The sequence below is a fragment of the Somniosus microcephalus genome, chromosome 6, assembly GCF_052327205.1.
Source record: "Somniosus microcephalus isolate GS21.2 chromosome 6, FLI_Smic_1.0, whole genome shotgun sequence".
In the NCBI taxonomy this organism is placed as follows: domain Eukaryota; kingdom Metazoa; phylum Chordata; class Chondrichthyes; order Squaliformes; family Somniosidae; genus Somniosus; species Somniosus microcephalus.
Window position 1 is genome coordinate 34,576,939 of NC_140992.1, and position 72,089 is coordinate 34,649,027.

The 72,089-nt window shown below is 45.4% G+C and overlaps 1 protein-coding gene across 1 annotated transcript; it reads right to left on the reverse strand.

Annotated features, from left to right (window-relative positions):
- Positions 1–9,870: 9,870 nt before the first annotated feature.
- Positions 9,871–37,960, reverse strand: LOC147115594 (uncharacterized). Its single transcript, XM_085989607.1, has 13 exons — positions 37,955–37,960; positions 37,741–37,867; positions 34,804–34,932; positions 26,522–26,650; positions 24,463–24,594; positions 23,389–23,517; positions 21,551–21,679; positions 20,010–20,138; positions 15,772–15,900; positions 15,052–15,180; positions 14,013–14,141; positions 12,951–13,079; positions 9,871–12,373 (listed from the first exon to the last, which is right to left on the reverse strand). The coding sequence occupies exons 1-13, from the start codon at positions 37,958–37,960 to the stop codon at positions 12,291–12,293; spliced, it is 1,509 nt and encodes a 502-aa protein (XP_085845733.1). The 3' UTR covers positions 9,871–12,290.
- Positions 37,961–72,089: the final 34,129 nt, after the last annotated feature.

Sequence of the window (72,089 nt, forward strand, 5' to 3'; positions counted from 1 at the left end):
CATGCTGCACAACCTGGCTATCCGCAGGACTCAGGCACTGCCACCTCACGTTGGACCACCACCTCAGGAGGAGGAGCAGGAGGAGCATGAGGAGGAGGAGGACGAGGAGTACCAGCCCAGGAGGGAGGCAGAAGGTCCAAGGGCCACCCGTCGGCGGCTTATTGAACGTCACTTCTAGGCCCCCTGTCAGGGAATGGCTTGTGCCAATGAAAGAACATGATTGCAGCCGCTCCGCAAGCCCTCAGCCGGTTAAGGCAACAAACACTTCAAAGATCAAACATGGACAATGTTAATAAATAAAATGCTTTATTGTACAAACTCAGGGCCCTTCCCACATGAAAACCAAAAACAGACAAAACCCCCAAAAAACACTCAAACACATTACTCGCTCCCACAACCTGGAGAGGATTAACAAAACAGTGCAACTAAAATGGCCGTCATCCTCGGCCTTCATAAAAAACAAACATCACACCCTCGGCCTTCAAAAAACAAACATCCAATTCTCGGCCTCAAAAAACAAACATCCAATTCTCGGCCTCAAAAAACAAACACAACTGGCCACACATTCGACTTTTTGGCCCGCTAGGGCGATGCCTTGGCCATCTTTGTGTGGCCCCTGCCCGCCCTGCTGCTCCTCCTCAAAGTAAGGCCATTGGCTGCTGCAAGGCTGGGGGCAGGCTCCAGAGGGGCACATGTCGTGACGGCAGATGCCCTTGGGGGTTGGCCTAGTCGAGGTCTGGCCGTCGAGCGGGCGGCTGTTGAATGCTGCAACTGTGGCTGGCCAGCATCAGTCGCTGCAGCAGCTCCTGGCAGCTCCACTGGGGGAGTGGCAGTGGCGGCTGGAGGAATGGGGGCAAGCTGGCGGATGGCAGGCGCTCGCTGGTCGCCTGAGACACTGGCACTCGCCCGGGCCAGCACTGCAGCATGCGCACCAATCTGCCGAGGGACAGACCGCTGTGCTGCTGCAGCGCGCCGGGTGCCCTGGCGATGCCTGGCTGACACAGCGAGTGTGGCAGCAGTGAGTGCCCGTGTTGACCTGTTCAGTGACCTCATCAGAGCACCCAGTGACTGCACGGCACCACTGATCAGCTGCCCACTCGCTGCCTAAGCTGCCCCGAATGCCGCCCGACTCGCTGCCTGATCTGCCCCGAATGCCGCCCGACTCGCTGCCTGCTCTGCCCCGAATTCCGCCAAACTGATGGCCTGTGAGGCCCCGACGTCGGTCACGCTCCGAGAGAGGGACTCGATGGCCTCAGGCAACCGTGCCACTACCCCCATGAGCTCCGTGTGCCGGCGCTCCGAGTCCGCGGACAAGTCCTCGAGGCATTCCATCTCCTCGGCGAAGACCATCTCCGGACTGGAGGCCAGACTCTCCCTCTGGGGAGAAGGCCGCCGAGCTGGCCGACCCTTCCTGCGTTGCTGGACGCCGCTGGGCCCAGCAATTGGACTCCCCTCCGACCCTTCCCCCCTCTGGGGAGAAGGCCGCCGAGCTGGCCGACCCTTCCTGCGTTGCTGGACGCCGCTGGGCCCAGCAATTGGACTCCCCTCCGACCCTTCCCCCCTCTGGGGAGAAGGCCGCTGAGCTTCCACCCCCCTCCCGCGTTTCTGCAGGCCGCAGGTCCCATGAGCTCCCCTCCCCTCCGACACTTCCGCCACGCTCCCCTCCAGGGAAGACGTGTCCACTACATTCGCATGGGTTGCCGCGGCTGAGGGTTCCCCTGATGGGCCGCCTTCCTCTTGCTCCTCCTCCTCCTCCTCTTCTGAGGGGCTGTCACTGGCAAGTTCAGGGACCTCCTCCTCACCATCTGAAAGCAGGAAGGCACAAGAGTAGCTTTAGAGTGAGGAGAGGGCGTCAGCGAGGGATGCATGAGTGGTGGCATTCAGCGCATTGGTCGGACAGTGGCAAAGGATGTAGATCTGATGCGCAAGTGGGACGAGAGAGGTCCAAAAGGTGACGTCCTTACCATTGGTGCCCAGAACAGGGTCGGCATCTCCACATGCAACGGGGCCAATCACCCAGCCACCCATGATGCGCTTCACGCGATGTTGCAGCTCGGTGAGCGGCTGGATCTGGGGTCGGCCTCCCCCGGTCGCAGTCTGGCTCTTATTATTGGCCAGCTTGGCCTGCAAGAGAAAGGATGGCCTCTAAGTACAGTGTGTAGCCCTGATCTTGTGTGCATTGCCTCCCATGGTGGAATAGCCTGGCCAGTGTGTCGCCCTGATCTTGTGTGCACTGCCTCCCATGGTGGAATAGCCTGGCCAGTGTGACGCCCTGATCTTGTGTGCACTGCCTCCCATGGTGGAATAGCCTGGCCAGTGCGTCGCCCTGATCTTGTGTGCACTGCCTCCCATGGTGGAATAGCCTGGCCAGTGTGTAGCCCTGATCTTGTGTGCACTGCCTCCCATGGTGGAATAGCTTGGCCAGTGTGTTAAGTGCAGAATGTGCAATTGATGTTCATGCCTGTCCCATAGCTGCTGGATGAGGGCTGGCCATTAGGGCTTTCAGGTCCCTTTGCCCATAATGTGAGGTGCACATGCAAGGATGAGGAGGACACTGGAAAGGGTACTCACCCTGACAATCCGAGTGAGGTCATTAAACTTTTTGCGGCATTGGACACCGCTCCTGGGGACCTCGCTGTTGGCTGACACCTTGCTGGCGAGATGCCTCCAGGCTCTCCGGTAGACGCGGACCGGCGCCTTCCTGCCATTGTCCGGGTACAAAATATGGCGCCTCTTCTCCACACCACCAACCAGCACACTCAGATCAAGCTCTGAGAAGCGCCGCGCTCGTTCACGGGCCTTCTGCATGGCTTCAGGCGCTATTTGGGTCCAGCAGCAGTGTTCAGGCCTAGCTGGAGGGCTCCACTATCCAGGGCGTGGCAGCAGACCAAGTCGACCCTTCCCCCTTAAGAGCTGGCCGGCGCCAGGGTGTCTGCTGTCAATCACGAGATGGCCGCACCTGCGCTGCGCCCGGCCTCGGCGCTCTCGCTCAGCACCTCCGGCTTAGCGCCTAAAGAGAGGCGTGCAGCGCCAGTTTTAGCGCTCGAGCAAACTCTTAGGGCGAAGCTAATGAATATCGGAGAAGTGGCCTCGATTTTGCGCCGGGCGCAAACTTTAGCGGCCGCCCGACTTTACCGCCCCAAAAGTGGCTACAATGAATTTCTAGGCCAATATACCCACCATATTGGTTTGCACTCGATCCTGATTATTTGAAAGAGCAGAGATAAGTTAATCTCAACAACCCCTCGACATTCAACGGCATTACCATCGCCAAATCCCCCATCATCAACATCTTGAGGGGTTACCATTGACCAGAAGCTTAACTGGACCAGCCACATATATACTGTGGCAACAAGAGAAGGTCAGAGGCTGGGTATTCTGCAGCGAGTGTCTCACCTTCTGACTCCCCAAAGCCTTTCCACAATCTACAAAGCACAAGCCAGGAGTGTGATGGAATACTCTCCACTTGCCTGGATGAGTGCAGTTCAAGCAACACTCAAGAGGCTCGCCACCATCCAGGCAACCCATCCACCACCTTAAACATTGACTCCCTCCATCACCGGCGTACCGTGGCTGCAGTGTGTGCCATTTACAAGATGCACTGTAGCAACTCGCCAAGGCTTCTTCGGCAGCATCTCCCGAACCTGCGGCCTCTTCCACCTAGAAGGACAAGGGCAGCAGGCGCATGGGAGCACCACCACCTCCAAGTTCCCCTCCAAGTTACACACCATCCTGACTTGGAAGTATATCGCCGATCCTTCATCATCGCTGGGTCAAAATCCTGGAACTCCCTCCCTAACAGCATGGTGGGAGTACCTTCAGCACATGGACTGGAGTGATTCAAGAAGGCGGCTCACCACCACCTTCACGAGGGCAATTAGGGATGGGCAATTAATGCTGGCCTTGCCGGCGATGCCCGCATATGAACGAATAAAAAAAGAATTGTAACCACCCTTTTTCTTACTGTAAAACACCATTGTCCCTTTACCCCATGTTATCACTTGAATTCAGATACTTCACCCCCTTTATTTGCCCATACTTTAGAAGTAACTTGTATTTTGAGCTTTTTGTTATTAGGGCCAAACAATTTCTATTTATTTTCTACCATGTGTCCAGTTCTGAGTCATTTAGTCTCTATTGTGTTGGTCAGTGCCCTAGTCTGCAGCAGCAGCAACACCACAATTCCTTTATTGCAGTGGGTGCATCATTCGCAGTCTCCATACAGTTGAGTGGTGCACACATTACATGTTAACACAAAGTGCGCTGACTCAAGCAATGGAATATCAAATATGGGTCATGGAATGCATCCAAAAATCATTGCTGCATTAATGTGCATCAAGTGTTGCATATGCATCTATGCAAATCCAAGCAGAATTTAGGTTATGGAGTATTATAAAATGTGCGCGTCTTCTGTAGAAAGATTATTGGATGTAAAATGTAATGTGCATACCGAGAATTTATGTAGACAAACTAGGGTTATTCTCATTGCCTACGTAGAACATATCTGTTCTTAGCTATCAGCATAAGACTGAACTCGCAAACCCTGTGCAATAATCAGTCTCTTGTGTAACTGTAGAATTAGGAATCCTAGAGTTCTGAGTAGGAAATGTACATATTTCACCTGTTTCTCTATAAATCTGCTGCAACAATCACTGCTGTTAACAATATTTCCATATGGTGCCATGCACTGTGAAGAACAACGCTGGTTTCTCAACCTAGACCAGCTCAAGCTTTCATAGCAGGACAAGCAAAGTAGGCCTCATGCCTGCCCTCTTAACTAGGAATAGTATGTGGCACAGGGTGAGCCAGTTACAGGCCCAAAAGAAAATGTAATTTTAAAAAATCTCCTCTCCACCAGATACTCCTCTCTGTGCTCTGCCCAGGTGATGCTTAACACCCAGGTGGTAAAGATGACTATCTAACCCCTTACTTTCCTGTTACGCATACAAGTGTTTCCTTTCTCATGGTCGTGGGTTCAAGTCCTGCTCCAGAGACTTGAGCACATGACGCTCCAGTGCAGTACTGAGTGAGTGCTGCTCTGTCAGAGGTGCCGTCTTTCAGATGAGACGTTAAACCGTCTGCCCTCTCGGGTGCACATAAAAGATCCCCGTCAGGAGAGTTCTCCCTGGTCAATATGTATCCTTCAACCAACATCACTAAAACAGATTATCTGGTCATTATCTTGCAACTCTTTGTGGGAGCTTGCTGTGTGTTAATTGGCTGCCGCGTTTCCTACATTGCAACAGTGACTACACTTCAAAGTTCTTCATTGGCTGTAAATCACTTTGGGACATCCTGAGGTCATGAAAGGCGCTGTATAAATGCAAGTCTTTCTTTCTTTTAGATCGCATTAACCACGCTTTGATTTTTCTTTCTGCTTACTCTTAGCCAGTTAGGTTGAGTGTGGGAGGGGAATAACTATCTGGTGTCTTCCATGTCTAGTGAAATTCAAGGAGTTAACAACATTGTTTTTTTTTTGAAAATATGACTCGTCACTTTATTTATCAATTGTGTATAAAAATAGCACCAAGTTCAACAGCATTATTCGATTGAAAAGACAATGTACAGGAGATCCGAGACACAGTGGGGGTAACGTTCAACTTCAGCAGGGGCGAAAGAACGGCGGGATTAGATTGTCCACCCTTTATACACCCCACGTGATTTATCTTTCCATTGAAGTCAATGGAAAAGAAAATCGGGTGGGGCTCATCTGATACCGCAGGTTTTCCACCCCCCTGGTGAAGTTGAAAGATCCCCCACAATGAATTCTAAGGAGCCCAGTTATCATCAGAGAGGACTGTAAAGCCACCATGATTTCCTTAGTTGAACCTCCACACTAATCTAAAGGGGCACCATTCATCATTGCACAGGTTAGAGTCGGTATACGATTCTGTAAACATTATTATAAGCTGGTCATTGGTAAAATTTGTACATCCATGTACCATCAGCACAGTTATAAAACATAACAGCATAGAAACAGCAGGAAGTCAAAGGACAGGGAGAGTAGAGGCAAGAGTCTGCATTTCCCTGGTCCAGGATGGTGTCATACTGAATCATAGGCATCAAGTGTTCAGCAGCCATTCTAATTAGACTCCATGAAAAAGACTTAAGCAATCCTATCTTGGTGTATCAGGTCCTCCAGTTTCTCACTCTCTGATCCCTTGTTCTTCATGACTATTCCTGCTACAAATGTGCCCAAAAGATTAAAAATTAAATACTGGTGAAATATAGTTATGTTGCCACTAGACATCACTATCACAATTAGTAAATACTGTAATATTTACAAGGCAATGCTAAAGACTTCTAAGGCAGAAGCATTTGTTACACAACTCCTTGAATCCAATATGGGAGACTTGACAGACTTTATTATCCGATTCCTAGATCTAACATTGCTCCAGCATCAAATAGTTTCAAAATAAAAGTGAAGCATCCTACACTAATAACAGGCGATGCTTCTCTCTACCATCCTGGCATTACAAGCCCTCTTTATTGTGTAACCTCACAGCTGAGTAAATCAATTTCCATGTTAATATTTCAAATACAGCACGTATTTACAGTGACACGCTTTTATAAAAAAAGAAATCAAGCATACACAGCACAGGCATTAATACAACACAAATACAATCTGAAGGATTAAACACAGATAAATAAAACAGGTTGTCATACATGTGGCTTGCTTGAGTGTCCATCTGCTGGGCCATGCAATATCTTTGAAATTTTCCACAGTGCCAAGTGGAGCTCTGATGAGCAAAGAACACTGCACTAGCTTACAGTCAAGCTGAAGAGCTACTGTTAGAAACCAGCAAGCCATATCGTTGTAATCTGAATAGTTCCTTTGTTAGTAGCTCTTACACTCGGATACATCTTCTCAAAAGATCAGTGTACAAACAAATTATTGTTCTATCTAATATTGCATCAAAGTAAGAGTATACACAGACACATGGGGCTGGATTTTCATTGGGCCGTTGAGGCAGGATTGGAGGCATGTGGGGGGTTAAAATCGCGAAATCGGGGGGCACGAACCCATCCCGCCCCCAACCCGCCTCCATGCCAGTTTCAAAGGAGGCGGATACCCGACCTGTGCTGGGAGCCACCTCCCCGAGGGGGGAAGGGGATTAGTGCCAATTAACTGCCTGTTAACAGGTAGTTAACAGGCAGTTTTTAGCCTAATCCCTATTTTTATTCCTGAAGTGTGGGATTCCCGACGGCTCCAAACCACGCCAAGTTAGCGAGGCGGACCGTCGGGCTGAAGGGCTTGGAGGGTTCGAGATGTCCGGTGTTCAGGTGAGTGATGGGTGCATGAGTGCAGAGGTAAGTGTGTTTGGTGTGTGTAAAGTGTTTAAAGAAGTTTAATTACCTTTACTTACCTTTACAGCCTTCCTTCCTTCAGGTCTCGGGAGTCTCTCATCTCACCGGCACAGAAAGCAGAATGGCTGCGAGCTGTCAAAAGTTGCAGCCTCTGCTTTCTGTTCTGGAGAGATCTCTAAATCAGCCTGAGAGGAAGGAATTAACTTAGAGTACAGATTGTCAGTGTTTGACAGCTTCAAAGAGCCATCAAATGCTGATATTTCATCTGTCAAAAGCTCCTGACAGATGAAATGTCAATCTGTGACATCACCTATTGCTGGGTGGTCCTTAATTAGCCTGCTGAGCCCGCTGGGCGGGCTCAACAAGGTCAATCAAGTGAAAATCGCGTGGGTTGGCCACAACTCGATGGAGGCGGGACTACAACCCCAAAAGTTGTAGTCCTGCCTCCTACACGCCTCCAGTATCAAAATCCAGCCCCATATATTCATGTTTTTAAAGAGCTTTTGGTTGATTCTTCTGGATATAAGGTGAATGGAAATGAAGTTAGCAGTACATTCATCTGGAATTTGTAAATGTGTTTTGAAACCTGTGGGTGAATCAGTGCACATACATAGCATAGGGACTGTGCTGAATACTTTAATATCTGCACCTGGTATACCTATCAGGACTTCAGAATAGTTTTCCTTAATCAAAACCAATATTTTATCAATTATACTTCATGTACATACTCTTCAGGCAGCACTGTTGAAAAAGTAATTGCAACCCTAAGCACAATCAGCTCACACTTCTGCTCGATCCACTTGGTTGCCATGCACAATTAATATGGTGCATATGGACTTTCAGAAAGCCTTTGACAAGGCACCATGCAGGAGGTTATTGGAGAAGATTAGAGAGTATGGAATTAGGGGAAGGGTAGACAATTGGATTGAAAGCTGATTAGAAAGGAGGAAACAGAGAGCAGCAAGTTTCTCAGAGTGGTTGGAAGCAGGCAGAGATGCCCCACAGGGTTTTGTGCTAGAACTGCTTCAGTTCACTGTGATTTGAGTATAGGGCTAGAAGAGGGGTTGTCCAAATTTGCAGATGATAACATAGGAGGCATAGTAAATAATTCTGAAGGCCAAAGGAAGCTGCAGGGAGATGTTGATAAGATGGTGGAATGGGCCAAAAAGTGGCAGATGGAATTTAATGTCAGTAAATATGAAATGCTACATTTTGGTTAAAAAATAAAAGTAATTATTATACTTTAAATGGGGCAAGGCTGGGCGATGCTGGAAGAGCAGAGGAATTTGGGGGGTTCAGATTCACAAGACATTAAAAGCAGCACCTCAAGTGGATAAAGGCATTAAAAAGGCAATTGAATATTGAATTTTACAGCAAGGGGTATAGACTATAAAAGTTGAGATGTAATGTTGAGTCTATATGAAGTCATAAGATGACCATTGCACAGTTTTAGGCTTCAGACTACAACAATAGTTGATGTTGAGGCAACAAAGAAGGAACAGCACATATTCAATAGGATGTTGCCTGTTATGAGGAAATACAAATACCAAAAAAGGTGGCTGATTTCATTAGAACAAAGGAGATTATGAGATGATTCAATAGAGGTGTTTAACATTATGAAGCAATGGGACATAGCAGATAGAGACAGGCATTTTACAGGAAACTCTTCGGTATCCGGCACTGATGGGACTGGCGTGTTGCCGGTTGATCAAAAATTCCGGATGACGGAGAGGGTTATCTACTGAGGCTATTTTTAACAAAGAAAAATAAAAAAAATCAAGAAATGTGCAGTATACAGTAATTGGGTACTCGCCTACAGAATGTTGTGTTAAATGGATGGTGGAAGATGCTTGATTAAGTACAGTAATGCCAGTTGAGGGTAATGCAATGCAATGACTACCAGCAGTGTGGGAGACACACAGTACCCCTGTAAAATGGCGGATCAGAAGAGACTACCGGCAGCGCGGGGAGAGTCAGACTCCTGTTACAGGGGTATTGAGGTGTTCCGACTTCTGACAGTGACAAGAAGCCAAGTAGTGGCAGTTTGGAGAACTACCCCCACTGACTAACTCGGCCACCGCGGGAGGCTCGGACTCGGACTCGGCAACATTGCCGGTTATTGAGGTGTTGTTTTCGGAGTGAGAATTTTGCCAGTTAATAGAGAATTCTGGATATTTAGGTGCCGTTTAAACGAGAGTTTCCTGTACCTAGTGGTTGAGGGATATATAATGAGAGAACACAGATATAAGATTAAATGTAAGATATTTAGGGCAGAGAGCAGAGGTTTGTGAGGCTATGAATGCACTAACAGAGTTAGTGATTGTAGCAGAGACCATGTCAACATTTAAGAATAGATTAGATAAATGGTTGTAGCAAAGGGACTAAAGGGATATTAGTACAGGATGGGCACGTGGGATTAGGATTACTGCTCGTGTGCAGTAAACATCGACATGGACTGCTTGGATTGCTTGTTTCTGTGTTGTAATCCTATGTATAATTATATTTTCTTTTAATTTTTTCCAACAATTGTTCCTTCCCCACCTCCCATTCCCCACCCCCACCCCATATCCTAATATCTGCTGGCACTGTCCTTTTGTCACTCTGAATTTTGGAGTGTTCCAATATGTCATAGCCATGCTTAAGCATTATATCCACTCCTCGCACTTCAGTAGTGCAATGGTCTTGTGTTAGACCATTAACAAGTTGGCGTGTGTATTGAAAGGATCAAAGGTTTTACACAGTTAGTTTATTGGAGAAGTGGATCTCAGTTGCTGCCTGGAGGACAGCATATACTGACTGTTACAATTTTAGGTCTTCAGCAGATAGCTCTCTTGTGCTCAGTGTCAAGGACGACTCCTGTAAGTGAGCCCTCCCTCCCTCTATGTCCACAATATCTGGTACCATTTCATTGGTCAAGAGTCAAACAGAGCATCCTTGTTACTGTAACTTGCTCAATGGAAATGATAAAAGACTTCTCGTGGCCTCTAGGTTTTCCAATAGCAGAAGCAAAAGCATTCCTTCAGACCATGAGTTAGGCTATAAAATGTGAATCAGGCTTATTAAGCGTAACATTTCAAGAGTAGCAAAAGACTGATAGAGCTCGGAGCTCTATTACAAAAAAGCGCAACATTTTGCTAGCTCTCCCCAAAATACTGATCCAGGACCAGTATTTCTAACACAAAATTTTTACATGAGGTTTAGCCGACCTGCCCGTTCATCTTTACTCGTGCTGCAGTACACTGGAACAGGGAAAACTGATGACTTGCAAGAAGACTGCCAAATATATTCTCTGCCTGTGTATGGGGCTGTCACTCAATCCTTGTCTCCAGAGACACCCTGTGGGACATCCCTCCAATGTGAGAGCTGGGTTACCCCAGCTCAGGTTTCAAAGATCTTTGACACTCATCAGAGAACATGTTGCCTCTGATAGCCTAGTCTTAGGAATAATGATGTGAATCTGTATCCTCCAGGTGGGGAACATTCGTCCATAGGTCTGAAGTGATCAAATAAATAATCAAAATAATTGAGGTAATTGCTAGTTGATTGCTTGCAGTCACCAACACTAACAAAAGGGAGACTGACCGCCGATGGCATTTCCAGCCACACTAAGGAATGTGGATTCTTTCTGAACCAAGAGAATCCAAGCCAGCAGACAGCAAAATTGAAGTAATTACCAAAATCCCATAAGTATAGACATTAATCTTTCTTTTTAATTGCAGTATGACAGTTGTTTCTATCTGTCATTGAACATAGAACTTGTTGCAAAGCAAAACCATTCATTAAAAAGGACCAGGAGTGGAGACACAATGCTTAAACACCAATGTCAACCTGCATTCTGGAGTCCCAGCGCGCTCCAGAATGAGCAGAAACAGAATGATTGCAATACAGATTATGTTAGGAGGGTAAGCTACTGGAATAAAAACAACAAAAGATCACTTTATACAGCAGACAAATAGAAACTTTTTTTTAAGAATTGTGTACTCATGGTGGCTGTTTAGGGTCACAATCATGTTACAGAGCTCCTAGTGTATTATTTTAAATGTATTCTTCTTAGTGAATATCTTTTTCAACCCTTGAAATTGAGCAGCTCCCTCCTTAGCCCCCACTCTCCCCCAGGCCCTCATTGCAATGAAATCAGAGAACCTCAGGGCTTGTTGATGGTTTCTGTCCATCTGCTGACATCAGCAGACTTGGGTGCACTTGTACATGATATCAAGCTTCAAAGTAGACCAGACAACAAGATTAAGAACATAAGAAATAGGAACAGGAGTAGGCCAAACGGCCCCTTGAGCCTGCTCCGCCATTCAATAAGATCATGGCTGATCATCGACCTCAACTCCATTCTTGGTGATACGCTCAAAATAACAGATCAAGATTGATCACTACATTATGATAATAAAACCATGATTGCAAATGGGGTGAGGAACAAACCAACAGGTGTAAAGAGGACTGGGCGGCAATACTGTTTCAAAACGATGATGTCAAAATGTGCATAGAATTGGCTCGTGTCTGTGTAGCAATTTAAACTTGTTTCATCCAATCATCTAGATAATCTAACATACTTCGACCACATTTGTGAGCCCTTTTGTTGCAACAGAATTAAACTCCCAGAGCTTCTCATGATTAATTACTGCACGGTCTCTTTTTTCCCTTTGTATGAGATTTTTAATCTTTCCTTAATGGAAACATTTTAAAGCACCAAGAGCTGACCAGTTCTCAACATGTACCTGTCCACAACATTCTTTGCAGGAACTTAAAGTGTTCCAGATTATAATCAGAATGTTGAAATGACCACGGGATGTCATACGATTCGTGACATAAAGTATGGACCCTTGGGTTATCCGTCTGGGTCACTTGTACAGATGTGCAGATAAATTCAGGTTTGTTACTCCATAGTTCATAGCATTTCCTGATTTGTTGAGTAACTCTTCAGCTGTAAACAAATTCAATCTCTTCTCAGAAAGGCAGAATCCTGGACTCAACTATGAGTGATGGAAAGCTCTCTGCAGATGATGTCCTTGTGACTGAGCACGCTCATGGGGACTCAGAAGTTGAGAAGGACCACCTACAAAGAAGCAGGAAAGGTTTTTTGTTATTTACATTCCAGATCCGTGGCTACTGGGTAACTTCAAAATGACAACCATACAATTTCTAAAGCAGATAACCCTTCAAGGATTGAAAAACCTTTTCTACTTCAAAAGCATGGAACATTTTTCTTGCAAAGCTCATCTTAAACCATAATTATCAGGCATAATCAAAATAATGTCTAGAAAAATAGAATATTTTTTTAACTATGGAATTTCTTATATATACCTGGTATTAAGGCAAGCATCCTCATTGTTAATACACCATAATATTAAACTATTGTACTGAATAAATTCTTTTTTTTCTCTATTGCTGACGGGACAGCTGTTAAAAAGAGAGAAAAGAACTTGCTCTTATGTAGCTCCCTATCATGTCTCCAAGATGTCCCAAAGCAATTCTCAACCAATGAATTACATTCGAAGGCAGTCACAGTTGTTATGTTGGCAGTTAATTTTTGCACAGCAAGGTCCCATAAATGCAAATGAGATGACTCTGTTAATCTGTTTTTGATGGTGTTGGTTGAGCTATTGTCACATTAAACCAGGTTGTAACAATACCTTCTTCACAAGTAGGCCCCATCCACTGGAAGGAGCACGCACAGTTTCCATTACGAGAGTTACAGTGCGCTTTGTTAGCACAATGGCAAGTCAAGGAGCAGTTAGGTCCGTATCGGTTGGTTCTACATTCTGGAGGACAACAAAATGAAGAAGTACTTTGAGAATCTACATGTGAAGCTTTATTTGTTCAAAAAGTCCCTTTCTCTTCTACATTTTAGCAAATAGAAGGGAAGGCTAGACTGTTCAGGGGGATTACAGATTTCACTGTGCTACTTATCAATATTGCTCTGTTATCAGCCAACAGAAATACCTCTGGCCTCTGGCCCTCTTCCCTTACGAGGTAAACCTCTCCACCGCCATTTAGTGCTCAGCCTAGCAGCCAGGCCGAGAACAAGTGAGGAACAAGTCACGCAGGAGTGGGATTGAAACCAAAGCACTGAACGGAGACCCAATTTTATATTTGTCATTCCGCTGAGTCAGATGAATCTGAGATTCAATTATGATCTCTCTGAATGTCAACCCTGTAGATTATTGCTGGTACTATTGATTTATGATGGCCACAACTTGGATTTGAACTTTAGCCCTCTGAATGATAAGCAATGCTGGAATTTCTTGACCAAGATTGAAACTCCTAAAATCTGAACGGGGACCTAGTTTTCTGCTGCTAATCTGCTAAATGAAAGTGCCTACACTCTACCACTCGACCAATTAAGCCCACTGAATGGCAGTCCAACAGTCTACTACAGTACTCGAGCTCTCAGTCCCTGTAAAAAGCAAGCCAATTTTTCCACCACAAGATCTAACAGACCCTCTGGATGAAAGAGCAATGGTCTACCATGAGAGCTAATGTGTCCTTTGAAAATGAGTCCAAAGCTTCCCACAAGGCTGCCAAGTCCTTCCAAGAGTTTACTGATCTACTCCCAAATGTTCTACAGCTAGAGTTGCCAGACCACATAACGGTGTGATATACAAAAGAATTTATTAGTCAAAGAATGCTATCACGTAATCTATTATTACAAAGATAAAACACAAGAAAATTGAGTATGCAGAAAGAATTATTACCACTATCACATCGGTCTCCAGTTCTACCTGGTGGGCAGAGGCACTTTCCTGTTACAGGATGGCATGAAGTGACGCCTTCACAGTCACACATCTGCAGGCACATCTCCCCAAAGCGTCCAACTTCACAAGCTAGCATATAACAAAGCAATGTTTACACATTAGCACATGGAAAATGCATGAAAACTCACCCTGCTTCTCACTGACTCTTCTCCGGTTACATGCTGTTATTTAGTATCTTTTAAAGAGAGATTGAGCAATAGAGGGAGGGGTTGGGAGCATTGAGACATCGCTCTCCCTTCAAAAAGATAAAGAAAATCACACCTAGACAGAATAAAATACTATGACAAAGATCAGTTAATATCTATAATCTTGTCACAAGACTCCTGTGTTTTCTTTGTGTGCATGTGTTCATGTGCGAGAGTGAGACAGAGAACATGCAAATGTGAACAAGATCGAGTGCGTGTACAATCATGTGTGAGGGAGATACAACGAAGGAAACTAGGAAGAAACTAAGCGAATGATGAATGATAGAAAGATAAAAGATGCTACAGAGCAATAGGGCTAGTTTATTTGTTTGGAATTCATCTAAATCCCTTGATTAGATTATTCTGCGGGGCAGATTTTTGTCTTCATGGCCTGAGTGGTAATCTTGCGGGACAGATCACACATCCTTAACAGAACCCGCCATTGAAATCAAAGGAATGAAAATCAGGCGGGGTCTATAAAGGGCATGCAATCTTCCCCACCAGATTACTGCCCAGATGAAAATCTACCCCTATATGTCAGCTGTCAGAATCTCTCAGTTAGATCCCACTCCTCAGGTATCCGCTAGTCTGTATAAAAAAATGAAACAAGTCCCTCAGTTAAATTACTGCCTGTAACTCTCTCCCAAGTATTATTCTACAGATTAACCATCTTAAACTCCTCCATTACATTGCAGCCTGTGTATTACCCATTGCTAATCAGTAATCTCTGTTTCATACCTGATCAGCAAGCGGTATGACAAAGTCATTTGCAAAAAAGTCGTAAGTGTCATTACCTTTTTCACAGTGATCGCCATGGTAACCAGATGGACAGATGCACTGGCCCGTGATGGGTTCGCAAGCAGCACTGTGCTTACAGTCACAGGAGTGAGCGCAGATTAAGCCGTAAAACCCCAGAGGGCAAGCTAGGAAAGAAGCCAGTGAAATACAGCGGTCAAAATGACTCTCAACTAACATTAGACAGTTCTCAGTCCTGATTCTACCATGTTACATGAAGGAATACAGCATATATCTAACTTAATAAACTCAACGTTTCTACACAGGCAACACTATTTAGGGGTCAATTTGCTCTGTGTGATGACTTTTTACTTCATTTATTCCAATTGGACTGAAGTCTTGATCACAGCAAGCTGTTTAGGTAAAGCAACATTTTCTTTGATTATCAATGTACCAAAGGTGAAGGGGAGTTTAAACTGTGAACCTGCAATCTCCAAAGTTATTACTAAGGAGATTAACTACTAACTTCTGTTCACGTTATGAAAGTGATGCGAAACATAAAGCACCTTTTTTTAAAAATCCAATTGTTACGGCACAGAACAGCAGCTGATCATTTCCACATCAACATACAGACTTGGGGCAGCCCACACCTCACCAGACTACCCTCTCAAAGTGGTACCAAGTCACAAACAAGCCATTTCTAAGGCATATCGCCGGGTTTCACATGTCATCCCACTCAATGCACATTGTTTGACTGCGTAAAAAGTAAATCAACTAACCGTTTTCACACAAAGGGCCGTAGGAACCGTCCAAACACTGACAGCTGCCTGTAAACCGATCACAGGTTCCATTATTCCAACACAAACAGTCCAGCTGGCAGTTGGTTCCGTATTTCCCAATAGGACACTCTGTGTTACAAAAGAAATCCTTCACAATACGGTCTTGCAATATCTTTATTTACTTCCACCCCCACCCCAAAGAAAAACTGTTCCTTCTCACCAGCACCACTCACCATTCCCAGCACCCACCACCATTCCCAGCACCCACCACCATTCCCAGCACCACCCACCATTCCCAGCACCACCCACCATTCCCAGCACCACCCACCATTCCCAGCACCCACCACCATTCCCAGCACCCACCATTCCCAGCACCACCCACCATTCCCAGCACCACCCACCATTCCCAGCACCACCCACCATTCCCAGCACCACCCACCATTCCCAGCACTACCCACCATTCCCAGCACCCACCACCATTCCCAGCACCCACCACCATTCCCAGCACCCACCATTCCCGGCCCCCACCACCATTCCCAGCACCCACCACCATTCCCAGCACCACCCACCATTCCCAGCACCACCCACCATTCCCAGCAACACCCACCATTCCCAGCACCCACCATTCCCGGCCCCCACCACCATTCCCAGCACCCACCACCATTCCCAGCACCCACCATTCCCAGCACCCACCACCATTCCCAGCACCACCCACCATTCCCAGCACCACCCACCATTCCCAGCACCACCCACCATTCCCAGCACCCACCACCATTCCCAGCACCCACCATTCCCAGCACCACCCACCATTCCCAGCACCACCCACCATTCCCAGCACCACCCACCATTCCCAGCACTACCCACCATTCCCAGCACCCACCACCATTCCCAGCACCCACCACCATTCCCAGCACCCACCATTCCCGGCCCCCACCACCATTCCCAGCACCCACCACCATTCCCAGCACCACCCACCATTCCCAGCAACACCCACCATTCCCAGCACCCACCATTCCCGGCCCCCACCACCGTTCCCAGCACCCACCACCATTCCCAGCACCCACCATTCCCAGCACCCACCACCATTCCCAGCAACACCCACCATTCCCAGCACCCACCATTCCCGGCCCCCACCACCATTCCCAGCACCCACCACCATTCCCGGCCCCCACCACCATTCCCAGCACCACCCACCATTCTCAGCAACACCCACCATTCCCAGCACCACCCACCATTCCCAGCACCACCCACCATTCCCAGCACCACCCACCATTCCCAGCACCACTCCTTGGCCGAGAGCTGGGCCGGCAGTGGCTGCCATACCTCTGGCAATGTCACTCTGTAACTGATGACAAAGTGGAATGATCGCGGTGTCAGGAGGAAATACCTTTGCTCCACACCTCACTGGATACAGGGTCCATGGTCAATACCATTATTATTCTTTTCACATTTCAGTATAGACACCCCCAACCCCTCACTGTAACTCTGTTATACCATTCCTCCCTCCTCACTGAAATAAACCATGCTCCTCATTATAATACTCTCTAATATATACCACTCTCCTCAATATAACACAGATTTGCATCATAGTCCTTCTTTATAACATGTTACAATATACATCCAGTGCACCCTCAACTTAATGTTAAGGAACATAAGAAATAGGAGCAGGAGTAGGCCATTCGGCCCCTCGAGCCATTCAATAAGATCATGGCTGATCTGATCTTGGCCTCAACTCCACTTTCCTGCCTTTTCCCTGTAACCCTCGACTCCCCTGTAGCTCAAATATCTGTCTATCTCCGCCTTGAATATATTCACTGACTCAGCCATCACAGCTGTCTGGGGTAGAGAATTCCAGAGATTCACGACCCTCTGAGAAGAAATTCCTCCTCATCTCCATCTTAAATGGGCGACCCCTTATCTTGAAAATATGCCCCCTAATTCTAGATTCCCCCACGAGGGGAAACATCCTCTTAGCATCTACCCTGTCCAGCCCATTCAGAATCTTATATGTTTCAATAAGATCACCTCTCATTCTTCAAAACTCTAATGAGTATAGGCCCAACCTGCTCAACCTTTCCTCATAAGACAACCCTTTCATCTCAGAAATGATTCTCTGAACAGCCTCCAATGCAAGTATATTACCTCCTTAAATAAGGGGACCAAAACTGCATGCAGTACTCCAGGTGTGGCCTCACCAATGCCCTGTACAGTTGTAGCAAGACTTCCCTACTTTTATACTTCACCCCCCTTGCAATAAAGGCCAACATGTGAAGGAATAAGCCATATAACCTATTTAGAAAAATACACTATCTTAGGAAGGAGTTCTGGCCTTATTAAAACATGACAAACTGGGCTTGGAAATTTAGAAACCTAACTATGAAATAGCTATGAAAGCATTCTGGCGATTGAGATAAGACAGTTGTTGACCCTGAATAAATAACCTTATTGAAACAAAAGGTGCATGGCTCCGACAGGCTGACCTTTGGGAACAAAAACAATGGTTCACCCTGGATAAGGTGTTCTAATTCAAACTTTGTAAAGATGGCACATAAGATAAGGAACATCTGCCCTCATAAAGATGACATAAAATAAGAAACACCTGTTATTCACACCGTTTTTATATGGTCAACACAGAATACCTGGAGATGAGTCAAGATTCTGGCTGATGTGGCAGTAAGAGTTGCAGAGGTCAGCAGAAAGATGAATAGAGATAATTAACTTGCATCAGCAGAAAACCTTAAAGGAAATACCACTGGAAAAGGGTATAAATATTAAACTCTCAAATGGGATTTCAGACTCGCTTTAATCGGGCAAAACGATTCTCAACTTCAGAGGTGGCTCTGTAGTCTACAACTCTTTGTACCTCGGGGGTCAAAGGTATTTAATATTGATGGATATCCTGTATAAGAACTTTAAGAACTGTAATACTGTAGCAAAGTTAAGATTTAAAAGTAAGATTCTCTGTTAAAAAGAAAGTAGGTTTTCTCTTTTTGGAACTGTTAATGTTGCAATTGACTCGCCAACTGTAAATTATATGTTGGTTCTTTAATAAATCTCTATATATTTTTAGAATTGTCTCACAAGTTTTCTGTATCAAAATCTCGCAAACTCAATCTCTGTACACTCTTTGGTGAAGAGCTGCAGAATTCTGAGGGATTTTACCGGGCCCTCATAATATCCCTGACATTACAGTCTAGCTAAACTTATTAAAAGTGCTATCTGGAGGATGGTAACATTCTCGGGTTGTTCTTTTCCTTTAGGGAGAGATAGTCCAGACCTTTAGACCCAATTAAGCATCTTTTGGATTTGGCTACCTCAAACTTTAGTTGAAAGTGAACATCTGTGAAATACGCCTGATCCGGGGTAGCCCTAAAGGGGCTAGGACTAGTAAAAATCCCTTCAAACATTCCATTTGCCTTCCTAATTACTTGCTGTACCTGTATGCTAACCTTTTGTGTTTCATGTACGAGGACACCCACATCCCTCTGTACCGCAGCATTCTGTAGTCTCTCTCCGTTTAAATAATATTTTGTTTTTCTATTCTTACTACCAAAGTGGATAACCTCACAGTTTCCCACATTATACTCCATCTGCCAAATTTTTGCCCACTCACTTAACCTATCTATATCCCTTTGCAGACTCTTTGTGTCATCCTCACAACTTGCTTCCCCACCCTATCTTTGTATCGTCAGCAGATTTGGCTACACTCGGTCCCTTCATCCAAGTCATTAATATAGATTGTAAATAGTTGAGGCCCCAGCACTGATCCCTGTGGCACCACACTAGTTACAGTTTGCCAACCTGCAAATGACCCATTTATCCCGGCTCTCTGTTAGTTAGCCAATCCTCTATCCATGCTAATATATTACCCCCAACACCGTGAGCTCTTATCTTGTGCAGTAGCCTTTTATGTGGCACCTTATCAAATGCCTTTTGGAAATTTCCTACTATATTGTATTATAGCTCATGTTCCCTTGTTATAAGACTCCAAATTTATCATGAACTGTGTTATGACACATTGTTGAAGACTCCTGGATGACAAATCCATATAGAAGCATTCCCCATGCATTTCTTCCAAAAAGAACCTAATATTTATTGGTCCAACTCTCTTTGAAGTAGCTGGAATTGCAGTTAAAGTAGCTATAATCTACTGACTTTTATTCTGTGCCGTAATTAATAAGTATTTTAGAATCTGGAAACTCATGAACAAGAAGTGCATCTTTAACCAGTGAACATACCTTTTTCACAATGGGTACCAGTCCATCCAAGCCCACAGGAACATGTCCCATCTTCTGGGTTACAGATACCACCATTCTGACAGGCACAGATCTCCAGGCAGTCTTGTCCGAAACTTCCCTTTGGACACACTGCACCAAAACAACAGCACTTTAAACAAGTCAATCAGAAACAGTTACTCTTAAGCTACCTAAATTTAGACTCCGCCGGAATGCCATGCTTCATATGCACAGCCTACCTTATATCATCAATATAGAATTTGCTTCACGTCTTGCTAGATTTTAAAATAATTTCAGAGTCCCAGATGCAACCAGAACTTCACTGTTTAAATAAGCTCCTGTACTGGTGAGCAGAAAACATCCTGAATGTAACACTGGCCAGCACAGTAAATTTAGGTGCTGCATTCAAGCACACGCTCCACTCACCAACATAGAAGTGTGTATTATAATGCAGGCCCTGATAAAGCAGAAGGCTCTGTAATTATTTTAAAAGCAATCACAGTATTAATATAGTCCCTTGTCCAGCTTTAATGTGATCTTTGAGTGATAAGCAGGAATCCTGCTTCCAGTTTTTGACCCGTTGACCTCTGTGGGATACATCAGGCAGTCGCTTAGAATGATCAAATTACCCATATATAAATGTTTGCCCATATGTAAATGAGTCTGTTTTTAAGGGTCTTGCACTGTGCAGGGGAAATAATATTAATTATTGTAGGTTAATGATTAGAACTTTTTTCCAATTCAGAAATACCAAAAAATATAGGCCCAGAAATTCCGTTCGCAGGCCTCCCGCGGGTGGAGGGCTGCGATTTGGAAAAATCTCCGCCTGGACAGGAGGGCTCCCGGGAGGCGCAGAGTTCTGTTGCTGTGCCTCTTCAAACTGCTGGTGTGCAGGGCACGTGTATCCCAGGGGCGCAGGTAGTTCGCAGCATCCCTGGGATCACGTGGGCCATGGGGAGACAATCAGAGCAGGGAATAGAGATCAGCCTCAAAACCATAAGTAAAACTTCAAATACATTTTTTTTTTAAATCACATATTTAAAATGGCTATAAATTACATAAATTAACTATTTTAAACAAAAATTTAAATTTTTGAAAAAAATAATTTAAGTTTTTAACGGGGCTAAAAATAAACTTACCTTTCTTTAAAGTATTTTAAAATGATAAATCAGTGGAAAAAAATGTTTTTTTTTACTTTCTTCAACTCTTAGCCTGGCAAAGCAGGCCTTGAGCCTGCTTTTACAGGCACAAGAATTGTAAGTGTTTTCTGCGGGTGGGGGGTCTCCAAAAAACAGAACTTTACACCCGCAGAGGCCCTGCTCCAGCGCAGGCGTTCGATCTGTCAAGAGCTTTCGTGACAGATCGGAAATGCCGGTTTCCAGCGCATGCGCAGTGCATGCCTGAAACTGGCATTTCCGATGATCCTACGGGTGAGTACACAGCGCGTACTCACTCGTAGGGATCGGAATTTCTGCCTCATAATCGTATTGTGAATATAGTGGCTCCTCCTGACTCTGTTTTTAGAATAAATCACTTGGCAGTACCTTTCTGGCAGGTGGAACCCATTGTACCAGACCGACATTGGCATTTTCCTGTCACAGGGTCGCATTGACCTCCTTTACCACAGGGACACGGTATCATACAGTCTTTTCCATAATAGCCTTCTGGACAAGCTGGATGGGAGAAATATTGTTGATGAAAGTGCATGTTGTGAAGTTTGGAACTCAATACATCAATTTGAACTAACATAAGCATATTCACCCACATACATCAGAACGGAGAGAGTGAGCAGTGTTGTGCCTCTGATTGAGCCGATGCTGGAGACAATAGGGTATATTTTGTAAGGCTCTGCTCCCAGACTGCAGGATCGCTGGATGGGTCATAGAGAGGTCACTTAACACTGTAGGGCCAGGTCTGTAGCATGCAATGCTATCCAGTAAGGCCCCTCACCAGGAGCAATGCTTCACAACATTTACTCAAATCTGTACAATCATTTAAGGTTTTGTTGTCCCTTTTGTTAAAGAAAGAACTTGCATTTATATAGCGCCGTTCACGACCTCAGGGCGCCCCAAAGCGCTTCACAGCCAATGAAATACTTTCAAAGTAGTCATTGTGGGCAGCAGCCAAGGTTTCACAAACAGCAATGACCAGACAATCTGTTTTAATCTAAAATAAAACATTGGGTTGGACATTTTATCTGAGAGTGATGAGCTGGATGAGGGATGCTGCTCATCCTGCTTAAGACTATTATATCAAAGGCCAGCTTTCATTCTAAGCTGACCCTTGGATGCACAGCACTTTAAGGATAGACAGTACAGGACTTTGAAATGTGTTTCACTACTGGCGGCAATGAAACAGAAATTTACAGATATTTCCAGGGAAGTTGCTGCTAGATTTTTTGAGTACTTTGGTGAAGCAATACTTCAGTCATTTCAATTTCTCTGGGGATTTTGTTGAGTGAGAAATGGCACTCATAGTAACTGATGTACGGGATGACACTATTAGTAACGCATTGTCATTTCAAATTTGGCACCTGGGGATTGAATCCAGCTCATACTCTATCTGACAACTGGAAGAGTGTTATATAAAATGAGTCTGGGCAGGCTCAGGTGAGCTCAGTGACTATCTTGGCAAAACACCTTTCGTTTATCAGACACTGAATATTCTATCTGAATACTGAATATTTTATATATTATGCATACTCCACTGTAAATTGTAGGATCTCACTGAAATTGTAACTATAAAATAGAGAGCTTATACCCTACATTTTACAGTACTTATTAATGTGATCAACAGATTACTGTATGAGGGTTGGAAAGGGCTACGATCTAAATGCACCTGTGACTGCATCACTTATGTGATACCAGGTCAATCCACAGATGAAAATATTTTTAACATTTGATTCTCTCTCCTATATTTATAACAATCTCAAGTAGTCTCAGAACTGAGGTGATAATGGCCAAACATATGAAGCACCAATTCCAAATAATGTCCCATTGGTGTATTCAGGGCTGTTCTTCTGAAGTTAGGGTCAAGGCACATTGTTGGGACAATATATAAAGAAAAATTTACCCTGTACCTAGCCGGTATTGTAACTGACCTGAAACTGCCTGATGGAGTCACCATAGAGGGAGCTTTATCCAGTATGCAATCTGTGCTATACCTGATCTCAGAATGCTTGATGTTGATGATGAATACCCTAACTAAAAGCATTGCATGTCTTAACACAGTCATCATCCTAATAAGTACAAATTTCACTCAAATGTATGTATGTTTTCATTGTAGCATGAACATTTACAAAAATAATGTCCTTGTTTAATTTCGGCCACACTCTATTCTCGCTGGTGATGCCTATTGGAAGGTTGGGACTAGTGCAACTTACTGATCAGGCAGTCAGCTCCAATAAACCCAGGAGGACAGCTGCAGGTTCCAGTCACAGTGTCGCACTGACCCTCGTTCTGACACTTGCAGCTCTCTCGGCAGTAGGGTCCATAGGTTCCCTCTAGACATTCTGAAAGACAAGTCCACTTACTCTTACTCAAGAGGTTTCATATCATTTTACTGGGAGACGCCCAATGCACAGATTACTAACATTTTTGCTCAATCTTATGCGACCCCGAGTGTAAATTGAAAGCCCACCAATGTTTTAAACGCAAAAATCAATCAATCCTGCTGGAAGTGGACATTTTATTAGCAATTAACTCGCAACTTCATTAGCTCTAGTGTCTGAGGCTAAACAGGAGATTATATCCCCATCACATACCCAACACAGTTTCACATAATCATTTTTTGCCCACACTAAAATAGCAGGTTAATTTGCCCACAACAACCTGCTAAGTACACTGTAAAAGAAACTTTTTTTTAGAACAGTTATTAATGTATATTTTGTCTTTCTCTTTAGGATCACAATAAATATATTTGTTAAGACAGTGGGAATCAGAAATGTCTCTTTAACTGGCTGTATTGTACACAGTAAAAATTAGGACTGAAAGCCTTATACTGACGAAAGGTATATAACAGAGATTATTATAAAGGAGAGTCTTATACTGATGATGAGTGCACAACAGAACGTTATAACTGTGCATTTTATATTGAGGAGTGTTGTATGACCGACAGACTATTACAACTGAGAACCTTAGATGTACAAAACAGTTATAATTGCGCATTTTATAACGAGGGTGTGATACAACATGACTTTATATCAATCTCAGTTATTGAAAGGAGGACCATTTTATTTCAAATTAGTAATACTTTTGAAAAAAGTAAATTGTAAACTATTAGAGCTATAAAATACCCTTTGGGTGGATTATTATAGAATTGAATGAGCCACACTTTCACTTTTAGTGATTTTGCAACCTGATTTTTATAAACTACAGAAAGAACAGAATCTGTTTCAACGACATGATAGAGAAACTGCAAACTGGAGATACATTTTGTAAGATCAATGAATACATACGGAGGTCACAGCGGGTACCATGGTAGCCAGGTAGACAGGTGCAGTCGCCAGTGACAGGGTGGCACTCCTCATTCACTCCAGAGCACTGGCACACCTGATTGCAGTTCTGTCCGTAGGTACCTGGGGAACAATCTGAAAGGAAGAGAGAAGCAAAGTCAGACAATGGAACCGTTGCCGCCTGTTTTAACCCCTGGCAGACACCAGCATTAGCACTGTGACATTGTAGGAACAGTAGCGTAGTGATAATGTCATTGGGCTAGTAATCCAGGAGGCCTGGACTAATGATCCAGGCATGTGACTTCAAATCCTACCATGGCAGCTGGGGAATTTAAATTCAGTTAATTAAATAAATCTGGAATAATTAGCTAGCATCAGTAATGAAGCTATCAGATTGTTGTAAAAACCCATCTGGTTCACTAATGTCTTTTAGGGAAGGAAATCTGCTGTCCTTACCTGGTCTGGCCTATATGTGACCCCAGACCTACAGCAATGTGGTTGACTCTTAACTGCCCTCTGAAATGGCCTAGCAAGTCACTCAGTTGTAACTAACCGGACGGATCGCCTGGCATCACCACACAGACTGCAGCGGTTCACCACCACCTTCTCAAGGGCAACTAAGGATTGGCAATAAATGCTGGCCTTGCCAGTGACGCCCAGATCCCATAAGTGAATTTAAAAAAGGGAACAATTCAGTCTGGTCTGATGCTGAATAGCCCATGTGTGACTCCATGTCATCATCCTGTAAAGCACATATTGGGTGAAAGAGAAGAGTTCACTCATGGTCAGTACTAATCATTAAATCCATTAGATTGCAGCCAGAGGCAGGGGTGAGTCAAGGATCCTCTACACAGCAGAATCTTAAAATATACACAGACATCCTACCACTTTTTCACTGTGTGTGTGAAAATACAAGGCTGGGCTGGGATCCCAAATTCCATACAAGATCTAGCCCAAGCTTGTGAGGTGGCAAATGCTATCTATCCACAAGCAATCAGAGCCTGGGCAGAGGTGAACTCAATAAAGGAGCATCTGTTGCGGATTATTATTATTATTTTGGAAAATATATAAGACCAATTAATATGAATCCAAGGACACTGCCCGCACTCTGACACACATTGAATTAGGGAAGCTTTAAAATTATGAAGCTTTACTGTTGACAACTGAATATTTGACATGAGCAGGAAACATTCATTTTAACCATCTTTACACTTATAGAGCCAATGAAAGTTTAGTATCACATTTAAGATGTACCCCAGTAGTCTAGAGAAATTAGCACAATCGAGCTTCTTTGATGTGGACAATAATACATGCATAAAGATGTATCAGATCTGAATGTATCTCACACTCCTGAGGCCGATCCTTCCCTTTGAGAGAGGCTGGTTTTCATTTCTTTTTCACTCTCATTTTACCGTTTTTTCCCCATCCCTTCTTTTAGGTTTTAAACATGCCACACAAGCCATTCCTCGGCTTGACAGAGACGGGGGCTAGAAATTCGTCTCGGGCTGTGGTGCAACACGGGCAGTATTGGATTGGCCGCCTGTTATATTCAGTTCTACTGCAGTCAATGGGACTGAATATCAGGCGCTGTGTATAACTGCACACAGTAAACTTACTTAGGTCTTATAATAGGCTGCTTTAGGGAAGATAGCATAAAAGTTGGCTTGTTCTCAGATTCGGCCTCCCTGCCTGTAAAGAACCATCTGCTGTCAACCGAACAGCTATTCCTTAGATTGGAAAAGGATGAGAGTCACTTTTCCAATGTTCTGAAAGCACTACAATTAATTCTGAAACTAAGCAAGAACTAAAGGATATTTGCTTACTTGCATAACTCAATGATTCATAAAATGTCATTGACTGCCTAAAGCTTGAGGGAAATAGTAAGTTATCAATTAATGTAGATCCTTACTATTAGAGCGAGACAGAAAAAGGTGACGTGGCCATTTCCACTATTGTAAAACTCAGACATGTCACTACGTTCCTTATGTATCAAATAAATGCACCATAATTCAAGATGTTCAAACTGGATCATTCTACTGCTTTGGATTTAATGCCTCCTTACTTTCTTCACAACCATTGCCAGTGAATCCGGCAGGACAGCCACATTCCCCAGTCACATGGTTACAGGCAATGCCAGGGTGGCACTCACAGCTCTGGCCACAGTTCTCTCCAAAGTAACCAGGCAAGCATGCTGCAAGAGAAGCAAAGCAATGTCAGACCCTGTTCAAAGTATCTTTATTGAAGCAGATTTTTTTTTCATATTAATGACTGGTTTCGTGAATTTTATGCCTATTGAGGTGAGAGACATTACCGAGGAAAACAGAATAATTTCATTTCAGGTTCCTGTCCACACTTCCAGGTTAGCAATAGCATGAGGAATAAATCTTCCTGTACTCTGCCCAACCTCAGAAAATCACCCGCTACTGCATTTTGGCCTTCTGGACTGTGTATGTGCGTACCATGGAGCCTCAAGGACCATGTATAAAGTTCTAACCCATGTTAATTTGTGTACATCCCAAGTTGTGGAGACTAACAGATCTAGGATTTAGGATTTATCCATCAACGAGGCAACAATTTCCAAACCAAATTCAAATGGGTCTAACCAGCGGATAAGAAATGCAAAGGTAGATTGAAGAAATGCAGCAGTGGATTCCACAAATTAGTACCCCCAGTGCACTCACAATTTTCTGTCTACTAAGATGAATGGACAGAAAATCATGCAATGTGTGCACTGACTTCTGTGCCCAGAATTCCCAATATGTACTCGTGTTGTTCAATGCTCTGAGCCAGTAGCACTAATTTATAAAATATAACAACAACAACTTGCATTTATATAGCACCTTTAACATAGCAAAACATCCCAAGGCGCTTAACAAGAGTGTAATCAATAAAGACATTTTTGACACTGAGCCACAGAAGGAGGTATCAGGACAGATGGCCAAACCCTTGGTCACAGAGGTAGGTTTTAAGGAGCATCTTAAAGGAGGAGAGAGGGGTAAAGAGGCAGAGCGGTTTAGGGAGGGAATTCTAGAGCCGAGGGCCTTGGCAGCTGAAAGCACAGCCGCCAATGGTGGAGCGATTAATATGGAGGATGTACAAGAGGCCAGAGTTGGAGCGCAGAGATCATGAAGGCTTGTGGGGCTGGAGGAGGTAACAGACATAGGGAGGGGCGAGGCCATGGTGGGATTTGAAAACAAGGATGAGGATTTTAAAATGTAGGCATCATAAGAACATAAGAACATAAGAAATAGGAGCAGGAGTAGGCCAATCGGCCCCTCGAACCTGCTCCGCCATTCAATAAGATCATGGCTGATCTGATCCTAACCGCCAATCCACTATCACAGAACCATCTCCTGAATCTAACAGAATTAGACACACGAAATAGGAGCAGGATCAGGCTACACGGCCCCTGGGCCCGCTCCGCTACCCACAGGGCCATGTCCGATCCGAACCTAGACTCATGTCCAAATTCCTGCCCGCTCCCCGTAACCCTTAATTCCCTTTACTTCTAGGAAACTGTCTATTTCTGTTTTAAATTTATGTAATGATGTAGCTTCTACAGCTTTTTGGGGCAGCATATTCCATGGACCTACCACCCTCTGAGTGAAGTAGTTCCTCCTCATCTCAGTTTTGAAAGAGCAGCCCCTTATTCTAAGACTATGCCCCCTAGTTCTAGTTTCACCCATCATCGGGAACATCCTCCCCGCATCCACCCGATCCAACCCCTTCACAATCTTATATGTTTCAATAAGATCGCCTCTCATTCTTCTGAACTCCAATGAGTAGAGTCCCAATCTACTCAACCTCTCCTCATATGTCCATCCCCTCATCCCCGGGATTAACCGAGTGAACCTTCTTTGTACTGACTCGAGAGCAAGTATGTCTTTTCTTAAGTATGGACACCAAAACTGTATGCAGTATTCCAGGTGCGGTCTCACCAATACCTTGTACAACTGAAGCAATACCTCCCTATTTTTATATTCTATCCCCCTAGCAATGAAAGCCAACATTCCATTGGCCTTCTTAATCACTTGCTGCACCTGCATACTAACCTTTTGAGTTTCGTGCACCAGGACCCCCAGATCCCTTTGTACTTCAGTACTTTCCAGTTTCTTGCCATTAAGATAATAACTTGCTCTACGATTTTTCCTGCCAATGTGCATAACCTCACACTTTCCAGTATTGTATTCCATCTGCCAAATCTCTGCCCACTTACTTAGCCTGTCTATGTCCCCTTGCAGGTTTTTTATGTCCTCCTCACTCACTACTTTCCCTCCCATCTTAGTATCATCTGCAAACTTTGATATGTTACACTCGGTCCCCTCCTCCAAATCATTAATATAGATTGTAAAGAGTTGGGGACCCAGCACTGACCCCTGCGGAACACCACTAGTTACTGATTGCCAGTCTGAGAATGAACCATTTATCCCGACTCTCTGCCTTCTGTTAGATAGCCAATCCTCTATCCATGCCAGAATATTACCCCCAATCCTGTGATTTTTTATCTTAAGCAATAATCTTTTGTGTGGCACCTTGTCAAATGCCTTTTGGAAGTCTAAATACACTACGTCCACTGGTTCCCCTTTATCCACCCTATATGTTACTTCCTCAAAGAACTCCAGCAAATTTGTCAAACATGACTTCCCCTTCATAAAACCATGCTGACTTTGTCCTATTAAATTATGATTATCCAAATGTCCTGTTACTGTCTCCTTAATAATGGACTCCAAAATTTTACCTACCACAGATGTTAGGCTAACCGGTCTATAGTTTCTAGCCTTCTGTCTACTGCCCTTTTTAAATAAGGGTGTTACATTAGCAGTTTTCCAGTCTGCCGGGACCATTGCCGAGTCCAGGGAGTTTTGGAAAATTATTACTAATGCATCCACAATCCCTACCGCCACTTCCCTCAAGACCCTAGGATGTAAGCCATCAGGTCCAGGTGATTTATCCGCCTTGAGTCCCATTATTTTACCGAGTACCACTTCCTTAGTGATTTAGATCGTGTTTAGCTCCTCCCCCGCTATAGCCCCCTGTTTGTCCAGTGTTGGGATATTCTTAGTGTCCTCTACTGTAAAGACTGATACAAAATATTCATTCAGTGTTTTTGCCATCTCCATATTTCCCACCATTAATTTCCCGGTCTCATCCTCTAAGGGACCAACATTTACTTTAGCCACCCTTTTTCTTTTTATATAACTATAAAAACTCTTACTATCTGTTTTTATATTTTTTGCTAATTTACTTTCATAATCTATCTTCCCTTTCTTAATCAATCTTTTTGTTATGTTTTGCTGTCTTTTAAAGTTTTCCCAATCCTCTATCCTCCCACTAGATTTGGCTACCTTATATGCCTTTGTTTTTAGTCGAATACTATCCTTAATTTCTTTACTTAGCCACAGTTGGCTGTCTTTTCTTTTACACCCTTTTCTTCTCAGTGGAATATATTTTTTTGGAAGTTGTAAAATAACTCCTTAAATGTACACCACTGATCATGTATCGTCTTACCCTTTAATCTATTTTCCCAATCCACTCTACTCAATTCCGCTCTCATACCTTCATAGTCTCCTTTATTCAAGCTTAACATGCTTGTTTGAGATCCAACCTTCTCACCCTCTAATTGAATATGGAATTCAACCATGTTATGGTCACTCATTCCAAGGAGATCCTTTACTAGGACATTTTTAATTAACCCTGTCTCGTTACACAGGACCAGGTCTAAGGTTGCTTGCCCCCTGGTCGGTTCAGTTACATACTGCTCAAGAAACCCATCCCTAATACACTCAATGAACTCATCCTCAAGGCAGCCCTGCCCAATTTGATTTGTTCAATTAATATGATAGTTAAAATCCCCCATAATTATAGATGTTCCCTTATTACAAGCCTCAACTATTTCCTGATTGATACTCCGTCCAACAGAGTTGCAACTGTTCGGAGGCCTATAGACTACGCCCACTAGTGTTTTTTTCCCCTTATTATTCCTTATCTCCACCCAAACTGTTTCATTATCCTGATCTTTTGACCCAATATCATTTCTCTGTATTACAGTGATTCCTTCCTTTATTAACATAGTCACCCCACCTCCCCTTCCTTCCTGCCTGTCCTTCCTGATCGTTAAATAACCTGGTATGTTTAACTCCCAGGCATTGTCACCCTGCAGCCATGTTTCTGTAATGGCCACAAGATCATACCCATATGTAGTTATTTGTGCCATTAACTCGTCTATTTTGTTACGAATGCTACGTGCATTCAGATAGAGAACTTTCAAATATGTTTTGTGACACTTAGTTCCTGCTTTTGCCCTTTTTATTACTTTACCTTTTACTCCATACCTTCTGCCCCTTCCTGACACGCTCTGGTTGTTAATTTCCCCACTGCTACCTAAGTCTATTACCTTCTCTGATGTCATTTTTATTATTTGCTCTCTAGGAACCTCCCCCCCACTAGTTAGTTTAAAGCCCTCTCTACAGCCCTAGTTATATGATCCGCCAGGACTCAAGTCCCAGCACTGGCCAAGTGAAGCCCGTCCCGACGGAACAGCTCCCTCCTGCCCCAGTACTGGTGCCAGTGTCCCAGGAAGCAAAACCCATTTCTCCCACACCAGTCTTTGAGCCACGCATTTAACTCTCTAATTTTATTTGTCCTAGCCAAATTTGCTCGTGGCTCAGGTAATAATACCCTTGAGGTTCTGTTTTTTAATTTGACCCCTAGCTGCTCATACTCCTTTAACAGAACCAGCTTCCTAGTCCTATCTACGTCGTTTGTACCAACATGGACCACGACAACTGGATCCACCCCCTCCCACTGCAAGTTTCTTTCCAGCCCAGAGGAGATGTCCTTAACCCTGGCACTGGGTAGGCAACACAGCCTTCGGGGCTCTCACTCTCGGCTGCAGAGAACTCTATCTATCCCCCTAATAATACTATCCCCTACCACTACAACATTTCTATTTACTCCCCCCTCTTGAATGGCCCCCCGTTCCACGGTGCTGTGGCCAGGTTGCTCATCCTCCCTGCAGTACCTGCTCCTGTCCCCACAGGGAGTAAGAACCTCGAACCTGTTGGACAAGAGCAAGGGCTGCGGCTCCTCCAGCTCTACCTCCTGGATCCCCGTACCTGCCTCACTCGTAGTCATACCGTCCTGTCCCTGACCATGGGCTACCTCTGAATTAATTAACTTCATAGGTGTGACCACCTCCTGATACACAGAGTCCAGGTACTTCTCCCCCTCCCTGATGTGTCACAGTGTCTGAAGCTCAGACTCCAGCTCCTCAACACGGAGCTGGAGTTCCTGTAGCAGCAGACACTTGTCACAGACGTAATCACCATGAGCCTCAATGGGGTCCACCGGCTCCCACATCTCGCAACAGTAACACATCACCTGCTCCATTCTATGTAGTTAATTAAATTTTTTATTGTTAGTTATGGACACCCTCTGCCCGATTTTAGATGCTAGTATCCCCTTTAATTAATTGGATTTAAATTAAATCAATCCCTCTAATTACACCAGTTAAATGGTTTACCAACAGTCACTCTGCATCAGAAAGGCCTTATTAACTACAACCCACAGAGTTAAAGTTTGAAAAGAGCACCTAACACCCCACTTACCCTAACTCACACTTACCCAAACTCACAGCACTCTCTGATGACTCGCACTCAGTGCTTGCTCGCACTAGTACTGGTCTTTTTATACTGTTTGTTTGTTTACAGCCAAATGAGTCACCCCTGCTGATTGGTTAGAAAACTGGTTTCCACTGCCTGCTGTGCCAATTTACTCCTACTGCAGTGTAACCTTGTTTTACTCTTCTTAAACCAACAGAATCCCAAATATTTAACTTTTCCCCTTTACTTAAACTGCTTAAGTAATCTTATCGAGAATGATTTAAAGAGAAATAACAATTAAAGAACTCTCACACTTACCCAAACTCACAGCACTCGCTGATGACTCGCACTCAGTGCTTGCTCGCACTAGCACTGGTCTTTTTATACTGTTTGTTTGTTTACAGCCAAATGAGTCACCCCTGCTGATTGGTTAGAAAACTGGTTTCCACTGCCTGCTGTGCCAATTTACTCCTACTGCAGTGTAACCTTGTTTTACTCTTCTTAAACCAACAGAATCCCAAATATTTAACTTTTCCCCTTTACTTAAACTGCTTAAGTAATCTTATCGAGAATGATTTAAAGAGAAATAACAATTAAAGAACTCTCACACTTACCCAAACTCACAGCACTCTCTGATGACTTGCACTCAGTGCTTGCTCGCACTCGGACCGGGAGCCAGCGTACATCAGCAAGCACAGGGGTGATGGGTGAATGAGACTTGGAACGAGTTAAGATCTGGGCAGCAGAGTTTTGGATGAACACAAGTTTATGGAGGGTGGAAGATGGGAGGCTGGCCAGGCGAGCATTGGAATAGTCAAGTCTAGAGGTAGCAAAGGCATGGATGAGGATTTCAGCAACAGATGGGCCGAGGCAGGGTCAGAGTCGGGGGTTGTTACGGAGTTGGAAGTAGGCAGTCTTGGTGATGGAGCGGTTATGTGGTCTTTATATTTATTTAATAAGGAAAATAAGATAGAATTGCCTGGGCTTTGATGGCTGGTTGCCAAGGCTTGGAGGTTGCATGTGGTCCCAGGGCTGTAGTTCGAATACCCTGACACTATTTTGCATCAATATGTGATTTTTCCATTTCCCATACCAACCGACCTGTGGCATTGAGTGAGAATGCCAATTTAGTACCAGTTTCATGCTGTAGGCCTATGCCCACTAAGTAATAGATTGAGACAAACTCATTTCATGACAGATCCCTTACAGTCTGCAGGCAGAGGAGTTCTTCCTTCAAGCAGTCTGGGAAGAATTGGGACCTTGATCTCAAAAGTGAAAGGGAAATACCTTAACCCACTGCACCACCCAGCTCCCAAACCTAGACTTTATTTAAGAGCGAGCTTTGGTCAAGCACAGACAACATAATGCTTTGTCTCTTCTGAGCTAATTGAGGTTCGAGCGGTTTCTGTTCAGGTATTTGTACAAAGATAATAAAATGGTGGCAGTTATTTATAAGATCAGGCACCATCCAATTTACACTTGCCCAATAAGATCACGGGTAGCCAATGCGCCTGCTACATACGTCAGGTGTTAAACTGCAACTGATACTTGTGCATCTTAGCGTTTCCTCCCAACTCCGCCCCCCACCCCCAACCCCCGACCTCTGTTACATCTCCAGAAAGAGAAATCTGGCAACGGCTAACTTCACGCACCCGGCGGGACGCCTCACCCACCAGGAATAAGACTGCAAATTCAGGCACCTCCTGCTCACGATTTCTCGACCACTTTCAGGAGCGCCATATTTACCACGGGCTTTCTGGAAACTCGAGCACATTCTAATAAATAAAGTGTTCAAGTGAGTGGCTTGTCAGAAAGAGATTGCCAGGACACTGGTCAACTAGCTTAGCAGCGACTTAACTTAAAAGTGCACCGTGGGCCACTGCAGCTGTGACATGTGCAATGCCCGTGAGAAATGGAGGGAGAGCACAGAAGCTTGATACTACGATTTACAGAGCAAGATTTGCAGGTCACAGTAGATGGTTGAAGCAATGACAAAGTGCTTTCTATGAAGTGGAGGGATAAGCCACTGATGCCCAAAGGCCACACAGGAGGTCAATGTGGCAGGGGGGGGGGGGGGGGGGGTCACATACCAGTGAAATTTGCAAGGTTAGCTGGGATAAAGTGTTAACCTTGAAAAAGGTGGGAAGCTGAGCACTGTCAAAGAGTTATGAACAAATGCAGCCGGTATGGAAACTGCCATATATATAGGTAGCCACTGATGACAAACTAAATAAGTTACAGGTGTCAACTGAGTTTGCTTGAATATGTAAGTATATATGTGCTACACAAAGGGAAGTAATCAATATGGTCAAGGGCCAACACAAAAAGGATTTAAAAAGAAGCTAGAATTATACAGCTGAGAAAGGTTCAAGACTATAATTATTCAAACACAGAGCTGACAATTACAATGCACTCAGACAACTCTCAAGCATTCTCACACACTTTCAGCAAGCAAGATATGCACAAAGGTATGCCTAAAAGGCGCAGTGCAGCCTATTTGTCTTTATTGAATGCGTTTTTATCTCCTTGCAAAAAAAGCCACCTTCAACAGAAGGTAGAGCACAGAGGGGTGGAGAGACAGAGTAGGTAGAAATGCACTAATGCTTTGTGCACCAAATGACTACACATTTAGTCATTTCACTCCCTCTGTGTCCTGTACAAACTTCTCTTGTTTGTTCTAAATCTTGTACAAAAATTCAACAACTGGCTCTCCCACTCAATGGGTCCGCAGGCTTTCACTCACGTTTCTCACAGCTCTTGCCCCGCCAGCCTCGGGCGCACTGACAAGCTGCAGTCTCGTGGTGACAGGAAACGGCATTTTCACAGTCGCATCTCTCCTCACACAGTTCTCCATAATATCCAGCTGGGCAACCTACACGGGCAAACCAGACACTGAAATAAACGGCTGTTCAATATACAGTAAAGAAGTGACTGTGCTGTGATAATATCAGCATCGCACATTCACTCCTCAAGGGTTGAACACCTGCTGCAGGTGCAGAAACTGAGTGTCGTGTTGGCGATACATCTCCATAAGTGTACTTTCTACACATTGCTAACACTCAAAGTATTAAAGCAGAAACTGACACAAAGGAAAAGAAGATGGCCTAGAAATTCAGTGCCCTTAGCACTGATTTTGCGGCGCTAGAGGGCCTAGCGCTGCAATTGGCGCCAGTTCCTAAATTGCCTGGGGCCCTTCCGCGGCGGTAGACCGGTAGCCTGCGCCGACACCGATGACGTCATCGGTGTGCGCAGCGTCCCGGTTGCCGTGGTAACCCGGCCCCAAGCCGAAATTCAGTTGCGCCCGCCTCGCCCGTGGCAGGCGCAACGAAGACTCTGGCAACAGAGTCTTCCCCCAGTGTGCGCCGGCGCATAAAGGTGGAGCGGCGGCCGGCCGCGTTCCCGGCGGCCGCCTGCCCGCACCTCCCTTCCCGGACTCCTGCATTCCCCCCCCGCGGCCCTGATCAGTGTCTCATGCGAGCCCGGCACTTCCCCGAGGTGCCGGGCTCAGATGTCGGGTCAATCCGCCGGACAGTTGTCGGCTGCAGGCAGCTCCTCCTTAACAGGAGGAGGAGACCTGCAGTTCCCCCGCCTGCCGCACCGCATCGGGTGCCGCAGCGGGGGATTAGCGCTGGGAAACCCAAGTTCACGCCCGTTTTGAGGCGCTAAAGGAGGGTTTTAGCGCCCGCCGCCGTCTGGGCCCGGCGCACCCGAATTTTCGTCGGGCGCTGCCGCATTACCGCTGGCGCAAACTTTCTGGCGCTACAGCCCTGGCAAGACCAGAACCCAATTTCTAGGCCGATATCTCAGGAAGAAAATTTTTAAGTCAATGGGCTGGGGCTCACAAACGTAGTGGAACCTGGAGAATGGGGGTGCAGGACTTTGTGGGGGTGAGGACATGGGCTGCAGCTTTTGAATGAATTGAAGCCTGCGGAGGTCCCAAGCAGCAAGACCGTCTAGACGCCTGATAGAGAAATTGAACCCCAAATTGATCAAAGCATGGACTAGGTTGTCAGGAGCTGGTATGGGAGGGTATTGAGGGAGCAGCTGGTGGAAGTGACAGTACAGCCAGATCTGGTAATGGTATAGGCAGATTTAGTAGTAGACAGGTAGACTGGTGCATTTGAGTTTACAACTATTGGGGTCGTGAAGGTGGCTGTTACACTGGATGTGGGTGGGAGACCATCCAGGATCTGAGAAGGACAAGAACATTGAAGGTGGAGGCAAGATGAATGTGGTAAAGTTGACCGAGGTGTCAATCTCATCAGAGGTGGCAGACCACCAGAATTTGAGAGTGAGGTGCATGTAAATTTTTCTAGGAGAGGAAAATGATACTGGAGGGATTTGTGATGGGCAGAGAGAGATATGTGAGAGAGTATAGAGATTAAGAAATTGTCAGAGGGAGCCTCATCCATGATAGAGACCTCTGAGGACTGAAGGCCACATGTGGTGACTAGTTCAAGGGAGTGACCACTTGAGTGGGTGAAGCAGTCAATGTGGTGCGCAATATTGAGCGGGAGAACACAGATGATGGAGATTGGTAGTGATGGGAAAGGCTGAATTGAGGGGAAGATTAAAATCAGTGTGGCTGAGGAATTGCTCGATACCAAGGTCAGGCAGGAGGTCGAAGATTTTGTTGAGCAAGGTGCCTGGGGTTCTAGTGAAGCTGCAGATGAGGAGGATCTTAAAGGAGAGCTGAGGGACTAATCTGTTCTCTGGTGGTGGTGATTCAGCGATTAATGTTGGCCAAAACATCACGACAACTCCTTAATCTTCTTCAAAAAAGCGCTATTGGATCTTTAACATCCACCTGAACAGACAGGGGGTCCTTGGTTTAACATTTATTCAAAAGGTGGCAAAAACATCAGCTAGTAAAGAAAAAAGAACGATTCGCATTTATATAGCACTTTTCACGAACTAAGGACGTCCCAACGTGCTTTACAGCCAATTAAGTACTTTTGGGGTGTAGTCACTGTTGTAATGTGGGAAATGCAGCAGCTAATTTGCACACAGCAAGCTCTCACAAACAGCAATGTGATAATGACCAGATAATCTATTTTAGTGATGTTGATTGAGGGATAAATATTGGCCAGGACACTGGCGATAACTCCCCTGCTCTTCTTCGAAATAGTGTCACGGCATCTTTCACGTCCACCTGAGAGAGCAGATGGGGCCTTGGTTTAATGTCTCATCCAGAAGACGGCACCTCCGACAGTGCAGCACTCCCTCAGCACTGTACTGGAGTGTCAGCCTAGCTTTATGTGCTCACGTCTCTGGAGTGGGACTTGAACCCACTGAGCCATGGCTGACGCTAACTAAATCACCAACTAAATGAATAGCCAAAGACAGCATAACTACAGGCAATGAGAAAACTCTACTATTTCTTCTCAGTTCCCAAAAGAAATCAAGGACAAACCCTCTGATGTTAATCCAAAAGCACAATCCATATTATTGCAACCTGACTCGTTACATTCCACAGATGACACTTTCATCAGGATCAGAAACAAACTGGAAACCACTGGATGACCAGCGAAGAGGAATTTAAACACAAACCAGTAAATAAAGGACTCACAAAGTAGCTTTGATCGGGATCTACTCCACATATCTACTGCTCTTGGAACAGAAGACATTTCTTTTAATCTCTAATCTAGTGTAACTATTGATAAGTCTGACATTTACTTACGACTCTGACATTTTTCTCCAATCCAGCCAGGTCTACAAAGGCACTGTCCGGTGTGTCGGTCGCAGGTTCCCCCATTACTGCAGCTGCAGTATTGCTGACATCCTTCCCCATGCCGCCCATCTTCACACTCTAAACAGAAGCGCACACGTGGGTTGCTAATCACTGATCCTCACAGTAAACAACATTGTTGCATTTAAAAAAAAAATGTTTTTACATTCATTTCTGGTCACATGCTCACCAAGCTCGCAAGCTATACCAGTCCACCCTTTGGGGCAAGTGCATGATCCGCTCACGTGGTCACACTGGGCTGTGCTCCTGCAGATGCAGTGCTGCAAGCAGTTCATTCCATAGGACCCGGTCGGGCATCCTGTAGCAAAACGAAATCGGATTTTAAAAAATGTGATAAAGTGGAAAATTAGGGCAACATGCTATCTCCACTTTTTATCATCCAACGTCAGGGCAACTTTGTAGCCGTGAGGATTCAAATCCAGGACAGTGGATAGGAGGAAAGTCTCCTCAGATCTTCCAGTTGTTACATAGAAACATAGAAGATAGGAGCAGGAGTAGGCCATTCGGGCCCTTGAGCCTGCTCCGCCATTCAATGCGATCATGGCTGATCATCCAAATTCAGTACCCGGTCCCTGCTTTCTCCCCATACCCCTTGATCCCTTTAGCCTTAAGAAATATATCCAACTCCTTCTTGAATATATTTAATGAATTGGCCTCAACTGCCTTCTGTGGTAGAGAATTCCACAGGTTCACCACTCTCTGGGTGAAGAAATTCCTCCTCATTTCTGTCCTAATGGCTTACCCCTTATCCTTAGACTGTGTCCCCTGGTTATGGACTCCCCGACCATCGGGAACATCTTTCCTGCATCTAGTCTGTCCAGTCCTGTCAGAATTTTATAAGTTTCAGATTCAGTTGTTACGCGTCCAATTGAGTCTGAGGCAATCTCAATCTTCTTAATTGACACGAATTTGAACAACAAAACTGCCCATATTTCAGCACCAATTGCCACTGACTTGATAGTTTTTACTGAGAGTCCATAAAGGTGACTGAGGTGGAGAAGGGAAATGTCACCTTGTTGAGGTCAAGGGGTGGCTCCTTCGAGTTTGAATTACGGAACAATCTTGGGTTGAAATTTCCATTCACCAGGTCTCCTGGCACTTATTGGACTTTTGTCAAATTTGTTGCTTGAAGTCCATTGAAAAGCCAATTCAATTTCTCCGTCATATTGCCCCTCCCTCCAGAGCAACAACGGAGCAGCAACACACCCTGGGAAAGTGTGTGATAGGGTAAGGAGTTGGAATCGCTGATCAGATGGAGTCATTCATCTCCTGTGATTCCTGGGTGGCAAAAGCTACGCTTGGGCTGATGCGCGCACACACCATAGATCCCACCCCACCCTCCCAATCCTGCCCGCAGTTACTTACGTTGTTGACATGCTGGTCCTGTCCACCCGGGAGTGCACAGGCACTGGCCAGTCACGTGATCGCATGTGGCATTATTGTAGCAGTTGCAGAACTGGCTGCAGCCCTTGCCGTATCGCTGCCCCTGACATGCTGGGAAAATATAAATCCAAAGCTGAGTGTAGCATTCATTCACTGCTGTACCAAGCCATAAGCAAACTGCACAGAAGTGTGCTGCGACGTATGCAATTCTGTAACAAAATTATAATTTTAGCCCATCATTTCACAGTAATCAGCTGCAGCTACTTTTGCCAAAACTTGTGTTTGTCCCATCCTTTAACCTTTGCAATGTGGACATCCCTATGCATCAGGCACAAAGCTCACCGGTCACCAGAGTCCCCTGTAAGAACCACTGTCAACATTACAACAAAATGCTGAATTTATTATAACCACTGACTATCACCATCGATTATAACATTCACAGTTTCTCTACTATGTATCGAATTTGCTGTATGGAGCGTGCGTTTCATTGCAAACCTATTAGAAGTACCTGCAATACCAATTGCGCCTGTAGATGGCACTGTATTAGGGAATTTTAACGTTAACAGTGTGGCACTGTATGATGCACACATTGGCTGCTATTTTATAGTGATATAGGGAGCCATTTTCGCCGAATACCTTAGGTGCTAAAAAGCTTCCGAGGTGGCCAAGATGAGGTCTTAAGCTGCAACACAACACAGGCTGCCAGAAGGAAAAAAAGCCCAGACGTCCTTCATTTTGATGAGCACCAAAAAATATGTAAACAGGACACCTTTCCATGGATAATGCTAAAATAATCATTGTCTATTAAATAAAACAGATGACAGTTTCCTCGCCACATGGTGCACCTTCCTCCTTCCCGTGAGAATAGTATTACTCCTCTCTGTGATGCTAGTGCCCCAATAGAGCAATGGAGTAATTCCCTAAACATCAATAGTCTCTCCCCTGGTTAAACAGTAGTACTGAATGTCAACATGCCTTCGTAACCTTGATAATGTTCCTCTCTTTCACAGGATAGTGTTCCATCTGGCAGCAAAATGTGCCATACACACACATGCAAACACACACACACACATACAGACAAATTCTCACACAGACAAACACACACACAAACACAGACACACGCACAGACACACACAAACACACACAGGCAAACACACAACACACACAGGCAAACACACAACACACAAACATACAGACACACAGACACACACACACACAGACAAACACACAGACACACAGACAAACACACACACAGACGCACACACACACACACAAACACACACACACAGACAAACACACACACAAACACACAGACACACAAACACACAGACACAGACAAAAACACACACACACAAACACACACACATCATACAGTGGCAGCCAAAAACAAACAGCTCTTGTTAAAATCAGAATTTCAGAACTTACCGCCTGAATTTACAAACTTTACCTCAGTCAGTATCAACAGCTCCAATTCCCTTTACGAGCTCAAGAATGAGCCAATTCCAAACTTTTCCCTCACTGTGCACTTCCCCCACCCCCCCCCCCACCCCCCAACCCAACAGTAAACTTACGCTGGTTGCACTGGGGTCCCAGCCAGCCCGGGGGGCAGTGGCACGCTCCAGTCACATGATCACATCTGGCACCATTTCTGCAGTTGCACATCTGCTGACAGTCAAAGCCATGAAATCCATCAGGGCATGCTGGGAATGAGAAAATGCCCGTGGGTTAGGCAGTTGGTCAGGTCATTAACACTTCATACTTTAAAGTAAAAGAAAGCTACAAAATAGGCTCGAGGTCCCACCACCATAGAAATCAATAGGAAACAATAAGAGGCATGAAAAGAACAGAGTAAACACCCCTTTAGTCAGTTATAACATATGCCATTAGGTGGTGTTTTCTTTACAATTCCCAGAGAATACCAGATTACAGTAGTTAATAGAGCTGGGTTGAGTGGATGTGAGCAGTAACTAGACATTTCACAATGTTATTGTGCAGTTAATGAGTTAACTGGAAATACTAAACCTACATGGCCATTGAGCAGCAGGTTAACAGACCCAGATTGATTCCACAGCCTGTATGTTGTCCGCCATTCAGAAGAACAGGACACCCCAAGGGCACATTCTCCTGAGGAGACCTTCCAACCAGGGACACTTTCAAACCTTCTGAAATATCTCCATAGGAAAATCCACATTGTCACAAAAATATTTAATCATTGTTTATCCAGAATCACAGTCACAACACGCAATAGGCTCGTTCATATTTTTGAATAACATCAGGCACATGTGATATTCACTCTTGCATGTAACAATAACCAACAGATAAGCAGTTTACGTAAAGAAGTGGGAGTAATAATACCCGTCAGAATAAGAAGGGACAGTTTACTCAGAGTAAGATTAAGAGTGCCTTTTGGAATGGGTTGGAGGAGTAATAATTGGAATGCCACCTATCAGAATGAGGAAGAGCAGTAACAGGAGTAATGGACTCTTTTAGGATGGAAAAGAACAGTAACAGGAGTAATGATTCATTGAACGGTAAGAGAGTACAAAGCATGATTTGTTTATATGGTCTTTTTACAATTAGGAGCAGCAGGACTCTGCCTTGTTGTGATGTTAACAATGAGATGGGTGTTGCGGAGCTCAGTGTATTCTGAGAATGACATTTGGAGAAATTGCTGGGCTGGAGTGGGTTAATATTAGAGATTCTAGGAGTTTATACTGAGTGGATGTTGAAACTCATCTGGGGACTGAAAGCAAATTCTAAATTCCAGAAATTTTGAAAATATAGCAGCATTTGTCGAGTATGATGTGTATTCTGCACAGCTCATGTGACTGTATATCTGAATATCCAGTCAAATACTCAGAAACAAATTTCTACTTAAGATTATTAAATACGGTTTCAAATTTCACAAACTGTAGCTCCCCAGGGGACTGCTGTTGTTAACTTAGTGCATTCGACGCCTTTTATTCATCATTCTGGGTGTCCACTAGGGGGCGCTGTCTACTGCTTCTCTTACAAACCCATTGTCAGCGAAAGCATGAAGAGGGAATATTTCAGTTCAGAGCGGAAATTAAAAATCCTAAACTACTTTCCATCCACAATTGTTATATTCACTTCTGTTAACTGAACAATTTAGTGAATATACTGTTCCCTATATATGATCACCTGGGCACCTTCTGAGTCATCTGCACAATTTGGTATTCGTATAATCTATCAAAAATTAGAGCATGTGAGGGGTAATAACTCTATGAAGTTATTTATCATCCGGAAAATATAGTGTACTTAACATAGCAAAACAGCTCAAGGTGCTTCACAAGGTGGGAGTGGACAGCGAGTAGGAGTTGAGAAGAGTTAGGGAGAATGGCTGGGGAAATGGTCAAAGAGTTATGTTTTCAAATAGGGAGAAATGTGGCAATGATGAGGGGTTTAGGAAGACAATACAGGAGATTGATGACTGAAGGCTGTGGCACTGATGGCACAGCAGGGGAAGGGTTTGGCCCTCACTACAGACACAGGAGAATTTGTAAAAAGAAATAACGGCTGCAGGGCATTCTGGAAGGGGAGGGTGAACAGCCAGTTGTCATGGTGCATATAGGTACCAACGATGTAGGTAAAAAACGGGATGAGGTCCTAAAAGCTGAATATAGGGAGTTAGGAGGTAAAATAAAAAATAGGGCCTCAAAGGTAGTAACCTCAGGATTGCTACCAGTGCCTCGTGCTAGTCAGAGTAGAAATAGAAGGATATTTCAGATGAATACATGGCTAGAGGAGTGGTGCAAGAGGGAGGGATTCAAATTCCTGGGACATTGGAACTGGTTCTGGGGGAGGTGGGACCAGTACAAACTGGATGGTTTGCACCTGGGTGGGACCGGGACCGATGTCCTAGGGGGAGTGTTTGCTAGTGTTGTTGGGGCGGGTTTAAACTAAAATGACAGGGGGTTGGGAACCTGTGCAGGGAGACAGAGGAAAGGGAGGCAAGGATAGAAACAAAAGACAAGAAGGAGAAAAGCAAAAGTGGAAGGCAGAGAAATCAAGGGTGTAAATCAAACAGGGTTACAGTAAATAATAATTCTAAAAGGACTAAGAGTGTTAAAAACCAAGCCTGAAGGCTTTGTGTCTTAATGCGAGGAGCATTCGTAATAAGGTGGATGAATTATCTGCGCAAATAGATGTAAATGGATATGATGTAATTGGAATTACGGAGACATGGCTCCAGGGTGACCAAGGCTGGGAATTCAACATCCAGGGGTATTCAATATTCAGGAAGGACAGGCAAAAAGGAAAAGAAGGTGGGGTAGCATTGCTGGTTAAAGAGGAGATTAACACAATAGTAAGGAAGGATATTAGCTCTGATGATGTGCTGAGAAATACCAAGGGGCAGAAAACGTTAGTGGGAGTTGTATACAGACCCCTAAACAGTAATGCTGAGGTTGGGGATGGCATTAAATGGGAAATCAGAGACGCGTGCAATAAGGGCACAGTAGTTATCATGGGTGACTTTAATCTACATATAGATTGGGCTAAACAAATTAGTAACAATACTGTGGAGGAGGAATTCCTAGAGTGTATACGGGATGGTTTCCTGGACCAATATGTCGAGGAACCAACTAGATATCAGGCCATCTTAGACTGGGTATTATGTAATGAGAAAGGATTCATTAGCAATGTTGTTGTGCGAGGCCCCTTGGGGAGGAGCAATCATAATATGATAGAATTCTTCATTAAGATGGAGAGTGAAAGTTGACTCAGAGACTAGGGTCCTGAATTTAAATAAAGGAAACTACGATGGTATGAGGCGCGAGTTGGCTAGGATGGATTGGGGAATGTTACTTAAAGGGTTGACGATGGATAGGCAATGGCAGACATTTAAAGATCGCATGGATGAACTATAGAATTTGTTCATCCCTGTTTGGCATAAAAATAAAACAAAAAAGGTGACTCAACCATGGCTAACAAGGGAAATTAAGGATAGCATAAGATCAAAGGAGAGGACATATAAGTTGGCCAGAACAAGCAGCAAAACTGAGGATTGGGAGCAGTTTAGGATTCAGCAAAGGTGACAAAGGGATTAATTAAGAAGGGGAAAATAGAATTTGAGAGTAAGCTTGCAGGGAACATAAAAACTGACTGTAAAAGCTTCTATAGATATGTGAAGAGAAAAAGATTGGTGAAGTCAAGCGTAGGTCCCTTGCAGTCAGAATCAGGGGAATTTATAATGGGGAACAAAGAAATGGCAGACCAATTAAATACATACTTTGGTTCTGTCTTCACAAAGGAGGACACAAATAACCTTCCAGCGATTTCGAGGAACATAGGGTCTAATGAGGGAGGAATTGAATGAAATCAGTATTTGTAGGGAAATGGTGTTAGGGAAATTGATGGGATTGAAGGCCGATAAATCCCCAGGGCCTGATAATTTACATCCTAGGTACTTAAGGAAGTGGCCGTAGAAATAGTAGATGCATTGCTGGTCATCTTCCAAAATTCTATAGACTCTGGAATAGTTCCCATGGATTGGAGGGTAGCTAATGTAACCCCACTATTTAAAAAAGGTGGTAGAGAGAAAACGGGGAATTATAGACCGGTAAGCCTGACATCGGTAGTGGGGAAAATGCTAGAGTCCATTATAAAAGATGTAATAGCAGAGCACTTGGAAAACAGTGACAGGATCGGACAAAGTCAACAGAAAATGCTGGAAAAACTCAGCAGGCCAGGCAGCATCCGTGGAGAGAAAATAGAGGCAACGTTTTGGGTCAAACCCTTTGTCAAGACTGAAGGCCAGGCTGGGAGAGAACAAAAGAGAAGTGAAGAGACATTAAGAGATATTCAAAACGAGACAAGATGGTGATAGGACTAGTGGAGACAAAAGACGGCTCTAGATTAGGTGTGAAGTGTGCTGGCAGAATGGGAGACAGCTGCCATGTGGGAGAGAAAAAAAAAGGGGGGTGGGGAAAGGGCCAAAGCAAAGGTGTGGATAAAAAATAAGTAAAAATGTAATGGGGGCCAAAGTTATGATCTGAAATTGTTGAACTCGATATTGAGTCCGGAAGGCTGTAAAGTGCCTCTGTGGAACAATGCAAGAGCCCGAGTACAGTGAGGTCTGAGTGGGATCACAGTGGTGAGCAGAGGGAGTATTATTCTACATCTTACTAATAGAGTAGAGGGAGCAGCTGCTTTAAGGTTGGTATGTTTTTTCCACATTAGCTGTTGACATTTGCGGTTTGTAAGGGATGGCCAACAGAAATGCTTGAATGAACAATAGAAAGAAACAGCTTACATCTTTCACAGAATGTTCCAGTCCACCCTGCTGCACAGGTGCATGCACCACTGACGTGATCGCAAGCTGCTCCATTTTCACACTGACATGTGGACTTACATCCTGAACCGTAGCTTCCATCAGGGCACTCTATACACAGGAGAGATAACAAGCGAGTGTCAGGATCCATTCCATTGCTGCTCTGCAGACCAACGAGCTGCCTCACCTCAGCGTGGGGTCCGTGGGCCCTCTCCTGACATCTAGCGATGTCTCACAGAAAACCGATTGAATTCATGGCCCAGATATTCCGATCCCTCCGGGTGAGTACGCGCCGTGTACCCACCCATAGGGACATCGGAAATGCCGGTTTCAGGCATGCACTGCGCATGGTCTTGACAGATCCTCCGGCTGCCCGGGAGAAGGACCTCTGCTGGCGGATAGTTCCGCTTTTTGGAGGCCCTCCGCCTGCAGAAAACCCTTACAATTCTTACGCCTGGTAAAAGCAAGCATAAGGCCTGCTTTTACCAGGACAAGAGTTGAAAAAAGTAAAAAAAAACTTTCAGTGATTTATCATTTAAAAATACTTTAAAAAAGGTATGCTTATTTTTAGCCCCGTAAAAAACTTTAATTATTTTTTTCAAAAAATTAAATTTTTGTTTAAAATACTTAATTTATTGTAATTTCAAGTCATTTTAAAAATGTGATTTAAATTTTTTTTTAAGTTTTACTATGTTTTTGGGGTGATCTCCATTCATATATTTGACAGGTCTTCCTGTCAAGTGTATGAAGGGAGATTCCCTTCTGTGATTGGCTCCCCATGGCCCACGTGATCCCAGGGACGCTGCGAACTACCTGCGCCTCTGGGATATGTGGGCCCTGCACACCTCAAGTTTGGTGAGGCCCAGGAGCGGAAGCGTGTGTGTTCCAGAAGCCCTCAGGTAAGGGCGCAGATATTTCCAGATCGCAGTCCTTTGCCCGCGGGAGATCTGCGATCGGAAAATACGGGCCCATATAACTGCATCTGACATTTTCTTCCTTTCGGTGTAATCAAAGGAGATTGCGACATATCTATCAGAAGTCAGCGACTGTTTGAAATGTCGCACTCACTGTGATCGGTGACAATTGTAACCTCATGTCCATACTTTCAAAAAGTTTGCATTACCTTTGAGCAGCAGGACTGTGTCACAAAACACACTGGGCCGAAATTTGCGGCCGGAGGCGTACCTCCGGAGTGCGCCTCCGACCCGATAAAAAAATCCGAAGGCACTTGCTGGTTCCCAAGCTTTGGAGTCTTCGGGTCCCGGGCCTGCAGGCGTACGCCTGCGTAAAGGTCCACGGATCCCAGGGACACAGGCAGTTCGGAAGTGTCCCTGGGATCACATGGGACAGGCAAACCAATTAGAAAGGGGATTCCTCATAAGCTTTTGGGAATTCCATTTACGAACGGAATCCCCAAAAGCTAATGAGAAATCCCCAAATAAATAAATAATTAACACAATTCTAATAAAAATAAATATTCCCATGTTCACAATTAATTAAAAGTCCCTTTGATTAAGCATTTAAAATTTAAAAAATATTTTTTTGAAAAATAATAAAAACATTTTAATCTGGCCCAAAATTTACATGAACTCATTTTAAATGTTTTTGTGTGTTTTAATCATTTAAAAAATGTTAATTTAATATTTATTTTAACCCTTATGCTGGCAAAAGCAGGCCTTGCACCTGTTTATACCAGGCGTAAGGCTTTCATGGGCAGTAGTTGGGCAAATAGCCCAGCTCTGTGCCAGGGAAAGTGTTTTTGGGGCACACGCGGACGATCTGTCAAGGAGAAATTTGACAGATCGCAAGTTCCAGGTTTCGCGCTTGTGGGACCTTTGTGAGGGCTTACGACAGCGTACGCTGTGCGCAGCGCAGTCATCGAGAGCACAAAATCCAGGCCAATAACCGACCCGAGCTGACACATTCAGTGCAACATCACAACAGGCCGAGTGAGTTGAAGCAGGAAACTTTTGAAATCATGAAGCAGCTGACCAGGGCTTTAGTCCAATAACAACAGGAAATCTCAGAACCCACGATTCATTTCAACATCAGCACTAACCACTATTGTGATTTGAAATAATTTAAGAATGACTGTTTCTGAACATCGACATATTAATAATGGACGGCAAATTTCCAATTTCCCAAGGATTGGGGAATCAATGCGTGTGGCACCTATACAACTGTCAATGACTAAAGAAACCTTTCACTACAGACTAATCTATTTTACACTCAACTCTTTTAAGATGATGTTTTGCCCCTATTTATATTCTCTCCAACCCCATGCAGGATGGCAAACAAAATGGGCAAAGGGTTGTTCCTAGGCCTCTGTTGCTCTGTAACCAACCACCACAAGGTAGATGAAAGGAGGTTGGGATTGGTTCATTCTCTGATTTTCTCTCCCTTCCCCTGGGGAAACAGCTGGACTCATTCATTGCAATATCCTCTCAAAGACTCAGCAGAATTCAAGATGGTTACAAATGCTTCGGATCGCTATCAAGTGACCCCCTCCTGGAAGTGTGCTTGTGCGGACGTCAGGTGAGGTAAGGATCAGTCTCTGTCATGATATCCTTGGCTATTCACCAAAGAGGGCAACAGAACTGTGTCAACTCACACATGAAGAATGGGAGTGGTACTGGGGGAGAGGTTGTCCAGTGTTGGAACTGTGGCCCAACAAGGGGGCAATGTTTTCAGGAGAAGAGGGGTAAAACTGGCAGAAAAAGAGGGAGAGAAATGAAAGGATCTTCTAAACACATGGGCAGCATTAGCACCTCCTTTGCTTCTACCCTATATTGTTCCAAACAGCATTAGTCCTCAGCACACCATCACACTACAATGGTGGAAAAAGGGATCTGTAATTAAAGTATTAATATTAGCCATTCAAATGTGCTGCATTAATTTAATAAGCATGTTTTTTATACATATTAGAATGTTCTGATTACTACATTCCGTTCCTGCCAATTGCACTTTTCTGGATTTGTACACTTCTGTGATATGAAGCTTCATAGACACAATAGAGGCCGTGAGGTCCACACATACACTGGAACCTTACTCAGTTCACAACGATCCCCTGTGTACCCTGCCTCACACAGACAGTGGCCAGTCACAGGGTCACAGCTCCCATCAGCGCTGTTACAGTCACAGACATTCTTGCAGCGTCTGCCCCATTGCCCCACGTCACAAGCTGCGGAAGAGAAAAGACAAGTGTTTAGAATCTATCGTGAAAAGCTGACGTGCACGGCGCAGCATCTGACAGCTGCTGCACTGACTGTCAGATGCAGGGAGGAAGCTCAATGTACAGCACCGACAGAATTGAATTGTGTCATTCAAACCAGGTATTCAGGTGACATCATGAGGTGGAAGAGTTAAACTCTATCAATATCATCTGACACTGACTGAAGACTCTAAAGCTGTCTTCATTTTGTTGTGAAGGTATCACAGTTACTGACTGAAGATAGCAAGAAGCATCAGTATTATCCGCTACCACACTGTCGATAGGTGCGAGTTGTGGCACATCATGACTTCTGGCAGTGTTTCTCACAGGAGGGATGGTGGAAGAATAGGCTTAGATTTACACTCAATGAGTGCAGCACTGGGGCCGCTCATTGTGCTTTCAGCTCTGAAACATGGGTTTTAATCGGGATTAGATTGATATGACAAGTTTAGACTCTCTGAAAGATACCAGGGTCCCATATGAAATGATTTGGGGCTTTATTATCCCAGTTTCTAGTGAACATGAGTCCACAGCAAAAGCTAACCTTCTCATGGTTGATCATTTAAATTGGCAGTCGCACTCAGAGAGGCAGTAAGAATGGCTGATGTCTGCAGTCGCAAAATTCATGCTGGGGATGCTCTTTTGAGGAGTTACACCATTTTGCTCTGGATCCAGTCGTGCTACACCTAACCTGGCAGTGCCCAATACTAAAACTAGGTGCTCAAACTGGAAAGATGTTCCATTGCCCAGCGCTGACAACACTCTCCCTGATGAGCAGAAAAATGTAACCCCATCAAAAAAAAATTACGTGCACAATGTTTGAAAAATTTATGTCTCAAAACAAAATGTAAAAGGAACCAATGACAACTGCTTCTGTCATAATGTCATGATCCCCAGTTCATGAATGTAGTCAAAGAAGTTGCCGATATGTGCATCGATCTCCCTTTCGAAAGCAGACTCCAACCGACCTACAATTAGAACAATGGTTGTTTGGACGGTAAAGCTGGGGAGCGCGGTGCATGGGTATCTGAGCGTCGCTTCCCAGGACTGTAATATAAAGCTGCTTTCAGATTTCAACTTGTGATGGAACTACAGAGTTATCAAAAATGTTGATAAAAAAATCTCACATTTGTACCAGAGAGCCAATGGCGTAATGTTGAGAGCGAGTAATGAAAACACAGCTCAACAAGTGGGTCAGATAACATTACAAAGACACACTAGTTAAGCTTGCGTGGTTTAAGGAAGGCACATAATAAGAGAGCTTAATTGACCAGTCCCATTTTTTTTCAACAATTTCTAGTCAAAACAATGAAAACAGAACCAATGGCAGTTAAAAGCAACACTGAAATCACACTGACTGGAAAGCAAGAGAATTCGCTGCATAATAATGGTCATGTCATTCACAAGAAGAAATAACAGGGAAGCATTTTCAAAGCAAATGAGAGGGTTACTGAGACCACAGTGTATATTATTAAAAGTGATCATCAAACCTGGTAACATAAGAACATAAGAAATAGGAGCAGGAGTAGGCCATACGGCCCCTCGGGCCTGCTCCGCCATTCAATAGGATCATGGCTGATCCGAACCTAGACTCACGTCCACTTCCCTGCCCTCTCCCCGTAACCCCTAATTCCCTTATCCGCTAGGAAAATGTCTATCTCCATTTTTAATTTATTTAATGTTGCAGCTTCCACAGCTCTCTGGGGTAGCAAATTCCATAGATTTACTACCCTCTGAGTGAAGAAGTTTCTCCTCATCTCAGTTTTGAAAGGGCAGCCCCTTATTCTAAGATTATGCCCCCTAGTTCTAATCTCACCCATCAGTGGAAACATCCTCACCGCATCCACCCGATCAAGCCCCTTCACAATCTTATATGTTTCGATAAGATCGCCTCTCATTCTTCTGAACTCCAATGAGTAGAGTCCCAACCTACTCAACCTTTCCTCATACGTCAACCCCCTCATCTCTAGAATCAACCGAGTGAACCTTCTCTGAACCGCCTCGAGAGCAAGTATATCTTTTCTTAAATATATGGTAAATATCAGCATTTGGATAGAAGGACAATTGGATAAATCTTTAAAGTTAGAATGTAGCAGGGTGTCACAGACTGAAGGTGACTGTAGGATACCTGACCTCTACCTGCTGTTTCCCACAAAGTATATTTTAGAATATTGTCCTTATTCCTCTCTGCTCTTGCCCTCCCCCCACCAAGTTAGTTAGCTGCAGACGTGTTATCTGCCTTGGTTGGAAGGACAGATGGTGGGCATCTTCACGGTCACTATTAGCGCTGTCCCTCAATCTGCTGGAGTGTAGGAAGAACACGCTCACACAGACACATAACGTATCTGTCCTTTCCTCGTGCAGACAACTGGGCCAAGACTGTCTGAAACAGACAGTAGGTGAATTGCAACCGAAAACAGGGTTCAAACTCACGCGGCCTCATCAAACGTCCAAGGCTCTTACAGCGCTGTCCACCTCAAAAATCTCATTGAAACAGACATTTCACAACAACACTCGTAGACATCACTCCAACAGGGAGACAAAACAACCACAAGGGAGATTTTACCTGTTCATAAAGTACAAACGAAAAACTAATCTTTTCATATTATGTGCATATGTATTCTGCACACAGAAAGTACATCAGTGATATCTGATCTACTATCATAAAATCCTAATTATAAATCTGCCCTGTGTATCATTCACTCCTCCAGATCTTAAAGACATAGGGGGTGAAATTCAATTTCGGCTGGGGCACATGAGCGGAGGGGCCCATTGTACACCCTGCCCAATTTTCCTCTCCATCGGCTTCAATGGGTGTATAATGGGCTGACAATCTGCTACTGCCCGTTTTGCGCCCTTGCCAAATTTGAATTTCACCCCCATGAATACACTTAATGAAGGTGAGACTCACAACCCGTATTTTGTTATCTGATAGAATGTGGAGTCGGTACAGCCTAGAACAGGTGAGGCGCAGGGTGCTTTAGTGTTATAACTCACGTGCTTTGCAGTCACGCCCCATCCATCCAGGGCCACAGATACAGTCTCCAGTCACAGTATTACACTGGGTGTCATTTTCACAGCGGCAGAGATGCTGACAAGCTGGCCCATAATAACCAGGAGAGCAAGCTGGGAGCAAACCGAGGGAAGGAGAAAGAATCGATTAAAAAACACATTGTTTGAGCACTGTAGCTTTGGGAGACCCGTTGATTGTGACATATTCAGACATTTCCTTTTGTTGGCAGTGATCTGTCAAACTGCACCACTGTGGAATAACTGGTTATCCAGCAAACTGGAAGTTGCAATTACTTCTCTTATTTTATTTTTTAAAAAGAAACACGTGTTTTAGTAACAGCACTTTTCACAACCTCAGGATGTTCCAAAGCGCTTTACAACCAATAGAAACATAGAAACATAGAAGATAGGAGCAGGAGTAGGCCATTCAGCCCCTTGAGCCTGCTCTGCCATTCAATGAGATCATGGCTGATCATCCAAATTCAGTACCCTGTCCCTGCCTTCTCCCCATATCCCTTGATCCCTTTAGCCTTAAGAAAAATATCCAACTCTTTCTTGAATATATTTAATGAACTGGCCTCCACCGCCCTCTGTGGCAGAGAATTCCACAGGTTCACCACTCTCTGGGTGAAGAAATTCCTCCTCATTTCAGTCCTAAATGGCTTACCCCTTATCCTTAGACTGTGACCCCTGGTTCTGGACTCCCCGACCATCGGGAACATTCTTCCTGCATCTAGTCTGTCCAGGCCTGACAGAATTTTATAGGTTTCGATGAGATCCCCTCTCAATCTTCTAAACTCCAGTGAGTATAAGCCCAATCGACACAATCTCTCCTCAAAATGAAGTGCTTTTGAAATGTAGTCACCGTTGTAACATAGGAAACACGGCAGCCAATTTACACACAGCAAGGTCCCACAAATAGCACCGAAATAAATGACCTGTTTTAGTGATGTTGACTGAGGGATAAATGTTGGCCTGGACACCAGGGAGAACTCCCCTGCTCTTCTTCGAAATAGTGCCATGGGATCTTTTATGTCCACCTGAGAGGGCAGACGGGACCTCGGTTTAACATCCCATCTGAAAGACAGCACCTCTGACAGTGCAGCACTCCCTTAGTACTGCACTGAAGTGCCAGTCTAGATTATGTACTCAAGTCTCTGGAGTTGAACTGTGAACCCACAACCTTCTGACTCAGAAGCAAGAGTGCTACCACTGAGCCAAGGCAGCCACATTACTAGTCCCTTGGATGGCATGGTGTATAAAGGCACATGACCAGTGTAGTAATAAGCCAGAGACCACAAGATTGATTTCTGGTTTGTGCTGGGTTAACTGATAGCAGCTGGGCCAACAGTTGAGGTACAATAATTGGCCTCAGCTTCCTTTGGCCAGAGAGGGTGTAATGAAATCAACTAATGCTCCCACTCCTTATTGCTATTCAGCAGTTCACGCTGGAAAGGGCGAGGATAGAATCAGCTTTAGCTCAATTGTGATGCCTTCCATGATGGAGCAGTAAGCCAAACCTCACCGCCTAGGCTTACACGAGGTACCGAAAGGCCACTGGCATCCATGGGACATTGCTTCAGGAGAGTTGGGGGAGATTACTGGGGTCTTGGGGCAGGGGAAGTAACTGCTTAATAGACTCTAGTCAACCAAGAAATATAGAGTTTTTGAAAGGGTAGAACAACAGCAAAGAAACAGGAAGGACGTGAATTGGTGTGCTTAATGCCACAGCAATTACTAATACAAGCCGATCACGCCAGCAGTGTCAAACCAGACCACCTTATTTGAACAAATCAGTCCTACAGAGACGTGTCTCAAGGTGTTTAAAAATGGATACCCACCATCCTGACACAGTGCTCCGGTGAATCCTGCAGGGCAATCGCATGTCCCCAACTCCTTGTTACAAACACCTCCATTTTCACAATCACCACAGGCAAACTGGCAGTTTATGCCCCAGCGACTAGCCGGGCAATCTGATTGAAGAAAGCGAGAAATCAGGTGTTTTATACACATTCATTTAGGCCTTCGCACTGTGCATTGCATAGGTACACATTATATTAATACGCATTAGATGTGCCTAATGCTCATGCACTTTATACAGTCACGCCGGGGTAGATTTTCAACTTGCTGCCCAGGTATAAAACTGGCATTGTGTATTGACGGCATGTTATAGAAACCACCCGATATTCATTTCCACTGATTTCAGGGCAGCAAGTTGAAAAATTTACCCTGCCTTAGATGTGCATTATACAAGTATTGTATAGATGTGCTTTAAGTGTACTTTATAGGATGAATATTAGTCATGCTTTATATGGACAGGCTTTGGATGTGCTTCATTTGCACATGCTTTACTCGAGATATGCTTTTCATACACACTGTTTTCCGAGTCAGCTGCTTCCTAGTTATTCTGTGCTTCAGACTGATGCTGCAGTAAGAATTCTGCCGAAGCACAGCCAAGTTAAATTTGCACCACTTTTTTTTTTAAATACATGAAATAAAAAGTGTCCTTCCCAGGGAAAAAGGAGACTCCCCTTCATCTGATATGTGGAGGATTACTTTCGAATTGACCCATGGGTTCACTGAAAGAAAGAACTTGCATTTGCATCGCACCTTATCCTCAGGACATCCCAAACCACTTATTGTTGGCTTATTTTTGAAGTGCAGACAGTATTATATAGGGAAACACAACAGCCAATTTGCACACTACAAAACTACACAAAAAACAAATGAAGGAATGATCAGAGAATTTGTTTTTGATGGTGGTGGTTGAGGGAGGATTGGTGAGCGCTGCTTGCGTAGTATGTTGTTGACCCAACATTTGTGGCATTCATGTGGGCTCAGAGCCTGTGTTGACACAGCAGAATTGCACAAGGTAGATGGTAGAGCATAAAATTATCAGTGCCAGAGTGGTCTCCTGGATTTGTTTTGACCGCCTAAGGGGGTCAGAGAGGAATTTCCCAGATTTTTTCCCCCCATATGGGCCTGGGTTTTTATCTGTTTTTTCACCCCTCCCAGGAGATCAGATAGTTTCAGGTGAGGTGGGGAGTGTATATATTGTGATGCGCAAGGTATCATAATTGTTTGGGACAAGCCAGATGGAATAGAGAGTCTTTTCCTGTCCATCATTGTTCGAACACCTCATGGAGGCCTGAATCAGGCGAGTTATATTTGCTCTGTGTCAGCTGTGGCTCAGTGGGTAGCATACTCGCCTCTGAGTCAGAAGGTTGTGGGTTCATTGTCCTACTCCAGAGACTTGAGCACATAAAGCTAGGTTGACTCTCTGGTGCAGTGCTGAGGGAGTGCTGCACTGTAAGAGGTGCCGTCTTTCAGATGAGACATTAAACCGAGGCCCCGTCTGCTCTCTCAGGTGGATGTAAAAGATCCCACAGCACTATTTCGAAGAAGAGCAGGGGAGTTATCCTCGGTGTCCTGGCCAATATTTATCCCTCAACCAGCATAACAAAAACAGTTTATCTGGTCATTATCACATTGCTGTTTGCGGGACCTTGCTGTGCACAAATTGTCTGTCGCGTTTCCCACATTACAACAGTGACTCCACTTCAAAAGTACTTCATTGGCTGTAAAGCGCTTTGAGACGTCCGGTGGTCGTGAAATGCGCTATATAAATGCAAGTCTTTCTTTCTTCTTGAAACTTTGTCACTTGTGAGTTGAAAGGTCCAGCCTTACTGCACATACTGGTCTGAGGCCGTACAAAATAGCGGTCCTGAATTTCTGCCGGGTTTTCCAATCTCCTGCCATAATTTTAGCAGAACCCCAGGTGAAATGGTGTAAATGACTAAAAATGGTAATTTTTAGCTGATAACATTGTTTCTCAGGGGATTCCACCATCTCCCTCCCACCGCGAAAATTCCAGGCGAACTTTTTTACTTCAATCAGGACTTTATTATGTGCTCAGCTATATTCATATCAAACTTACACCTCAGATTTAACGCATCACTGCTTATTGACATCGCAGAAGATTTTACGGAACTTTTTATCGTAATGACTATGATAAATAATAGTGATAACTTTGGACCTGCCTTACCTATTTCGCAAGTCAATCCTGTTTTGCCAGCAGGGCAGATACACTGACCAGTCCGTGAGTCGCAAGGTGCCCCACCGCAGTCACAATTCTGTCTGCAGTTAATCCCAAAGCTCCCAGAGTTACAAGCTGTCAACACAAGGGGAGTTAGTAAGAGTATGGATTGCAGCAATAACAAATTAAACCATTTTCTAAACAGTCTGAGCAGCAAAGACTTTCCTGATCCATCTCCTTCGAAATGGATGTGAGAGGGAAAGAGGGGCTAGATGTGTATGTAAAATAGTGTGAAATATCAGCGTGTACACAACTAGATATATGGTTAAAAGCTAAGTGTCACTGTCTTTGCTCCTCTTCCTCCTTCCCCTGTTTAAGTATCTCTTTCCTGCCTGTGTCGCTGCATCCTTTCCCTCTGCCTGCCGAAGCCTTGCCTGACTTAGTCACACTGCATCCTGACGCTCCGACTCAAACACTTACTCAAGTGGCATCGCTCTCCGTGGAATCCTGGTGGGCACTGGTGTTTACACTCGCCAGTCTCTTGGTCACATGGCACACCGATTGCACAGTCACATTGGAATTTACAGCCAGCACCATAGAAGCCAAGGTTACATTCTATAAGAAACAGAAATAATAGTCAGTTTAAATAAAAAGGAGAATTGTTTTATTGGAACAGGAGTAGACCATTCAGCCCCTTGAGCCTGTTCCACCATTCAATAAGATCATGGCTGATCTGTGACCTAACTCCATATACCCGCCTTTGGCCCATATCCCTTAATAACTTTGGTTAACTAAAAGCTATCAATCTCCAATTTAAAATTAACAATTGATCTAGCATCAATTGCTGTTTGCAGAAGAGAGTTCCAAACTTCTACCACCCTTTGTGTGTAGAAGTGTTTCCTAATTACACTCCTGAAAGGCCTGGCTCTAATTTTTGGACTATGCCCCCTAGTCCTAGAATCCCCAACCAGCGGAAATAGTTTCTCTCTATCTACCCTATTTGTTCCCCTTAATATCTTGAAAACTTCGATCAGATCACCCCTTAACCTTCTAAGTTCTAGGGAATACAACCCTAATTTGTGTAATCTCTCCTCGTAACTTAACACTTGAAGTCATTCTGGTCTCTCTCATCTTTACTCTTTTCAGTTGAAAAGTGTAATTTCTGCGCACAATTTTTGGGGGTATGTGCACAGTAAGGATTATACTTTTCTTCTTTATAATAAATAGTATTTTTTCTTCTTTTAGGTGCTGCCTTGACACTGGGGTGATGCTCCCTCATTGTGAGAATATGCTTACCCCATATATCAAGATCAGAGACTCACGCCTCAGTAAAGCAAAGTGTCACTGGGATGCCTCAAAAATACTGCTTTCCCACGGTGAAGTAGCACTGGTTGATCCATCAATTTATTTTGGGCAACAGTTTTGTAACAGGCAAAATGAACATTAATATCTACCTCAGTTCTGACGAAAGGTCATCTACCTGAAACGTTAACTCTTGTTTCTCTCTCCACAGACACTGCCTGACCTGCTGAGTATTTCCAGCATTTTCTGTTTCTATTTATAATTAATACCTACCTGTAGCTAATAAAATGTCAAATCAGGACACAAAAACACCCAAGATAATTTGCAGCAAACAAAATGATGCTTGTTTGATGCAAGAATTACTGTACCAAAAAATGAATGGTATTTATTAAATGCATTAGTTCCCCTCTCTCCATGCCTCGCACTGTCCCTGTGTGAGATGGTGTGCAAGCAACCTGCTTCCATGTCTCTGCTGGGAGATGTACGAGAGTAGTGCTGGAGAGGAGGGGGGTTGGTGACACACAGGCACAATGCAATGCAATGCAGTGTCTCTGCTGCAAGTATGTACAAACCCTTACCACTTTGTTTCACGTGATCGCTGCTCAGCAACACTCGCACATACCTTTCGCACATCCGAGGCCATGGAAACCTGGTTTGCAAATACACGTGCCATTTTTGGGGTCACAGCCCGCTGCATGCGCCTGCACACATTGACATTCTTTGGAACATCCAGGTCCGAATGCCCACTTGGGACAAGCTGAGAAAGAGCAGAGATGCATATTATTTCTTGAACCTAGAAGTGACTTTTGTGGAAAAGTAAATGTACCAGGGAAGAAAGGTGTCCTACCCACCTGCCCATTGACATTATCCTTTTTAACATTCATCTTGTTTTTCTACCCCAGGGAGAAAGCAGGAAGGGAGGAGGTGTGATACTAATTAAGGACATGACTGTAGCATTAGAATGAAAGGAAAGGATTGAAAGTTACATTTTAACCGAGCTTCACTGGATTGAATTGAGAAATATTAACAGTTCTGCAATAATACTGGAGACACATTATAGACGACCGAAATAGTGATCAAAGGCAGAAAGAAAGAAATCTGTTGACAATTCAAAAAGGTTTGCAGAAGTAAAAGGGCTGTAATCATGGACGAATTCAACTATTTAGAGGCAAGCTGGGGTGGTGGCGAAAACGGAAAGGGATTCAGAGAATGCAGTCAGAACTGTTTTCTTCATTGGGTGAATTTTTTGATAAAGCTGTGTTAAAGAGGTGAGATCATTGAGCAACATGCTAAGAGGTCATCAATATTGGACTGAGCCAATCTGGTGGGACTTCCCAAGGTCGGCCATAATTGTTTAGCCATGTCGATCCTTGGTGACTATTAATTATAATGCTAGAAGCTCGTCAAAGAGAGGGCACAAACAACGGCATGCATGAGCCGCTCTTGCAGGGCCGCAGCCAAAATTTAAACATGGAGGCAACATAAACATGGAGGCAGAAAATGGAGTCTTTGGCATCTGAACTCCCATTTGATGTTCGGCAAAGTGGAGGTGCTGCTCCATCAGGTGGGTAGGAGGAGTGTTGCCCTGTTTTGACAATCCAAGGCACTCGCCTCATGAAACAGCAGTGCAACATGTGTGGCAGCAGTGGTGGTCAGAATCACTGCTGTGTCTGGTGCCTGCATAACCCGGGACCAGATGCAAATAATAGCACACACCTTAAGGAAACTGCTACGGCATGACTCTTCAAATGCTACCTATCTACTGATTGTAAAAGTCTTACACAAAGCACAAGCCCACAGCACAGAACTGCCTGTAATTAGATGCAAACTGGCAATCTGTCAACATGGACATGGCAGATGTGAGGAATGGAAATAAATCGTACCAGTATAGTGGAGGGTGTTCTGAGGTTCGACTTACAGCACATTGTTAAGGCAGAGGCGAGAGGGCAGAGGAGATGGCACTTTACTCTGCATTTGCCTGTGCTGTACTTGATCTAAAGGTGCTCAGTGTCAACATTTCCTTGCAATGACATCCCTTGCCACACAAAAAAATACAAAATGAGATCCAACTCCATGCAGTGACTGTTCATGAGCCCTGAGAATTTTACTACTTGAACCAACTCATACTTACATAAATGACAGAAGCGTCCATATAGGCCAGGATCACACAGACAAGCCCCATAGAACCGGTGACAGTAGCCATTGCTGGCGCAATTACATCGCTTATTACAACCTTTCCCAAAGAATCCTTTTGGACAGCCTAACAACAGAAAGAAGCATAACAAGTTTACCAGACATATAAAACCAGCAATGCTGCACAGACTGTCAGTAAATAAGTTGGGAGAAAGGGGTTGTCCAATTTAAACTTCCAAATTGGATTTGCTACTTCAAGCTGGGACTAATTTTAGTACAAATCAGTTTGGCTGTTAGTGCCGCTGTCACACCCGGAATGAACCATATTTGAATGGGAAACTGCAGAAAGTCGTGGGAAACCAGTCAATCAGGACCGATGACTTCAGAAACTTGGGCTCTTCCGCCTTAGAAAGAGGGGAATCTCAAAGGTTTTTTTAAATTCAATAATGGGATGTGGGCAAAGCCAGCATTTATTGCCCTTGAGAAGGTGGTGGTGAGCCACCTTCTTGAACCGCTGCAGTCTGTGTGGTGTGTTACAACTGAGTGACTTGCTGGGCCATTTCAGAGTCAACCACATTGCTGTGGGTCTGGAGTCACAGATAGACCAGACCAGGTAAGGAGGGCAGATTTCCTTCCCTAAAGGACATTGGTGAACCAGATGGGTTTTTACAACAATCTGATAGTTAATGGTTAACATTACTGATAGCCATAATAATTCCAGATTTATTAAATTAACTGAATTTAAATTCCCCAGCTGCAGTGGTAGAATTTGAACTCACATCAATGAGTCCTCTGGATAACTAGCCCAGTGACATTACCACGATGCTACCAGCAAGGTATGCAAGATAGTAAATGGGTAGAAAAGGTAACTCCAAAAGATTAACCATAACAGCAGGACATAGATAGGATTCAAATGGGCAAGAGGATAAATTAGGACTGATTTTATGTAGAATAGATTTCTGGGTTAGGTGGTGGAGACACAAAATTTTGGAACAATTTAAGAAATGTTGAATGGGGAAGCTACATGTTTTTCTTTTAAATGGATGAGAAAGGGCAGCTTGAATAGTCTGCCTCATCTGATCTATTTTGTGATGGTTTCCTATAATGAAAAATAAAGTGCAACAAACACTAGGTAGGGAAAAATGCAAGGAGAAACGGAATACATATAACAGGGGTGTGGGGGGCTGGGAAGAGGCACACTGAATAGAGGGAAGTGAGAGAAAGAAGAAAGAGAGATAGACAGATAGAGGGGTAGAGTTTCCTGCTTTTGCTCTTGGTTGTATTGGATTGCCTGGGCACAGCAAACATAGGACAAATCAAGTGGGCTCCCCTTTGGGAATGAGCTCCTCCCCATCTGATTTTCCTGTATTGGTTGCATCCAGGCAATCCAATATGGCCGCGTGCAGGAATAGGAAAATATATGCCAGAAATTCGAGGAATCAGGAGAAAGGGAGAGAGAGAGAGAGATCCAATGAATAGCAGAAAGAAGGAGACTTAAGAAGGCTGAACTAAATGTATTCTTGTAACAGGAGGGATACAAACCATCTTCACAAAATTCTCCACCAATTCCAGGTGGGCAATGACATGTCCCTGTAACTCCATCACATGATCCTCCATTCTGACACTTGCAGATGCTATTGCAGTCCTTCCCAAAGGTACCCTGGGGACAGGCTAAGGAAGAAAAAATGCCAATAGCAGACAATGAGCTGAAGTTTGTTTATGTCACTGACATATTGTTAGGTGACATCAACAGCCAGCCTGAAAGGAACATAGTATACTACTTTTCCATACAATTGCTTATAATTCAAGACACATATTTCTATGCCAACAAACCATACCCTGGCTGCAATGTGACCACACATATTCAATCAAGTACTGGGATCTTACAATTTGCCTCACAGAAATTATGCTCTTGAGTGGTAAAGCATGAACACTTTGCACTGAAATAGAAAGAATCACAAAACAAATCCCTCAAAGCCGTTCCCATTCCCCCAGCATTACTTCATAGGGGTGCTGCAGAAACCACATTTATGCTTTCACCTTGGCGTCAGCTGTGGCTCAGCTGGTAGCACTCTCACCTCTGAGTCAGAAGGTTGTGGGTTCATAGTCCCACTCCAGAGACTTGAGCACAAAAATCTAGGCTGAAACTCCAGTGCAGAACTGAAGGAGTGCTGCACTGTCGGAGGTGCCGTCTTTTGGATGAGACATCAAACTAAGGCTCCGTCTGATCTCTCAGGTGGATGTAAAAGATCCTATGGCATTATTTTGCAGAAGAGCAAGGGGGAGTTAGCCCCGGTGTCCTGGCCAATATTTATCCCTCAATCAATGTAACAAAAAAAATTAGCTGGTCATTATCACATTGCTGTTTGTGGGAGCTTGCTGTGCGTAATTGGCTGCTGCGTTTCCTACATCACAACCGTGACTACACTTCAAAAAGTACTTCATTGGCTGTGAAGCACTTTGGGACATCCTGAGGTCGTGAAAGGTGCTGTGTAAATGCAAGTCTTTTTTTTCTCAATGGGCCTCCTACTGATCCACAGTAACTTCAGCATAAGATTTGGAAATGTGCAAGGAAAACAAGCTGAGCAAATGATAATTGTTATTCATCAGTCACCAAGTGTTGGTTTGGTAAGACCATTATTTTGCTCCTGCCATGGTTTAGCCCTTTGGCAAAACAATTAAAGTACATGGGGCTAGATTTTCAGTATAGGCAGTTTTGGGGCGCTAACCTTAGCGCCCGCCCGAAGTTAGCGCCCGCCCCAAAGTAGCGCCCCGTTGCCGGAAATTCAGTGGCTTCGCCCTAAGAGGTTGGTGGAGCGCTAAAAGAGGCGTTCCACTACTATCTTTAGGCGCTAAGCCGGCGGTCCAGAGGGATAGCGCCCAGGCGGGGCACAGCGCGGGTGCGGTCATTTTTGGACTGACAGCAGACCCCGTGGCGCCGACCAGCTCTTAAAGGGGGAAGGGACGAATTGGTCTGCTGCCACGCCCTGCACACTGCAGCCTTGCAAAGAGGCCTCAACACTGCTGCTCAGCCCCAGGGAGTCATGGCAACGCCAGAGAAGGCCCGTCAGCGTGCCCTGCGCTTCTCAGAGGGTGATCTGGACATAATGGTCACAGCTCTGGAGTTGAGGCGCAAGATCTTGTTCCCAGAGAGTGGGAGGAATCCAACCCACCACGACTACACCAAAGCCTGGAAGCAGATCGCCCAGAGGGTGACGTTCACCGGCGAAGCCCCCAGGACCCACAAACAATGTCGTAAAAAATACAACGACCTGACCAGGATTGTCAGGGTGAGTACCCTTTCCAGTCTCCTCCTCATTCTTGCATGTACACCTGACATGATGGGCAAAGGGAGCTGAAAGTCCTATTGGCCAGCCCTCAGCCAGCAGCATTGGGACAGTCATGAGCATCAATTGGCCATTCAGCACTCTACACTCTGGCCAAGCTATTCCACCATGGGAGGCTGTGCACACTACATCAGGGCTTCACTCTGTCCAAGCTATTCCACCATGGGAGGCAGTGCACACTACACCAGGGCTTCACTCTGGCCAAGCTATTCCACCATGGGAGGCAGTGCACACTACATCAGGGCTTCACTCTGGCCAAGCTATTCCACCATGGGAGGCTGCGCACACTACATCAGGGCTTCACTCTGTCCAAGCTATTCCACCATGGGAGGCAGTGCACACTACATCAGGGCTACACTGCGCACTTACAGCCCGTCCTTTCTCTTGCAGGCTAAAGTAGCCTTTAATCGCCAGGTCCGTGCCAGGCGTGGCCGCGCCAAGCTGCAGAAGCTCACTCGGCTGGAGGAGCGCGTGTGTGTGCTCATGGGAGCCCGTGTGATCATCCCCACAGCGTGCGGAGTAGCCGACCCTCCACTGCCCGGCAATGGTAAGGACCTCGCCTTTTGGCCCTCTCGCGTCGCACTGGCCCATCCGAGCTACCTCCTTTGCCACTGTCCCACCAATGCGCTGAATGCCACCAGTCCTAACTCCCTCGCTGACGCCGTCTCCTCACTCTGAAGCTACTCTTGTGCATTCCTGCTTTCAGCTGGTGACGACCAGGACCCTGAAGCTGCCAGTGACAGCACCTCCGACCAGGAGGAGGAGGAGGAGGAGCAAGCCGGACCATCGGGGGAACAGTCACGTCCCGCAGGAGAGGAGGAAATGCTTGACACCTCCTCATTGGACGAGTGCCTGGAGGAACTGTCGCAGGGCAATGCAGCTTCTGGGACCAGTGGCGTCCAGCCACCCAGGAGCCGTGCGCGTGGCCCGCGGCCTTCCCCCCAGGGGAAGGATCAGAGGGGAGTGCTGCTGATCGGCACACTCGCTGCCACCAACGTGGCAAGGGTCCCCTAGTTCGGCCCCCTCCTCCCCAGCGGGAGAGTCGCGACTCCAGTCCGGACACCTTCACCTCGGAGGAGGTGCGGAAGCTGGATAAGATGGCCGAGGATTCGGACCGGCGCCACACGGAGCTCATGAGCGTGGTGGGGCGCATGCCTGAGGCCATCAAGTCGCTGGCGACCAGTGTGCGCGAGTTCGGGGCAGCAACTGCCGCGAGTGGCGGCATGCTGACTGATGCCGTCAAGACCCTGGCGGATGTGATGCGGGCGCACACCAGGACAACAGGGGCACTCACTGCTGCCGCACGCGCTGTCTCAGGCAGGCATCGCCAGGGCAGCCGCCGCGCTGGACCATCCCAGCAAGCCGCCCCTCGGCTGATTGTTGCGGATCCTGCAGTGCGGGCCCGGCCGAGTGCCACCGTGCCACAGCACCAGCCAGCGCATCCCAGACGCCAGCTGGCCCACATTGCGCCATCCGTCGCCGCCATTCCCCCACTGGGGTGTCAAAGGCAAGCGGCTGCAGCTGATGGTGGCCAGCCTCAGGTGCGCCACTCAGCAGACGGCCCCTCGAGGCCCAAACGCCGTGTAGGCCGCCCCCCAGCGGCATCTGGCGGAAGGGCATCTGAGCCTCAGGCGCCTTCCCCCAGCCTCGCAGCAGCCACTGGGCAGAGCTTGCGAAGGAGCAGCAGGCCGGGCAGGGGAGGCAAAAGGCTGGGCAAGGTCTCGCCCTCGGGGGCCACTCAGTAGAGGGTGTGGCCAGCTTTCCTTTTATATGGCGGTGGCCATCTTTATTTTGCCCATGGTTGTGTTGTTGGAGGGCTTATTTTTTGCGTTAGGCCGACGTTGAGGCCCGGTTTGAAGAAAGGTGGAGTGACTCCTCCCCAGTTTGTGGGAGTGAGTCGTTTGTTGGGCCTTTTGTGGGGCCCGTTTATTGTTTTTGGGGATTCATGTGGGAAGGGCTTTTCATTTTTGTGTAATAAATAATTATCTTTATTCATGCAGTCTCCATGGTTGTTCTTCTTAGTGTTTGTTGGCTTCGCCGGCTGAGGGCTTGCGGAGCGGCTGCATTCATCTTCCCTCATGGCCCCTGGCCATTCCCTGACAGGGGGCTTAGAAGTACCGTGTAATAAGGTGGCGTCGTGCGGCCCTTGGCCCTGGTCGCTCCCTCCTGGGAACGTACTCCTGCTCCTCCTCCTCCTCCTCCTCATGCTCCTCCTGCTCCTCCTCCTGAGGTGCTGGTCCAACGTCAGGTGGCAGTGCCTGAGTCCTGCGGATAGCCAGGTTGTGTAGCATGCAGCAAACCACCACAAATTGGGAGACCCGGTCCGGCGAATACTGGAGAGCTCCTCCGGAGCGATCAAGGCAGCGGAACCGCTGCTTGAGGACCCCAATAGTTTGCTCGATGATGTTGCGGGTGGTTTGATGGCTCTCGTTGTAGGCCTCTTCAGCAGCGGTCCTGGGCGCGCGGAGCGGGGTCATGAGCCAGGTGCACAAAGGATAGCCTTTGTCCCCGAGTAGCCATCCTCTTGGGGGAGGCTGTGCCTGGAACATGTCATGCACAGTACTCTGCCGCAGGATAAAGGCATCGTGGCTGCTGCCTGGGAAGCTGGCATTGACTGCCATGATGCACTGCTTGTGGTCACAGACCAGCTGCACATTCAGAGAATGGTAGCCCTTCCTGTTGCGATACTGCTCGCCATGCTCCAGAGGGGCCCGCAAAGCCACATGCGTACAGTCAATGGCGCCCTGCACCAAGGGGAATTCCCCGAGTCTGGAAAATCCCAATGCGCGCTGATGCTGGCTCTCCAGGGCCATGGGGAAGGAGATGAATTGGCTTCTCCTTCTGAACAGTGCTTCGGTCACCTGGCGGATGCAGCGATGCGCGCCGTACTGGGAGATGTTTGCTATGTCCCCAGCAGCGTATTGGAAGGAGCCGGTGGCATAGAAGTTCAATGCCACCGTCACCTTCACTTCCACCGACAGAGACGTCCTGCACCTGAGCTTTGGCCGCAGATCTCGGCGAAGCAGGTGGCAGATCTCTGCAATCACCTCCTTTCGGAATCGGAGCCTTTTAACACATCGCGCGGCACTCATGTTTAGGTAGGAGCGCTGCTGGCGGTATAGCCTGACTGGGTAAGGCCTACGTGGCCGACGCCTGTAGCCCCCTCTGCCTCTAGCCAGGGCTGCCCCTCTCACAATGCGTCTGCGAGCCCTACGGACATGGAGCTGCAGCTCCGCGTTGGCACCCCATGCAACCCCCATCAAATCCTGGCAAACACTCAAATTTCCAAAAGGCCACTTGCAGCGCTCTGGCCTGAGTCCAAAAATACCTGAGCTCTTGCTGCTTGAAACCAGTTAGCTATCCTCCTTGTTGTGTCTCCAGAAATGCGTTGCACAAGAGTGTTTTCTGAAAAAAGGCTGGCCTTTATACTGGAGAGCACGTCCCCTTTAATTTGCGCCCCCCGGGGCCCGCGCTGGTTGTGTTGCGTTCCTTTTTCCAAACGCTCCGGCCGCCAGCCGCACAATGGGGCGGTCCGACTGAAGTTTGGAATTGGGGCGGCCAAAGGGCGTTGCACGAGGATGTGACGTCATTTTCTGCGCGCGCATCCGGGCGGGCGCTAAACTTAGCGCCGGCGCTAACGGGCAACTTAATTTGGGGTGGGGCGCAAACTGCGCTGCGCACGGGCGCTACACGCATAGCGCCCGAAAATCACTTCTCTTAAGGCGCTAACTGCTGGCGCTAGCAACTGAAAATCTAGCCCTTGTAATTTTATTTTCTGGTGCTAAATCAATTTTCATCACAGAAAGTTGTGCTTTTAGTGTGCATTGAGACATCACTCTTATTATTATTAATGATTTAACTGCAATCTTCCAAAACACTGGCCACAGTATTAGAATGAAAGCCAAAAATAAGATCAGACTAATTCTGTTAACAGAACCAGAATCATTTTATTTTGTGCCCTATAATTCAGCCCTAATGTTTTACTATCTGCAAATAAATAAAACAGGTTCACAATCTTAATTTCCAATCTTGCACAGGGGCAGAGGATAGAAAGAGAAAATATAGGAGAATAGTTGGTGGGTGCAGTGACTTAGAACCAGCTGGGTTTAAACTCCATACAGATTAGTGGGATGAAATTTCTCTCTCGCTGCTTGCTACAGCAAACCCCAAGTGAAATCAAAAGAAGCAATCACGATCCAGTTCCTAATGGAAAAGGCCCACAGCATAAAGCTCGCCATAGTGCAGCACAAGTGGACTATCTCACTCAGAAAAGCCACATGTGAGCCGGTTAAGTAGGAGAATCTGTTGTGAGGTTTGGGATTATTCATTGTTGAGGCAAAATAAATGGAGTGTTAATCTGTATGTCATCGTTGTTCCACCTAATTTGTAATTTGAGATGACTGGTGGTGACACTGCGGGATAGCACCAGTACTCCTCATCTTGATGTGTGCAACAAAGCACCAAAAAACCCTAAGTTTTTTTTTAAAGTGTAAATTCTAAGAATGAATCAACCTAAGTCACTATCATAGCCTTCTTCAATATCTAGCTCAAGAACAACTCTGACAGAAGCCTGGGAACTGGTTGTCTGCTGGACCTCCCTGGCAGGAAATGATAATGGAAGAGAGAAAGGGGTAGGGGAAGATGCATAGAATTACGTAGAATTTACAGGACAGAAACAGGCCACTTGGCCAGTGTTTATGCTCCATGCGAGCCCCCTCCCACTCTATCTCACATTATAGAGAGAAAGCTAACTTTTTAATTCAAAAAAAATCTAGCTGATATAATTATTTCCTAAAACAGAACACAATGGGTATGTAATAAGATAATTAAAAGGAACACACATTACATTAATAACTTGGAACAATATTAGAACCTAATGCATTAACTCTCATTTACTACCATCACAAATATCTGCAAGATGTTCAGCAATAAATAATTAATGGCAGCAATATTACACTGCATTAATTTACATTGGATCTGTGAGACAATAAATGGTCTCTTTCTGTGCGGCATTTTTCACTGGTCATCTCAGACATCTTCCCTCTTGTATAAAAAAGCAAACGCCATGAGCAACTTTCAGTTTGAAATGATCCACAGTAGAATGCTCCTCTCCCATGTCTGGAATATCTGATAGCCACTTTGAGCACTATGTCTCCAAGTGACAGGGTGCTGAAGTGTACTTCCGATGCTGCCCTTTAAGGTTACTTCACAAGCTGCTGGGCAAAATGGAGGATGGCATTGAGTTACCCGAGAAGGAGTCAATCCTTCAGGAGTCAAAATGCAGAGAATACAGACTGTCAATTATCAGTATGGTGTGGGGGGTGGGGCAGGAGAGTTTAGTTAACTGACAGGTACATGGGTGGATGGGCCTTTGATTACTGGAGCTTCCTGTAACTGATACTCTAATAACTGGACGAATTGGAGCTCTGAAACTAGTTTATCTCAGTGGCTTTGGTACAGCTGCTCTCAAGATTCAGTTCACAGACTCAGACCATACAGCCATTCATTACAAACACTGAATGCAGGTGGTTGCGAAAGATCTCGGTGTTATCTCACCTGTAATTAGATAGTCTGTAATGCCTCTATAGCTTCAAATTTAAAGGTGTGTTTTGTGGCTAGCTTCTGCATTGGGCTGGGATCATATTGAGAACACAACTATTCCATTCATCATCACCAGACCAGCAGTGAACGGAGTTATATCTGCTGTGTCTTCCGTATTGTACTATGTTGTGTTGTTTCTATTTTGTCTCTTACTTAGACCTAGACATAGATGATAGGAGCAGGAGTAGGCCATTCGGCCACTCGAGCCTGTTCCACCATTTAATGAGATCATGGCCGATCATCCAAATTCATTACCCTGTCCCTGCTTTCTCCCCATATCCCTTGATCCCTTTAGCCTTAAGAAATATATCTAACTCCTTCTTGAATATATTTAATAAGTTGGCCTCAACTGCCTTCTGTGGTAGAGAATTCCATAGGTTCACCACTCTCTGGGTGAAGAAATTCCTCCTCATCTCAGTCCTAAATGGCTTACCCCTTATCCTTAGACTGTGACCTCTGGTTCTGGACTCCCCCGCCATCGGGAACATCATTCCTGCATCTAGTCTGTCTAGTCCTGTTAGAATTTTATAAGTTTCAATGAGGTCCCCTCTCGTTCTTCTAAACTCTAGCGAACATAAGCCTACGCTTACTCCATCTCCTGTGCTGTGTTGCAGCTATGTTTTCTCCTATAATATGTTGTGCCTAGTTTGTCTCCTGGCTATTGATCTGCTTACCTCTGTACTATTGCACCCATTTTGCCACCCGTTAAGTGTGGTATCTGTTCTTCATCCTGATTGTCTTATGCCTATTATGCCTGCATTGTCTCTGTACTGTGTTGTACCTGTTTCATCTCATGTGCTGGGTTGTGTCTTCCTGGGTGTGTCCTTGACAGTATTAGTGGTACCTGGACAGATCAGGAAATGACTACCAAATTGATGTGCATATAAGCCACACCCAAACATTGGCCCGGACTTGCTGTATACAGCGAAGAAACAGCTTTCGCCGTTCACCTCGCATACAGTTTGCCAGAGACTTTTCGGTGGCTTGTCAGCGGAGATTTCTTGTTTTCGGGCATCTAATCCTCTACAGGGGGTCAGTGGCTTCTGTGAACAGGTCAAGCAGCAGGGAGGCTCTTCAACCAATCAGACTGAAGAATCCTCACTGAGACACACAGGAGGCGATTTTGCCAGCCCTGGGGAGGCGGGTATGGTGGTGGGGCTGCCGGGAAAATGGCAGAATTTGGGGGCGGGTACCCAACCCGCCCCCAACCCTTCTTCATGCCGTCTTCCCAGGAGGCGGGTAGCCATCCTGCGCCGGATCCCATCTCGTTGGAGGCGGGAAGGGGTTAAAGCCTATTAACTGCCTGTTAACAGGTAGTTAACAGGCAGAAAATAGGATTATCCCCTTTTTGCCCTCACAAGTGTGGGCTTCCCGAAGGCTCCAAAACCCACCAACGAGGCAAGGCGAGTACTGGGTCTGCGGGGGTCGGTGGGGTGCAAAAGTGCATTGTGAAGGTAAGTGATGGCTGCAAGAGTGCAGAGGTGAGTATCTGAGGTAAGTGCAAAGTGTTTTTAAAGGTGTTTGTTTCTTCCGGCAGGCTTCAGTTGGTATGTATGCGTAGAGCCTCAGACCTCCGTGTTGCAGATGAGAGATGGCCATTGCAGTTTCAGATGCAACAACCATCTCATTTCTGTAAAACATAGAAGTTTGGTGAGGTCTTGAATGCAAGGCCTCATCAAACTTCAGAGAATGTCACTGTTTGACAGCTTCACAGACCTGTCAAACGATGACAATTCATTTGTCAAAAATTTTTGACAGATGAAACGTCATACATTGACGTTCTCTGCAACCGGCTTTCCCTTAATTGGCCTGCTAAGCCCACTGGGTGGGCTTAACAAGGTCAATCAAGGGAAGATAGCGTGGGTTGACCACAAATCGATGGAGGCGGGACATCGACCCACCAAGCAGCTTTCCTGCCTCCAACGTGCCCTCATTAATAAAATCGCCCCCACAGACTGCAAGGTAGAAAGTAGAAACAGAAAATAAAATTACATTTAAATCATTGCACAGGAAGCCAAATAAAGATTGGGTCATGCACATGGGATTAATGGAGAGACATAAAAGAGAAAAACGGAAAAACTATTAAAAAATTGTAATTAAAAAAAAAATCTGTAACATTAATTTTTTTCTGTAGGAATGGGACTCCACACTTGTAAAATTAATTTTTCTGGGCCAGAGAGGTTGTTTAGCAGTAATTATCCCTTAAAAACTCAGTTACTCGAGATTGTACAAGCCCATACTTTTTCAGCTGTCTTTTGAGTGAGCAAAGTGGGTAATTAGTCTAAGTTCACGCCATTACAGTGATCTCTGTGCAGCTTCCATCGATGAAGACTGCAACAGCGCAGACTGTGGCGGAGCAGGGTATGACTGACAGCAACTTCTGGGTTTCCGCATTTAACTGTGCATGCGTGGACGCCAGACGTTGCTGCCAGTTTTACCCAGTAATAACAGCGAGCGCTGACCACCTCACCATTATTAGTGCAGCAAAATCCGGGCCAATAACAATCCCCCGGGAGGGCAAAATCAACTTACATGTAGTTCCAACCCTTAACTTAAACTGTTTTTTTAAAATGTGGCCCATATGAAAGGAAACACATTATGGCCCAGAAATTCGGGTTTCCACGGGTGAGTACGCATGGGGTACTCACCCGTAGGCCCAACGAAAGTGCCGGTTTCGTGCATGCACTGCGCATGCGTGGGAAACTGGAACTTCCATTCCCTTAAAGGAAGGGGTTCAGAGGTCGAACGCGTGCGCTGGAGAGGCAGCGCGTGCACATGGAACTTACGTTTTTTTTGCAGGTTTCTTCGGGAGAGTAAGTCTCCAGGAGTTACACATGTAAAAAGCAGGCGCAAGGCCTGCTTTTAACAAGGTAAGTGGTGAATTAATTCAAATTAAAACACTTTTTCCACAGGTTTATTATTTTTAAATACTTTAAAGAAAGAGTTTATTTTTAGCCCCGTTAGAAAATGTAATTAGTTTTTTTCAAAAATTTAAATTATTGTTTAAAATAGTTATTTTATGTAATTTATAGTTATTTTAAAAATGTGATTAAAAAAAAAATTATTTGAAGTTTTAGTGATGTTTTGGGGCTTATAGGGGGAGAAATTCAGTTGGTTGCACCACCCGTTAGTGCCTTAAGAGGGCGCTAAGTGGGTCGCAAGCCAACTCGCGCCCGGGCGCGGCACTGCCCACGCCTCCCGCTAAATTCCGCGGGACGTTAGTGGTGGCGCTAACCGTTAGTGCTGCGCCACTGCCGATGACGTTATCGGTGTGCGCAGCGCCACGCTGACGCCCTGGCCGCGATATTCGGCAGCGCCCCCTGATTTACCACCGGACGCTATGTCCGACAGGGTCAGGGTGGCGTACCTGCGGCCGGGGAGGCGCAAATTAAAGGCGAGGTGCGGGGCGGCCATTTTTGTTGTTGGCCGCCTGCCAGCACCTGCCTGCGCTCCCGTCCCCGGCCTCCTGCACCACCCCCCCCCCACTGCCGCGGAGTGCCGGCTGCACTCCAAGAGCCCGGCACTTCTCCTCGGTGCCGGGCTCTTTTGCCTGCACTCCCGATCCTCGGGGGCCCAGCTGGGCCCCAGATCGCGCTACACAAGGCCCCTCCCCTTTAAGAAGGGGAGGAAGGCCTGCAATACCGCAGCGCGACGTGCCGCAGCGTGTGGCGCTGCGGCACGTTGCGCCATGATATTCACTCGCAGCGCCCCAAGAGGGATGCGGGGTGCCTCCAGTAGCGCCGCGCTTCCCTTTGGGGCGCAGCCACTCAATTTCCGGTGCGGGGGCGCGAATGTTTCCGGGGCGCTACTTTTAGCGCCCTGGCGAGGCTGGCGTCCCAAACGGGGCTATACTCAATTTCTCCCCCATAGTATTTATAGTTTTGACAGCTCTTCCTGTCAATTTTATGAATGGGCATTCCCTGCTACCATTGGCTCTCCATGGCCCACGTGATCCCAGGGGAC

Bases quoted from the DNA above. Each gene is read 5' to 3' on its own strand.
- LOC147115594 (XM_085989607.1), bottom strand. The intron at 23,518-24,462 runs GTATGTATTCAT...CTTGTCTTTCAG, and splicing joins TGGTACCCGCTGTGACCTCC to AATGTCTAGAGGGAACCTAT. The intron at 20,139-21,550 runs GTACTGCCAAGT...GTTTTGGTGCAG, and splicing joins GGGTTCCACCTGCCAGAAAG to TGTGTCCAAAGGGAAGTTTC.